This window comes from Spea bombifrons, chromosome 11 (genome assembly GCF_027358695.1).
Source record: "Spea bombifrons isolate aSpeBom1 chromosome 11, aSpeBom1.2.pri, whole genome shotgun sequence".
NCBI classification, from domain to species: Eukaryota; Metazoa; Chordata; class Amphibia; order Anura; family Pelobatidae; genus Spea; species Spea bombifrons.
Window position 1 is genome coordinate 12,325,557 of NC_071097.1, and position 72,089 is coordinate 12,397,645.

Consider the following 72,089-nt stretch of genomic DNA (forward strand, 5'->3'; position numbering starts at 1 on the left):
GATAACCCCTTTTTTCTCCCCATCAGATACTTCTTTCCTCTCTATTCCCTACCCCACTTTCTCCCCATCTCTTTTTTGCAAACAAGTACAACTTGAAACACTGGTAAAAATAATGTACCTATAATACATTAAATATAGGAAAAACAGCTAATCTTTGAAACAAAAACATTTTTTTAAATATTGAAAAATTGTACCCTAGGCAAGTATTTCCTTGGGCCCCCATCCACGCTCCATAGCATGCAATCACTCCCTCTGCTCCCACACTAAAAAAAAAATATTTGCCACACTGACTGCAGATTAGGGGTTGACTGTGAAAGTGCATTTGGAAGATATTGGAAAGAAAAGCCAATACAAATGTAATGAAGAATATGTTCCTATGGGCTATGCTGACAGGAGAATTAATAAGTCTAGAATTAAGTTTCATAGTATAGGGGTCCCGCTTACAAGCAAGCATTATAGGATAACTGGTGTTTTCACACTAACTTTCTCTACATAACTACATTTTATTTGTTGTGTGTTTGGTCTCAGTAATGCTGACATCTGTAGCTTGTAATCCTCTCAAAATGTTTAGGACGTCATACAATGCAATTACCGTATTTGCTCGATTATAAGACAAGGTTTTTGCAGAGCAAATGCTCTGAAAAATACCCCTCGTCTTATAATCGTGGTTGTCTTCTAATCAGACCTCAAATGGACTGACTATGTGACTAAGATCCAGATCCCCCGCAGCGCTGCAGGGGACCTGCATCCTCCTGTCTGGTAACCGCAGCTGCTGCTGGCACTTCCACCAGGGCTTTTATCACCGAGTGCCGGCGAAAGTGCGGGCAGCAGCGGGGGTTGTCTACGCGCATCACGCATACCTTCCCCAGCTGCCAGAGAGGAGAATTCCCTGCAGCGCTGCAGGGAATTCTCTTCTCTGGCAGCCGGCGAACGTCCGCTCGATGGACGCAGACAACCCTCCCTACTGCTGGCACTTCAACTTCTATGAAGGTTCACTGGCGTCACATGACCTTCAGGGGCTCAGTCATAGAAGCCTCGGCGGAAGTAACGCTGGCCTCCACCCGCTGCCCCCACCAGACACCAGGGTAGACACTGGTAAGTCAGGGGGAGGTTATATGGGGGGGCATAAGGCTTTTCTGGAGGCAGAGTGCCCCATGATATGCCTTTTAACCCCCTTTATGCCACTCTGCCTCCAGAAATGCCTTTTAACCCCCTATATGCCACTCTGCTTCCAGAACAGGGCCGGACTGGCCCACCGCTGAGTGGCCGCGAGCAGGATTGATTGCGGCACCCGGGCCTCCTCCCGCCGCTGGCGCCTAATGCACACTGCATTTCTAGGGGCAGAGTGGCAAGCCTGGGGGCAAATGTGGATAACTGGGGGGGCAGGTTGGCAAATAAAAGGAAATAAAAACAAAAATGTTTTTATTAAATATGAAAAAATAGTTTACATGAATTAATATTTACTAGTAAAATATTGTCCTATAGGGTCATCTTATATTCAGGCTTTTTCTTTTTTTTTCTAAATGAATATTCAGATTTTGGGGGGTCGTCTTATAATCGAGCAAATACGGTAATTTGTAAGAGAAGGAATCCAATAACACAAGTACAGAAGCCCTAGAGCACAATTATATTGTCTGGAAGCGATAAATGAATAAATAACACCGGGAAAATAAAGCCAAAATTATGTGCTCATATGGTGAAAGTGAAATTTATAAATAATACTTCCCTGATCCAGACCGCAGCACCCAAATAACACTTTTCTCCAAGTGTTGAACCTGCGGTCCATTTAAATTTTGTTTATTGTCTGGAAGCACCTAGGAATTTCCAACAATTACTAACTGCTCATTGACCCTCTTGCATGGGTACCATTGCAACATACAGTATCAATGTAGTATGTAATCAGCAGTCAGAGAAATATAACATTAACTTTAAAAGCGTGGAGTGTTCTCTGAAATTCTTGAAGCTACTTAAAAGCAACCTTTGCTTCTATAAAAATTAGCACTTTAAACTAGAAGGTATGGGTTGGGTTTTATAGAACTTTGGAACTTTTCAGATTCCTATATGCAGACAAGGAAGACTACTTACAAAAGAATGAAAAAGACAAATTACCTCCATTTGCTGTTTTAGGTAAACCAAAATGTGGGCCAAGTCAAGGTTTGCACCAAACTCTAACTTTGTTGAGACCCTTGAGATCTTGAAGTTATATTAAGGCCCTTGTGGGAACAAAATAGATCTTCATATGTTTAAAAATGCATCCATTGTAAACCAATACCAGATGTTCTTTGGCATACAAGTAATGCCACTAGTATGCTATTTAGACAACAAAGAGTTGGCACCGTTTGGCTACTTTAACCAGTTATGGTATACCGAGTATTTAGCATGTTAGTTTGTGGGATTGTATTTTGAGATGTTTTTGCTACATGTGTGGAACACCAACAATTCCATAAAATAATGACAGGGTCTTGAAGGACAGTACATGGAAAAAAAACTGAAATAGTAACAACATCATAAGGACTGCTTTTGTGAGACTTACAGTTAAGGTAGAGTATTTCTGAGAAAGTTAGCTGCAGCTACTTAGTCTGCAAAGCAAATGTAGTAAAGTTAAAACAATTTTAAAACCATGTTTACAAAAGAACTCTTAAACCCAAACTAAATCCCACTCATAATCACCAACCCCATGCATAAGGTAAATAGTCCCCTTATATTTCCTCAGGTAGAATATTTAGGCTACTCTATGATTTGTGAAGGATTTCTGCTTAGTAGTGGCTGTGAGCTATACTGGAAAGCCTGGTTAATTTGTTGGCGAAATTCACCAATTAACGTTGGAACATATAGGCCCTAGAGTTTTTCCATATTGAGTTCTGTGGCTTTCATACATTTCAAGTCAGTCCACGCGGAAGGCAATTTGTAGCAGCTGTTAAAATAATCCAATTAATTTTCCTGCCATTGGCCAAAATGTTAACTGTAGGGCATGTCCATAACGCATATAGTAGGTCTATTTCTGGGGCGGAAGCAGTATGGAGTAAGAAGCAAGGCAGCGATACATCCGACAAGCCAAGGCTTCTAAACAGAGTATTAGAGAACTTGCATGGCCTTGTGATCCAATCAATTGCGGGTTGCAATTATGCAACTATATTATAGGCCTTCATGTCTGGAAGGTTAACTCCTAAATTATCATACCTGGGGCTACCCGGAGCCTACCTTTGCAGGACGCTGCCAAGGCTGCCCAATGACATTGTGGCAAACACTGCCATTTAAAGGGGAAGTGGGGCCTGTCAGGACCCTGCTCCCACAACATGGAGAATTCGGGTGTTGACCAGGAGAATCGGTGCTTCTCCCAGAGTTCTTCAGGCCAAACTCGGAGAGTTCCCAGGTATGTAAATTATGTTTGACCTGTTTTTTTATGAATGCCTATTCTCAACTTTTGCCCTTCCAAATAAAGGAACTAAATCCGGACTTAATCCTCTTGGCAGCTAAATCTGTAAACAATAGGAGAGAGATTGGACTTTAAATAATAATTTGATAAAACTGACCATTTGAATAAATATTGCCAGTGAACGGGTGACATTTTGAACATACAACTCGTACGAGCTTTTAGTTAACCTAATCCCCAAGTAATCCATGTAATGGTGTGCCTATTTGTGTAGAATGCTGGGTTGTTTTATTGAACTTCCCATTTGTAGGCCCTCTGACTTTCCCAAGATTTATTTAAACTTTGTAATTTTATCCTATGTAGTTAAAATCTCCAAGAAGCAGATTTATTAGACAAGAATAGAACCAGTAGCGTACCTAGCGTGGGGCGGGGGGGGGCGGTCCGCACCGGGTGCCCCTCATCAGGGGGGTGCCAGTTTGCTGGCACCCGGCACCCCTCCAGAGACGGACAGTAATGTCCGCCGCTGGAGAAGCAGGCTCGCAAGGGAGCGGTATCGGAAGTCTTTAACAGACCTCCGGCTCCCTTGAGTGATTGAGTGTGGATTAGTGTATATGTGTGGATTGGTATATATTTGTGGATTGGTATATATGTGTGGATTGGTATATATGTGTGGATTGGTATATGTGTGGATGGGTATGTGTGTGGATGGGTATGTGTGTGGATGGGTATGTGTGTGGATGGGTATGTCTGTGGATTGGTATATGTGTGGATTGATATGCGTGTGGATTGGTGTGCTTGTGGATTGGTGTGCGTGTGGATTGGTGTGCGTGTGGATTGGTGTACGTGTGGATTGGTATATGTGTGGTTTGGTAAGTGTGTGGATTGGTAAGTGTGTGAGAGTGATGGGTGTTATGCTGTACCATTTCCAATGAATTTTTCATTATATAATTATGCTCTAAAGTACATCATAACTCCCATCACTCTATACTGTTCCATACAGTGGCAGAGCTGGGAGACAGAGGCCTTGCACCCCCACCACAGGACTCCTGAAAGGTAAGTGAACTTCAAAGAGGGAGAAGGTAGATAGTTAGGAGGGGGTAGATAGGGAGAATGGGTGAGATGGGGGATAGGGGTAGATAGGGCAGAAGGGAGTGAGAAGGGGTAGATAGGGCAATCATACTCCTATCATGCCAAGTCTGCGAGTATATCCTGGAATCTGGGTATGCCTGGGCATGATAAGAGTGTGATTTCTGTTGACAATTATATATATATATATATATATATATATAATATACAAACCAAAGGGAGCGGCTGCACACTCAGAAATATTGTTAATATACACAGGTTTTTATTTGCCCGGGTGCTCCAAAAATAGCCAGATATATGTTACCAAAGAAAAAATGGGCACTCACGGGTCTTTGCCTTGAGAAAGGACCGGAGGTGGTCCGAAACATTGGCCGTGCTGATTGAAATAAACTACTGCAAAGACCCGTGAGTGCCCATTTTTCTTTGGTTACATAAATATATTTAATTGTTTTGTCCTATTTTGGTGTGTTACTTACTTTAAATAAAAGTGTTAGATTTTTTTTATGGTGTGGGGGGGTCATATTCGGTTTCGGCCAGGTAAATGCTGCATTTTCGGTTTCAGTCCAGAATTCGTTTTGGGGCATCCCTAAGCCAGACAATGAAGTGGTAGGCCTACACCACATCAATGTTTGGCTTAGTATATAGTGATAGGAGTTATGCTGCACTATTACCAATGTCTGGCTCAATGTATAGTGATAGGGATTACGCTGTACCACCGTCAATGTCTGCCTCAGTAAATAGTGATAGGTGTTATGCTCTACCACCTTCAATGTCTGCCTCAGTATATAATAATAACAGTAATGCTGTACCACCTTCAGTGTCTGCGCCAGTATATAACGAAGCTATATAACAAAGCTATGCAGTTTTAAAGTGTGTGTGTGGGGGGGTGCCACATACAGGATCCGCCCCAGGTGCCAAATACTCTAGGTACGCCCCTGAATAGAATATCATCCACAAATGCTCACTGAGTTTACCTAAGAGGGTTTGTGAGGACATTATTAACCTTAGCAGTGGTTCCACTGCCAAATTTAACAGTATGGGTGACAGCCCAGTCTTACCCACCTCTCCAAATGAAATGGCCCTACATCCAAACCATTTATTGCACGATACGTGTTATATTCTATATATAGATTACAGATTAATTTAAAAAAGGGTTTGCCAAAATAACAAGATTTCAAGATCCTAAAACGATAGGGCCAGACTGAATCCATTTGACATAATCCTGTCTTAAGCAATAGTATTATTCTAGCCCTCGTTAATATATTAACAAGAATTCATTCAAATAAAATCATTATATAATGAGTAGGAGTTATGGATAAAGTATCCAATCTATTCTTATGATAGAAATTGTGTACCTACAGTGGTGTGAAAAAGATAGTACACCCTCTTTGAATTCTATGGTTTTACATATCAAGACATAATAACAATCATCTGTCCCTTATCAAGTCTAAAAATTAGGTAATTACAACCGGGGACATTTTGTTTTTAAATTGGCAAATGGTAAATTTACCATTTTTCTTCAAACTAAATATGCAGTGTATTTGGTATGTAGTTATGAAGTGATTGTATGATATACCGTATTGGCTCGGATATAGGCCGCCCCCGTATATAGGCCGCACCCTAAAAGTTTGGTGCTTTTTTAAAGAAAAAGTTTTTTTCTTTAAAAAAGCACCAAAAAAAAAACATGCTGCCACTCTGCCCCCCCTCCCGAGATATGCTGCCACTGTCGTCCCTCCCCGAAATATATGCTACCACTGTCCCCCCCCCGAGATATGCTGCCACTGTCCTCCCTCCCCGAGATATGCTACCACTGTCCTCCTCCCCCCCCGATATGCTACCACTGTCCTCCTCCTCCCCCCCCGATATGCTACCACTGTCCTCCTCCTCCCCCCCGAGATATGCTGCCACTGTCCTCCTCTACTATTCAAGAAATTGCATCTTGCTTTTGAGATAAGCTAACTGGGAAGTAATTAGTTAGGTCACTAAAATTAGCTATGCACATACAAAACATTTCCTAAATCTGATTAAAAAACGATTTGCTACAAGCAGTTTATGATGGATAAATGGTACTCAAAATTCCAATCTCCCTTATCAACACAGAGCTAAAGATCCTTGCAAAAATCCTGGCAACTAGACTACAACCGCTAATCCCGGGTCTGATTCACTTGGATCAGGTTGGGTTTGTCCCGGGCAGGGAGGCCAGGGACAACACCATTGGGGTCCTGGACCTCTTGGCCCATGTCTGCGATCGGGGGGTCCGTCTCTGCTGGTCTCCATGGACGCGGAGAAAGCATTTAATAGGGTGGCATGGCCCTTCTTGTTTGGTGTTCTACAAAAATTAGGAATTGGCAGCCTTTTTTTTAAACCTTATTACGTCTCTATACACCCACCCACGACAAAGATTAAGGTTAATGGGACCTTTTCTAAACCGTTGCCGATTTCCAATGGTACTAGGCAGGGCTGCCCCCTTTCCCCCCTGCTTTTTAATCTCTCGTTGGAGCCTTTGGCCAAGCCCTACATGCTGACAACGTTATTAAAGGTATTGAGGTGGGAGATGCCTCTCACAAATTATCTATATACGCAAATGATCTTTTATTTTCTCTATCAGACCATCTGAAATCCCTAGAGCAGGTTGTCTCAGCGCTAAACCTTTTCCATTCGGTTTCCAACTTTAAAGTAAATATGCAGAAATCAGAGTTACTCGGCCTTAATATTTCTTCTTCCTCGCAGAGATTAGAAAGATTAGACGTAAATTCCCCTTTCGTTGGCAACTTACCGTCATACCATATATGGTGGGAGTGTACACTGATCCGTCCTTTTTGGGGGAAGGTAGAGGAGGTCATCAGAGAGGTGGCTTACCCTGAGATCAGGCTCAACCCTGAATTAGTTATGTTACAGCACACTTCACTGTCCTTCAGAACATACAAGCGATCACTTACCGTTCACCTAATTAATGCGGCCAGAACCACTATACCCAGATTTTGGAGATCAGACAAGGCGCCTCCTGTGGAGGCTTGGATACGACAGGTTATATACACATGCAATATGGAAGATTTAGTTATGACAGCTAAAGGACAGAGCTATAAAAACGATCTTAAATGGCTTCTTTGGAATCAATCTCTCTCGTCTCCCAGATTTACATCCATTTTACAGCGCCAGCCACCACCAATATTATAGTTTAGATATCCACCATGTTTTGCTGAACTCGTGCATAAATCGGTCCACTCTGCCCGGACTCCTCGACCTCAGTTCGAGATTGGAAATGCACCCTCTGCTAGTTGTCTTATTATATACTGCTTTACCGACATTTGATCTGCCGTGCTGCCTGCTGGGTGGGGGAGATTTCATACCAAGCTGCCTTTTTGCTCCTTTTAATCTCCCCCTTTGTTTTTTCTTTTTTATGTTTCTCCCCTTGTTTGTTTTCTTTTTGATATACAAGTGCCCGTACTTAATTACTGTGATATATAATGGATCTTAGTGTCTGTTGGGTTTGTATTGAACTGTACAGTCACTTGGGAGATATCTCTCCTCCTCCTCTGTTCACTGGATACGGGGTACTGCTCTGTTATATTGTACTGTTGTTACTTTCGGCTGTTCATTTCACTGTGCTACTTACATCTAAGCCACAATGAATGTCCTCATGTAATCCTTACGTGGTAATGTACTGCACATACCTTCCATGACATATAATCCACATTTCAATATGTTTTATCTGGATATGTTTGTGCTGCATCTCTGAATGTGCTTTGTTGTACAACTGTGACTATACTTCATTGTACTATTATAAATAAAAGAGACTTGAACAAAAAGCTTTTAAAAAAAAATTGTTACTCAAAGTTGGAAGCGAGACAGGCCTACTTCTATTGTATGTATTTAATGGAAGCGTAGTCACCACTAACACCAGAGAGCTTCTGTTGCGGAAAGTCCTTGGTTGGTCCAGTAATGAATAGGTCAGGGGCATCCAACCTGCGGCCCTCCAGCTGCTGCAGAACTACATCTCCCATACTCCTCAGTCAGCCCCTTAGCTGAAAGAGCATTATGGGAGATGTAGTCCTGCAGCAGCTGGAGGGCCGCTGGTTGGACGCCCCTGGAATAGGTCAATGGACAGTTTAGCCCCACTAAATAAGAATGTATATCAAAGAATGCTTTAAAATGCATTCTTCCAAAATGGAAAAGAGAGCACTTAATTGATGTAGGAGTTGCAGCCCCCTGCGGTCTAATGACACTGGTGGGCTGCTTTGAAGTGAAGCATGAAGCCATAACATATCCTGTTGGTTTATTCATTACTCCACTCATTATTCTATTGTGATTAAATTAAAATAACACCAGAGCTACCCCTGTCACATCACTTTAGAGAAAGCAGTGTATCTTTGGGCAGGACCTAGACAGGAACGATGTTCCCTTGACCATAGATGAATCTAGGGGTTGTTCCAAGGTATGTTGAACACCTGTGTATGCTAGCAGGGGGTGATATGTAACCAAATATTGGTGTCCAACACATGGTCCACTCACATCCCTCCTATGTCTAGGGTTACCACCTGTCCAGGTTTTACCTGGACAGTCCAGGAATAATAAAGAAGTATGTCCAGGGTCCCAGATTTACCTCTTCATGTCCCAGGAATTCTGCAAGTGGGAGCAATCAAAGTAAACTAGGTCACAGAGTGACCTCTGATGAGGTTGAGCACAGGTACTGCAATCAAAAATGCAGAGCAGTGGAGTTCTGCCTGCTGATGTTCTGTGGTCAGCTGCAGTGGGGATCAAAGTGAAAAGAGGCAGAAGTAGTTTCTCTCATGCTTCCAGAATAAGAGAAGTAATAAGAATAGTTAAAAAATACAATTGATCTATAACAAAATGAACCCCAGTGGTGTCACCAAGACATATAAGAGGTACTGCCTGGTTACAAGTGATCCCTGAGGTCTTTAAAACCCCCAAAGAAATATAAAAAATCACAACGTAAAGGAGCATTTTTCTTTTTTTAAAAACTACTCAGAGGATGTTCCTGAACATAAATCATGGTTTGGGGCTTTTTTTTCATTTGTGGGGCCCAACCTGTGGAACAGAGGTGAGATTGCAAAAATGTTTGCTGTTTTTAGTACTAAAGGACAAACAAGCTGTATCAAAAGAAATAGGATGGGTAGAGTTAACATGGAAAAAGGGAATCACAATTGAACAATGGCAAATAAAAAAGCACCAGTCACTCGGGGGTGCTGGCAATGAAAGTTTAAAAGGAAGCTAGTGATGTGCCACCACACTATCCAATGTCACATACTCTTCACAAAAAGATTTCTTTCATTTTAGCAGTGGAGTCACTAAATTCTATTGTTTGGGATATTTTAATTACGGACATTAAATGTATATAATCGTTCCAGTCCAACCAAGGGATTTGACAGCTACGTCATGCTTGATACCGTATTAAACTAACGCAGAGACCATTCGTTAAAATTCAGAGTACTTTATTCAGTTGCGAAGGACATAAAAGAATACTTGTCTTTTGCAGCCACTAAAGAAGCCACCTCCACGTGGCACGCAAATTGTGTCATAATGAAACCAGACAGACCAGCGGGTTAAAGAGCTGGTTTGTTCGGATTACTGGCCTTACGTCACCGCACGCTCATTCACTCTACCGGCTATCTGACACCGCACTCTGCTATTGGATGAGAACTCAAAGAGGGCTGGGCTTATCTACAATTTTCTTTTGACAGGAGTGAGCCACCGGGACACACCCCGAGCCTTTCGGCGAATCGGTAGACATTGGAGGCGGGGCATTGTGGGGGTATGGTAAAGCTTCTTAGACAGGCCTGTCCTCGTTGCCTCTACTATCCGACCCATTCGGCACCAAGTGTCTGACTCCTGACTCCAGCAGCATGGCTTACATCATCGAGCAGAGGGCCCAGGCCAATAGCCTGGAATACCGGCTCTTCTTCAGTAAGTTATTGCCACCTGGGACACGCAGTGTGTGCCGGGAGCCTTATTATTGTGGTTTCTGTTCACAGGGCATTGTGTGGGAAAGGCCCATGGCAGGTGAACAGTGTAGGGGGTTACTTATACTGGCATGATCCAAAGACATGCTCTACAAGACACATGTCCCCGATGATATCGATTAAGGGGGCACATGGTCCATGTGGCTGTAGGGGTTAATGAAATTCAGTGAGCAAAGAACTACATGTGTTGATGGGTATATTTTTATGTATACAAAAATGCCAACAGATGCGGTTGGTGCTTTGCAATTTGAATACAACACAGAACCAGTAAAATGAGTGCATCTGGTATGAATCCTTTAGCACTGCCCTGAAGAGCTTACCAAGTGCCAGGAGTAACAAGGTAAACTGTTTTTTCCAAGTACAGCAAGATGTTCAAGTTCTTCCTGATTTTCATTGACAGAGAGGAGTGACAGAAGAGTGATATTTGGGTGAGGTGGTACAGGTAACTTTTTGACTAGCATCCTGATAAGATAATGGATGAACATTTGTTGACATGAGCAAAGTTCGAGGTCTGTAGATCACTTTATTAACTTATTCATGGGTGACATCTGACATATTTAAAGGGACATTCCACACTTTTTTTATTATTATTTTATATATATATAATTAGTGCCATCATATTCTGGAGCACTGTGCAAGGGCGTATTCTAGCTGAGAGACCCCTTTACCTTTACACAGTAGTCTCCTTGCAAATGCAAATATTCTGCAGAATACACCCATATGCCATGCCTTGTGTGTGGTATATTCATGGCCAGTCACTGGCTTGGCTGACATTTGTGGGGGGTCTAACAAGCAGCCAATACGTAGCAAGAATTGTTGGACCATGAATGAGGCCGGTAGCTGCTGCTTCTACCTAGAAAGCATGTTAAAGAAAGTTGAGTTGGAGAGGTTGTCAGGGACATTAAACTTTAATGGTGCTCTATTGGATAAAACAATGTCTGGTAGTTGGCTTCTTATCCTTAAAGTGTATTTGCCACATATTACATTTTACATTACAATATACGCATTTATTTGTAGTTGCTGTCTTTGCTGGCTCTGTAAGTGTGGTGTGTGAGTAATGAGAGCTAGCAATAGCTAGTCTTGGTCACAGCTCTAAGTGTCCACCAGGTAAAACAGTCCACAAATAAGTAATCTCTGAAACAATTACACTGATTGAAGAAAAAAAAGCATATGCTCTAGATAATCCTCATTCATCTGCTGTAATAGCAATTGTATACCCCCTAGGTTTGGGTACTCTAAATTGTGGAAATTATTTGTGGAATTAAACCTTACACAACAACCTTCATTAAGAAAACCATTAAGCCTAGAATATTCAGTATATGACTTGCAATATATAACTATATATATATATATTAAACCCATTGTACAACGCTATTGAATTTGATGGAGCTATATAAAACAATAAATAATATATATATATATATATATATATATATATATATATATATATATATGACACCTTTTCGTTCCTGGTTCCGATGGAGTTCCAATATATTTCTAGTCTGTAAGCTCTATCTGCAAACTGATTTATTACGATTGTAATTTAGCTATTCCTTTTGTACAAGTTCTACAAACAGGGCGACATTTGGCACTCCACATATTATGACGCACCTAAGCAATAGTTGGTATTGTACCTTGGACTGGTTAGAACAATATTTTTTTATATACTATGTTGCTATAGATAACAATATGTGTGAGTAGGGATTTCAACTCTAGAGAGGTAATTTCCCCCATAAGCAAATGGTACGCGCTTAAAGACAGAATGATTCGCGTGTCTGATTATTGTATGTTGGGCGGTGTCGCTGCATGGTTTCATTTACACCTTTTGTCAATGCTCTCAGTGCTTGGTATATATGTGTTATCTTATAAAGTTCACTAGGCAATGTTCCAGATGAAGATAAATAGCTGAGTGAACAGGGTTATAACATAGTGCTGTCACAGATATCTGTGAATCACCAAAAACACCTTGATCAATTAATTAAACAGAAACAAATTGCACCCTTCAACCGGAATAGCTACAATGCGAAAGTAAGTTACCGTAGGAGTCTGGAACAGTCCTAAAATAGAGCACAAGTATAGAAATAGATAAAGAAAAAAAAAGAAAAATTGAAGAGACTTATTTTGTATTGTGTGTTAATCCCTCTTATTCTTATTTTCAATATGTCAGTCCTCAGTATTCTGAAAAATCTAAATTAGAATAAAAGGAAAAAAGCCATAGGGCATAATGAAGGTACAGCTTCCCGCTTTTAATTTTCCACACTAGTTATTGTTAACTGGCACAACGGAGCAGATCTGCCGGCCTACCACTTGGCGCTTGTAAATCCTCAAACTAAAGTTCGTTTGTAGATCCCTGCCGGCAACTCTTACGCAGAGAATGTTCCGTCCGAATTGGCGCCGTGGCAGAAATCCCAGAGTTAGTGATTGCTCACAAGAATAGGCCTTTGCGTTGAACACATTAACTCTACTTCCTGAGGTCCCCCCAATACGATGTAAGTCTCTTTCATTTTTCTATTTTCTTTTATTTTTTCATCTATTTCTATATTTTTAAGACCTTTTTATGACTGTTCCTGATTGCTACAAAGTAAACTGCCCCCATTACTTTCTTTTGCATTGTAGCCATTGCAGTCCTCTAGTGCCATGTTCTTTCTGCTCTCCGTAGGACAGGAATTTGTGAGTTTGAAAATATGTGATTTATTATCAATATTGTACAATAGCGTGATTTAATTCTCTTTTAATGCAGTTATCGCACAGTTTACAGTTTTTTTTATCTACAACCTTTTCCTCCTACCTTTTTATAATTTCATGTCCCAAGTATGAAAATTACCTTTTTTGAACATTTTCTTTTTACCTTTTGATTACGTTGAAGAAGATTACAGTGAATTTTATTGAGTTGAAACTTTTCTCCTTTCTTACTTCATTCTGGATTATGAAATGCTTTTAAATTCTCCTTGACTGTGGATACCGCAATATCTGTGAGCTATCATTCGATAAGCCTATGCTTTCACCCGATGGGAAGCAGGATCTGCATCTGGTGGCTTTATCCACATAGAATAGCGTGCAGAAGTTGGGTGCTTCTACCAATGGTTGCCTTTTATCAAAGCTTAACATGAAGAGGGCAGACGCTCTCCTCATAGCCAACCTTTCTCAGCTCTGGGACCAGTGTGTGAACACACTTCCTTCCTCTCATTGGTTGTTTTGTGTAATATTAGTTTTGTATTTGCTATTTTGTCTCGACATTTCATCATATACACTTTAATGGGCTGCAGCATGATAGATTTGATGCAGTCAAGATACAAACAGGTTTGTGGTCACCTTAAGTTATAGAGCATAATTTAAACTGAACCATCTAGAATGATGAAGCTTATAGGAGAGGTAGGATGAGAACAAGCAGAAGCCACTGTCTGAGAGCTAAGTGTGACAAAGTGAATAGTCAACTGCATCAACAGATCCAGAAGAATTAATAATATACAGTAGTGTTGGTGAAATAAAAGTACAGTGCCAATGAAACATTGTGAATCAAAAAGTTATATACCATATGGCGCGCTGGGCATAAGAAGATGCTCTTTATAACAAGGCTATATTGTGAAATGAATATGCCCATAGAATGAGTTTGGAAGATCTCAAGCAAAGTTGAAAATTTAGCGAATACACTTTTTTTTATTCATTAGAGGTACCAAATAATCTGCTAAGGATTTTGGACCAAAGAATGTTGGCATGGGAGGACAGCAGAGGTCAACCCACTATAATAGACCCTCCTATTATAATAGATCAGTACGTATTGGTTTGAACATTTCTCAAAGGGTTCATATGAGATCATTTTTTTCCGTCAATTACTGGTGTAATTTCTTAATCCATTTTAAAGAAAGAGATATGAATCACTTGGGTTTCCTTAGATGCCGTTGATACCTGCTTTTTTAGTACAGTGGAAATAGAGAAAGAACAAATGTGCAGTTCAAAAACTTATGAAACAAGAATCCAATGAATTTCCTGGTCTTTCCATCTGTTGAATTGGAAAAAGGTTAATTAAAAAAAAAAGCCCAAAACACTTTGGATGAAAGTTAAATACATGGATTTACAAAAATTTTTTATGAATGTGTGTTCCATTTGATCATCAGGTAATCGGTGTATTTTAGGATTGGACAAGAAACTCTTGGCTCTAGCTGTTTAATCCTCATGGGTGTGATTTGGCTATATATATATATATATATATATATATATATATATATATTGCATATTTTTATCAAATCTTATGTTAGAACTACACCATTTGTTCTGAGCTAACTGTATTCCCTTGGCCGTAACTTCAGTCTCTGCTGTGAGGCTGACTCAGCTAGTTGGTGCAACCTCCTAATGAAGGAGCATCTAAATTACCTGCTTTAAGTTTCATAGTTTAGCAATTCTAATGAGCGGGAGCAGATGTGATATCGCATTAGAAGGAGTGTTGGTATGGGGTTGATAGATGTGACTACAGAATCACAGGACTAATTAACACCACAAGATGATAGGTGCACTCTGGCTTGTAATTTCTTGTCTAACGTCATAATTGGTGTCCTAGTTTTAAGCAGGTTGAGCAGGCTGACAGGACCGATTTTGTTAGCTATTTGTGTGTGCAGTATGCATATTGTATAGCATTGAAAGGCAGTGTAACTAATTTTGACCCCAGTAGTGACCCTAAGAACGTGGGAGAGATGGGTTACTGCTATGTACTGTGGCGGACTCTCTCCCTTAAGGAAGCAATAACGTTAGTTATAACCATGGGCTAATGAGAAAATTTGTTTATGTTGGCAGCTCTCTGCCTTAATTTGTTGCATGCCAACTTTTTCTTAAGACTTAAAATGTCATAGTGGATCAAGATGCTTAAAATGAACAGTCGTGCCCTTCTTTGATCAATTTACAGAATTACAGCAAAGCAGAATATCTACCCCTTTAGCGTGGCAGCACGTTCTTCTAAGTATGCTAATGTTTTAGTGACATGGATAAGTCACTCTAGGGCAGAGCCCTGCGCGGGACGGCTTTTTTTAATCCCGCTCCCGCTGATTTTTTTGCGCACTCCCGCAATGTGGGTGTTCTGCTCCCGCCACATTTGTGGCCAATCACGCCCACCTCCTTACCTGAACTGCAGAGTTCCTGCGCAGTCCCGCAAGGCTGCCTTCTCGCTGCTCCCTGACAGCGTCTCTTCTCTTGCTCCGCCCAGGAACAAGGCGGAGTCATGGGAAGTGACGTCACATCACGTAACTCCATTTTGTTCCTGGGCAGAGCAAGAGAGGAGACACTGTAAGGGAACAGCGAGAAGGCAGCCTTGCGGGACTGCGCGGGATTACCGGGACCCGCAGGTACAGTGCCTGACCGTCCGCTCCCGTCTGCAGCACCAGCAAGACCGCCCGCAAGTTTTTTCCCGCGAGTCCCGCCTCCCAATGCAGTTCTCTACTCTAGGGTTCAGTGTTGCCACTAGGGAAGACTGAACGTGGATGCTTGCACAGCCATAGGCTACAACCAATTTAAAAGGCATCCGGGGTTAGAGCAGGAAAAGAGATAATGCTTTAACAGATACCACATTGTACTGGAGGCAATAATTGCATCTTTAAAATCTGTGGCTCAGTTTAGTTACATTTCTTTGTATAGCAATATATCTTCCCATCTGCGGTGAATGGTGGTTTATACATGTACTTCACATAGCTTCTAAAATGTAGGTTTTTTTGTATTTCTAAATAAAATAAATCATACTCTTCCTATATGACATGGAAGAATAATTGTGTTGTAACTACTACTTACCTTTTTATGTCCATATGCTTGCTTAATTTAAACCTATTTTTATTTACCCTTCAAAGGTAAAAAAACAAAAAAAATAAACCACAAGAGGCAAACCAGAGTACAACTCAAACCTATGTTTCTGATATAAAAAAGTATCACATCTCTGTTAATATGGATGTTGAATACATCTGCAGGTTTGTTTATGTGACTGTTCCCCAGAGCCGTAGCTAGCTCGTTTTGCGCCTAAGGCAAGAACAGAAAATTGTGTCCTCCCCCCACTCTATTGTAGATAAATAAATGGCAAGGCGAATAATTATATTAGAACTATTTCTTTCAGTTAAATAAGAGTCATAAAGATGTCTAACATTTATATAGTAGGTATAAAAATTGCTCTCAGTATTAATCTTTATTTATCTACCTTGTATTCAGACTCTGTATTGAAAAATGAAAGTGGTTTTTCATGGCATTTCATCCCTCAGAGATGTAACCATAATCGAATAATTCGGGGGGGGGGAATATAGTGCAATGACGTTTGGTAAATAAAAATGTATAACTTTCACTCACGTTATAAGTGTGAGTGTTCATAGAGGGTTATCTCTTTTAGTTGTATACTTCTATGTTCATCAAGATAATATAAAAGTGCCTTCAATATCTGAGAATACATGAAAACAACAGTTATTCAAATTATATATTAGATTGGGTATCCATAAATCCACAAACATATGTAACCATAAGGCACGCAAAAATCCTCAGATGATGTCAAGAGTCCAGAGATCTAAAACGTCAATCAGCATAAATAATACATTCCCATGAGATTGTTAATCATTAAAAACATATAGTGTAAAAAATGGCAACATTGCTTAACGGTAACAAAATAATGAGCAAGAGCTGCTAACAAAAGCAAAACATGCAAATATGGGAGAAATATTTAATATGAATAATACATAGCACCTAAAACACAGAAGCCATCAAATGAATTAGGAAAAAGGCAAGAATCAGATATGTTATCTAAATAATGGAAAATGCAGTAAATCAATGAACAAATAATGGAAATGCAGTTAAAAACATACAAAATGATCAATATTATTAGTTGTGCTCTACAGATTCTATCCCGCCTTTCACCTTTCCAATCCTTCCTCAACACTGGGGTAGACTAGCCTTCCTCTGTCACTGTTCCTCAGTGATTTAATCCAAACTACTTGCGGTTGGATAATGTAATATTCATTTATTTCTGATCCGTATCTGAAATGTTCCATTATTGATTTTATTTTTTTGGAGGGTTGTGCTTTTAGGTGCAAACAAGGAATGACTGGAGTTGTCTTTCTAGCTGAATCAACCCTGACATTTCTAATAATGCATTTCTTTTTTTAAAGATAAGTCCACTGTTCATTCATATACTTTTTTTCACTACGTGACTAAAATTTTTATGGCAAATCCTATACTTTCTCACTGTTTTCTAGTTCATGCATTCCGCGTGGAGAAACATGGCTTGGGGAAATTCAATTGGAGCTTTCGCCCCCTCTGCCGACAAAGATTCCAACTTTGACAATTTGACCTCTGTAACATAGAATATGCTCTTGATGATTTTTTTTTTTTTTTTTTTTTTTAATGTAAACGGATGCCAGCTTTGGTCCAATCTGTCCCTTAGAAGCCACCCAGTTCAATAGCACAGTGCCTTTTGTTGTGCAATGTGTTGCCTCGTGACCTTCTACCCGCAGAAGAAAAAAGCAATCTGCTCTTTTAATCACTTGATAGGATTTTCTCCTAAAAATAACTTTTTCATCTTGACCATTAAGGAGATAGTTTTGTGCTGTGCAAAATCATTTACCCTGTTCTAAAAATATGAATCTATATGCATATATATATATATATATATATATATATATATATATATATATATATATATATATATATATATATATATATATACGGTATATATATATATATTATTTTTTGCATATATAATATGTAATGTGCAGTTCTTATATAGAGTGATAAGGAAGGGTAAAAGTAAGTAAGGGATATCTCTGTAGTCCACATAAAGGCTTGTTTATAACAATCTGATAAAATGTTATAATAATACAGTAAGGAATGCAGGCAAGTGTAAAAGTGCCATGAACAATTTGCTAGATACAGGTAAAGTTGGAGAATTAGCTGGCCTGGAATTAACAAGGTACAGGTCCCTAGAAAGTTATTGTGGACCGATGAGTATATTGTAAATATGAATATTTAGTGTTTAATACAAGGTGAAAAGGGTCATGTAATTACTGGTATTGAGTAGAGGATTAGTTTTCTATGACAACCTTCTCTTGTAGAGCGTTGTTGTCTAAAGAAGTTAGTTTTTTTTTTATATTGTGCTAATGAGATTCAAGGTTGGAAATTTGAAACTAGAGTCTGCTGTGGCTGTATGCAAGACAAAAGTATTTTTTCTATAAAGTATATCTGATAAAGGGAATTGTAAAAAAGGGCTGTGGCTCTTTATGTCATGTCTTTCCCAAGATTTGCTCAGAAACCTTTAAGCAGAGATGTCCATTTTGTGTATACGTGGATGTATAATTTGGAAAGGGGTAAAGTATCAATGGAGAAAAATCTAAGAAACATACGATTTGAAGACAATCACTCCTCAAGATTGTAAGCTTGCGAGCAGGGCTCTCTCCACCTAATGTATCGGTTTGTCTTAGTCTGTCAATTCTCGTCTCGTCATACCCCTTGAATTTATGTATTGTATAGTGCGCTGCGTAAATTGTTGGCGCTATGTAAATAAAAGATGATAATAATAATAATAATTTCGCCCATCTAGTCTGTCAATTTTCCCTGTTTTAAAGACCCCAATCTTTATTTGGTCCTTGGCCTTCTCCTATATGTAGAATAAGTGCTTTGATGATTTTCTTCTTGTGAGTTATAAGTATTTTGATGTGGCTTCCCATGTGGTCTTCGCTTTGTAGACTTCTCTCTCTTTGCCATTTTATCATATCATATGGCTTTGGTGGGAAGGTTGGCCTTAAATTATGGAACTCAGCCTTCGTGTGGCATCTGAAATGCATGCCTTTTTAAAGCTTTATAGTGTTTTTTTGTTGTTGTTGTTTTAGCATCAGCACCTTTGTGCCCCAGAGGCATCATGGTCCTGAAGACAGAGTCCAATGGTGTGTGACTGACCTTGTATACATTTATTGATTTAATTTTCCAATAAAGTTTGTTAGTTGACTCATATATTGGACAACTGCTTATTGCTAATTTATTGAATATACTTTAGTACATTATACATACTCACCAACATTAGGTGATTATTGTGTTAATGTTCAATTCTCATTAAAAAAAAAAAACTCTTCATAATTAAAGTGGATGGCATATGAACTGGGAATATTTGTAGAACAATAAACTTTTTTTTTTTTTGGTCCCAAAGCTCCATCATATCCTGCTTTGTTGCCGCTGGGGGTGTCTTTTCAGTGCACAGATAGACCTCTGGAGATGCCACACATCACTGTACTTTAAGCAGCATTTATAAAACCCAAGATAAAAAGAAGCTGTCGCCTATTCAACCTTTTAGCGTTATAAAATGCATTCATTAAAATGCTTATAGCTTGTTGTTCAGTTAATGAAACTGTCTTACGTTGTCCTGAAGGGGTAAAATGAAATATACAATGTGTTAGTATTTTTTCAGGGAGCGCTTCATCGTCATGTGACACAAGTAGCTGAATAAACCTTCAGAAAATGCATTAAAATAGCAAATGCGCAAAAGTTTATTAGCGTAAAATGGCACAGTGAATTTTTTCACTTATGCACCAAGGTCTAATTGTATGACATTTTGTCCGATATACAATGTATTTAGTTATTTCTAACTTGGCTATTGGCTATAATGAATGTGCTCTGTGTTGTCAAGGTAGCTTATTTTTACTTATAATTAGAGAATTTTCATTAAGAGACATTCTTTTAGTGGCTAGCCGTACATCTTTACCCGGGAGACCGGGTCATTTCCAAAACACTTAATTAACAAGCTTCAGGTCAGATTTTTCATGTAGATCATCATATGACTATTCTAGTAGAAAAAGTAATTTGTTTAATCTCATTTTTTAAATGGCGTATGATTGTTGTGATTCATATGCTCACCATCTATCTTTCATAGACCTACATTAAAAAGCTAAATGACGTATGATACTGCTATGTCACGTACAGTATGGCTAACTGCATTTCAGTACTTGCCCCTTATAGATGTATTTCTAATCGCACTGCCACAACTTTTATCTTCTCAAAAATGTATTGATGGGTATTCTTCAGGAATTATCATTTTGTCTTGCAGAGGACTGCAAGGGACAATACATCTCTCCATTCCACGACATCCCTCTTTATGCAGATGAAGCCGAGGTGAGTGGTCTATGTAGATCTGAAGCAAATATATTAGAAAAAAGACTTGGTTTTATGTTACTCATCTATATGGCATATTATATAGCGTCTTTTTTTTTTAAATCAGTCTATCATTAGTTTAGTTTTAAATGAAATTTAATAGAAGGTTCCTAAACTTTTGATGTTACGTAAATCATAAATCATCATGAAGTTGATGAATCTGCTCAAAGCCAAACTATATAAGTGGATGTAGCTCCACCCACATATGAAGTATGTAATAAGAGGGAGGGGTCAGATTACAATATAGTGTGCATCCTTTAGTTCTCCCTTACACCAATGTTCATTATTTTCTGTTTCTTTTTTTGTTCGTTATACGGGTAATTGCTTTGATCAGTCAGATACAAGACCATATGAACCGCAGATTGTAAATATTAATGAAATTGTTGTAGATGCTGTTTTAGGGGGAAGTATTATTGGATGGGGTTGACATGATACCAAAGGGAATTCCTAAATTTTATCTTCAGTTTGTTTTGATGGTTTTCCTTGTTAATATAATTAGCATAATTCTGTTAAATCTGGGATAGGTTTGGCAGTTATTACAGCCTGATAATGTCAATTACAGTGATAAGACTGGGCCCTCTTTTCAGCGCATATACTGTATTTTTTTCCCATTTTTTAGAGAAGATCCTAGAGCTAAAAAGATGCAGGAATACACAACAATGTATTCCCTGTGTATTAAGAAAAATATGGGGAATGGTAACATCATTACTGGCTGAAGTATCCTCAGGGTTATTCTCAATTTCAGAGGGATACAAGTTCCATTACTGCCTCCTCTGGCATTTAGAGGGTAAACAATATCAATGTGGGTATTGATCCAGCAAAAAAAAAAACATCAATCAAGATGGTTTTCAGATAAGAAAGCTTTGATATGTCCAATGTCAGACCTCATCACAAGACTGAAATGCGATGGATACATCAGAAAAAAGTGTGACCCTTGCACAGAATTTAATCTTCATTTCTCTACCGTGTGACACATTTTATCCTCTCTGCTTCAGTATCTGTGCATGCTTATTTGCAGCTTCTTTGATTTTTGATAAGTACTAAATGGATAAAACATTATGAGGAATTCATTGTAATATGCGGGTTTATTTGCTTAACATGGTAGAAAGCACACTTCAAAGCCAAACCTCTTCCAGTGTGGCATGCAACCCCCCCCAAACTTACCGGTACTACTGACTCCCCCGGTGTGTTGTCCAGGCAGCTTGTAGACGTCTACGCGATTCACGTAGGCAACTTCCACTGCAGCCGGAAGGAGGTTGCGGTTAGCGGCGGGGGTTGTCTGCGTCCATCGCGCATACACCCTCCGACTGTCAGAGAGTGCCCCGGTGCGGGGAGCTCTCCTCTCTGACAGTCGGGGAAGGTCTGCGCGATGGACGCAGACAACCCCCGCTGCTAACCGCAACCTCCTTCCGGCTGCAGCGGAAGTTGTCTACGTGAATCGAGTAGACGTCTACAAGCTGCCCGGACAGCACACCGGGGGAGTCAGAAGTACCGGTAAGTTTGGGGGGGGTTACCAGACAGGAGGATCCAGGTCCGCTGCAGCGCTCTATTTGAGGTCTGATTATAAGACGACACAGATTACGATACGAGGGGTATTTTTCAGATCATTTGATCATTGTCTTATAATCGAGCAAATACGGTATTTCTAACTGAAATGCTTCTTTTACTAAAATACAGGTATGAAAATAGCCCTGTGCAAACTTGAAACCATGTATTTAGTCCACCACTGTTTATCCTTAGATCATATCATACATATCACTACCATCCTTAGTGTTGATATGGAATTGTGGGTTATAGAAGCTAATGGTGACGTTCTTATATTTGGCCACCAAAACAAAAATAAGTATAAGGGGCGTTTCTTATGGTGTATTACTTACTCTTGATGTGAATGCAGAAAGTACAGAATGCAAATAAGTGTGCAGCTGCTGTAGTGATGCTTGGGTAAAAGAGCTGGGGGTGCTTTGTCTTTAAAACCACTATAGTTTTTAAGCGTAGCTAGAACTGACTAGTTTGAAAACTGATTTGGAAGCGTACTTGTCACATTAAAGCAGTTTGACAATGGTCAGGCTGATCTGTACCTTTTATTTTCAATGTTGCTGTCTGTTTTCCTTAGCAATACTTTACACTAGAGTGAAATCAATGTTTCAGTTAAAATACTTAATTAGTGGTTCTTGTGTTTAAACTGGGAATGTGAGTAAATGTGTAGGAGGTAGACAAGGAGTGTTTCGCAATCAAGATACTTAGATAACGAGTAGAAAATCGTATTAGGAACCTTTATTGTGAACTTAATAGATTTTAACTTTTTATTCGGTGTACATAGGTTGTTTTTTTTTTTTTTTCTCATCGCACAGGAGAATATTTCATAAAACCCATGAATGTCAGTGCAGGGCTAAAGCAAATACATATTGTAACTAAACTTTATATTGGAAACTAAACTTCAAAGATGCCAGGTGGTAGCCTAGTTGGTCAAGAGAGGTAGGACTAGATAGTCAAATGTAATCTCAGTGCCTCTCCTTTGGCTGGAGATGCAAAACGGAACAAGGCACCTTCAAACACATTTGGTGGAGCTGTAATATGATTGAATATTCCTGGGAAACTGTATTTGCTATGATTGCAGAACTCATAGATATTGACATTATACCTACTCCGCATAAGGCACTTCTTCATTTGGATTTAATAAGAAAGCGTTAGCAGTTCACTACTTAATAGCCATGAAGATTGTTATTGCTAGGAAATGGCTTCAATGTGAGACTATAAAAATCGAGCATGTTAGAAATCCGATAGAACAGCAATGCTTGATGGAACGAGGTTACTTCCAAGCCCAGTTGAGATCTCATAAATTTCATGAAATTTGGAAGCCATGGCTGGGGAAATCCAATATAGTACATTAAACAGGTCCAATTTAATAACTACAGCAATGTAGATTTAAGCTGTATGAAAGGGTGGGATGAATGCCACTTGCTAGTATCTGTTGAATTTAATCAGGATCTAACCTGGTGGATTTTCATGTTTGGATTTAATTTAATTTGTGATTTATTCTTTTTGATCAAATGTCCCATGTATGCACTTTTGTATTTTTATATGTTAATAATTTTTTTTATTTTTATTTTTAAAGAGAGGTAGGACTAGCACACAGGCATAACTAGCTGCATGCTGCATTGTCCCTACTCCCTTGCACATAAAGAGATACAATTGTTTCTCTAAAGACCTAGAAATCTGTAATACTCAGACTTTCAGGGTCCCTGGAAGACCTTCCAGGTTTGATTTAAGCTACCATTCCCCCAAAACAGTATCTTCATATCAGTAATATACACATGTTTTTTTTGGAACATATCATCACGACACAAATATATCTTTCCATACATGTAGCATTCCATGGTTAGAAGTGCAGGGGCTGTTTTTCCTTTTGATTGTAACTTAGGTTCTTACACCTTTTGAATACCTCACCTGACTCCTTCTCTTCTGGTGACTCAGGTTTTTCATGTCAGTGGCATGGGCAAGACATCTGTTTGTTAAAGACAGAACCCAGCTGTGAAAAGCTCCCGCTATTTGTTCTTTTTCACGTAACATCATGACATAGTTCTTTGGAAGGCTAAAACTTTTAAACATCAGGCAAACATTGACTACATGGTAGTGTAATGGATATACAAAATCTGAAATTAATGTTATTCAGTGTTTTAGACCCTCTGTTTAAGTACCATACTAGCCTATGGTTACTGACTACTAGTCATGTTCTTTACATATTTAAAGGGATGTTGTGACAGCCCATCTGTTTGTCTCATATGTAATTGTGGCCCCATTTATGTTTTCATGTATTGCACCTCTATCCCTTTGTCTTACCCCCTCCACCAAAGGAGTATATTCACCAACTATCACAAGGATTAACGGCTCATGAACCCTGTGTTCCCCTTGTGCTAGTCGGGTTCCCTTTCCCACCTTCTCGGTACATGACCGGGACCTATAGCCGCAAATTCATGGAATTGTACAGCGGCTAGGAACCGCAGCGATGTCTGCCGACAATTGGCACTGCGTCGCTAAGCACAACCATTTTCCCACCACATCACTATTTTAGAGTTACGCTATGCTTGTGGTGGGCAACACTCGGAGGTGGTTATGTAGAGGGAGCTCATTTGAGAACCCTGATTTTATTACCCATCTGGGGTTTTCCTGGCCTGAACTCTGGCCCTGCTACTACGCAGGCTATTCCCTGGAACGTTCCCAACAATGTCCCTCAGGGCCCCGATGTCTGATCAAGTCGCTTTTTGAAACATAACATCCTTGGACCATCAGGATCACCCACGAAATAGTGACTCTATAGGGTGGGCATTGGTGGCCATAAAACTGTATGGAGGCGCTGGGCCGTCTGGGATTATACCCCTGATCCAATTAGGTTGTGTGTATAAATGTCTGTGCTGTTCCCAATAAACTTAGTTCTGTTTGTATCTACACTAAGTATCGACTAGTGCTTGTCGGGACTTACCCGCAGGACAGTCCTATGCCATTCCATGCCCTCTGAGGTCTACTGCAGTGGGGCCCACTCCAGTGACCTCGTTGACCCGCAAAAAATCTTCTAAGGTAGCTGGTACCACCTTCCAACCCCTCTACCTCGCGGACTGCGTGCCTCTCTGGCTGACCGCGCAGTCACGTGATTGCAACTCACGCGTGCACGATGACGTGCATATACGATCTCTAGTGACCTCAATTACCTCGTTTTCATTACAGGTTACCTATATTAGCTCTGTACCTTCACTTTCTCAGTACCCTTGGTTGGTATCTGATTTGACTCCATTCCTGTTGACCTGGCTTGTTTTGACTTGGCTTCTGGATTCTGATTCAGCTCTGATATATTGTCAGCTGGTTCTGGCACGTTTGTCCACGTCTCCTGCCTTCAGTTCACACTGTATTGTCAACTGAGGCCTGGCCTAACCTGCTTTACAGGATCCACTCCTACAAGCATTACAGTGCTTGGGTGAACAAAAAAGGTTAATCCCTTGAGAAATTGAGCTTTTAGCGGCAAGGAAGATTTCTGTGGCGGAGTTACTTAGTCAGACTACGCGTCTCTGTCACAAAACTTTATTAAAGAAATAATATACCATCTAAAGTGCATTGCTGAAGGGCCTAAAAGAACATCCTCCACATTTTTCAATATCCCATTCAACAACAATATTTGCAAATTCATGAAGATCTTTATCTGGTGTTGCTTGTAAAAGCAGGGATAAGGTTGTCAATTTAGTTTTGGCTGTTGCAAGCCTCCTAATTTTGCTGATTTGGTTCCCCCTGGATGCACGTAAATTGCATTTCATGTTAGCTGTAACTTGAAGATGGATGCGGAAATGTTTTCATTTCACCCAGAAAATATTCATTCCCCATAAAACGTTCGTTTTTTTGTTAACATTATTGTAACTCTTTTTTATTCAGTGGAAGTTTTGTCGGAATGATAGATATTTGACTAACACTATGTACTTCGCTTGTAGCTGCTGAAATGTAAATCCTTTTTCAAGGTCTTTCAATGTCAAATAGTCACATTTTTGCACTTAGTTGAAGCTCACATACAATGATACATTTTGTTTATTAACAAATCACTGGCATAGTCCATGACATGATGCAGATCATTTATGAGAGTTTAATAAGAATATTAAGGAAAAACTTTCATTATGAAAGATGCTTGTGTCATCGTTCATATTTTATAATATAAAACAACATGTATATTGTTCTTTTATTGATTAGTTAATACCAGCTTACAAATAATCAGAAATGATCATACACCTACATTCAGCACCTTTTCTGAGAGATTTTTTTGCTGCTTTCACTGCGTTCCTCCATTGTTTACTTAATACCTGGCATTTCTTATCTCTGTCTAATGATTTACTGGGCTTTATTGTGAAAGACCTTTTAAAAAGATAGTTCTTTGACCCATATTTCTAACTCTATAATGTGATTATATGTGGTAATATAAGTATATAGGGGTTAAAAGGAATATCAGGGGGGCAGAGTGGCATATAGGGGTTAAAAGGAATATCAGGAAGGCAGAGTGGCATATAGGGGTTAAAAGGAATATCAGGGAGGCAGAGTGGCATATAGGGTTTAAAAGGAATATCAGGGAGGCGGAGTGGCATATAGGGTTTAAAAGGAATATCAGGGAGGCAGAGTGGCATATAGGGTTTAAAAGGAATATCAGGGAGGCGGAGTGGCATATAGGGGGGTTAAAAGGCATATCTGGGAGGGGCAGAGTGGCATATAGGGGGTATAGGGCATTTCTGAGGGACAGATGTACATAACTGGGGGCAGATTTGCAAATAAAAGGAAATAAAAAATAAAAAGCATTTTTCTCAATCATAGTTTTTTTATTAAATATGAAAAAATTGTTTACATGTGAATTAATATTTACTAGTAAAACGTATGTCTTATAGGGTAGTCTTATATTCAGGCTTTTTTAATATATATATGCAACATTTAGCTTAGCATGCAGCTAATTATCGGATATCAGCTTGGCCTTACCTTTTTTGTATTTGTATTTTTTTCTTCTTTCTGTCATCACCTACCCCCTTTTTTTTTTTTTTTTTTTTTTTTTTTACATAGCACAATACTATATTATTGTACCAGAATATTTAATATATTATATAATGTTCTATAAATGCGAGGATGTCAAACTTGATCACAGAGCTCTGCTGATGTATTTACTATTTATTTTTTCTCCCCCCCCCCACCATACAGAACATTTTCAACATGATTGTGGAAGTGCCAAGATGGACCAATGCAAAAATGGAGGTTTGTTGAAGCTGCAATAAAACTTATTTGGTTGTTCATCTGTATCTATTATATTTTATTTACTTGTCTAGTTATTGTTTAAAAGAAACTACTCGCGAGCATAAGTGAAACGCACAATGGGGTGCATGCACATCAGCATGTTTCTTTTTTATAAGAATATTTTTCATTCTCATCTGCCTTGATCTGCAGAAGAAGACAATGTACTTAGAAGCACATAATATCCAGTAGACTTACAATACCATTCAAAAGTTTGGCGTCGCTTAGAAATATGTCCTTGTTTTCAAAAGAAAAGTACATTATGTACCGTAAAACAACATCAGGTGGATCAGCAATACAGTGCAGATGGTGCTAATGATGTAAATAACTATTGTAGATGGATTTTTAATGAAATATCTTTAGGTGTACAAAGGCCCTTTTGTCACTCCCGTGTTCCAGTAGCATGTTGTGATCCAAGTTTAGCCTCTTTATGACATTTGACGTGCCCGGTAATCACGGAAAAACATATATTGTTGTGTTGTTTGGCAGTGACACTTACCAGGTGCTGTAAATTTATACCTAAAATAGATTGTGTGTGAAAAAAAAAACACACAAAAAATACTACTGCAAACTTTTACAAAGGCTGGTGGTAAGATGTGCTCATGGAAAGAGTTAAAATACCAGCATTTGAAATGCTCTGGGGTGTCTAGTTTTGAAAAATATATGATTTGATGGGGTAAACTGAGCTGACTGGCCTCAAAGATGTCCCAAATAACACATGGGCACAGACTGGCCAGATGTCAAAGTTCCAATTTGAAAAAGTGCTCCTCTCAGATGTGGCCCCATAGCCCCGAAACAACCTAAAAAAAACCTATGCATGGGTAGAATCATTGTACTGAGGAGATGCTGGTGAACATATATAAGGGTGTTGTTTGGCAGTGGCATATACCAGGTGCTGTAAAATAATATAATATAATATAGATCATGTGGCACGCCAAAATGCAAGGAATATGTTTGAATAATAAAGCCAAAAAGGTGCAATAAACTCCCACCTATGCCCAACAAGTTAAATTACAGACAAATCTAACGGAAGGGAGTTGCACTCAAAAAAAAAAAAAAAAAAAAAAAAAAAGAAAAAAGTATAACACAAATGCTAAATAGGAAAAAATAAAAAAAATTATTACCAAAAGCGTGTGACGTACTTATATGGATAAATACGCAAACGCTAGAGTGACAGGAAAGCGGAGACTGTAAAAAAGATCCCCAACGTTGTGACCAGTGACAGCAGGTTCTTGGGAAAAGGGTCACAAGGATGCAGAGCAACCACGCTCTCTAATTTCCCCCCGGTATTTTTGTATGTGAAGTTGCATTATTTTTTATTATACCTGTGTTTCAATTGCTTCAATGATGTATTTTCTGCAGCATAAGTGGCAGTAGTGTGGTTATTTTAAATTTCCATTATTTTATTCCTTTATTCATAGATTGCCACAAAAGACCCTTTGAATCCAATCAAGCAAGATGTGAAGAAAGGCAAGCTACGTTATGTGGCCAATGTCTTCCCCCACAAAGGGTACATTTGGAACTACGGGGCATTTCCTCAGGTACTAAAATAGTTCTAAATTGGGCACTTACATTGCTTGTGGAATCTTTTTCTTCCATCATGTATTTTGTGTGATTTTTAGCACAGTGCAAACTTTACTTATCTGCTGTAACGTTGTAATCTTCTTGTAAATTATAGGTCTCTAGAACGGCCACACCAAGCTAGTAAAATTGGCTTTAGTTGGGAATGTAAAATTAGTGGCAGAGAATTCCCAGAATTTACTGCAGTGAGGTTTCTTCTACATTTATTTTCAGGTTCTATTTTAGGTTTTCTCATGGTTTTTTATTTGCTTTCTTGCAAAAACTGTTCAGATAAATGCATTGAGTCTGATTCAGTGATCTATCTAAACCTTAAATTTTCTTTTTTTATTATTATTATTATTTTTTAATCAAGGTGAGATGAATAATGCATACTTTATGATTCAATGACTTTTCAAAAATCTAATTTTAAGGGTTAGAAACTAACACAACAAACACAACGCAATAGACCCAAAAGATCCTACAATAAAACATGAGGTAAGGGAAATGTCTGCACTTTAATGAGAACTGCAGAAAATAGCACATGTTAACATGATACATTTTAGATTTTCTAGATTATCAAAATACAGGTCAAGAAACATGTACACTGGTCTAAACTAAAAAGGCAATACACACAGCACATGCACAGTGGAGTCAAAATATACTTTTGGCAGATGCTACAAGTACATGTAGTATATAACTCTTTTGTTGCCAGGTGATATTTAATGTACCAGTATTGCAATGCAGTACAGAACTATGCAATTTATGTAGTGCATGTGCATATAGTGATAATAATGAATACTTCCGTACTTCAATTTCTTTCAACATTTTAAAAAGGTGCCATCATTGCAAATGTTATTTCTAAATAGCCTTTCATCCTCAAATACCCCTTTTAAATAACCTTTGAAACCTTTCCTTTTATTGCACACAGCTAAAGTAGCTATGTAAAGTAAATAAGGAAAATAAAAAACACAAAGTCAGTGCTTCCAGTCCCACAGTGCTGTTTTTTCCCAATACACTAATCTAAGGTCTATAATTATAGCTTGGTGTTAACGCCCTTTTACTAACATGCAAAGAAGCTCCATTGGTGGTCTTTGTCCCCAAGCCGCACTCTTGGACTAGGTTTCCCCTCCCACCTGATACCAAAGCTTCCCAAAAATTTAACAATACGTAGACTGGGACTAACTTTTGTCAAATAAACCCAATATATTGCACACATGCTAGGACGTTTCTTCATACATCTTTGTTATAAGAACTCTAAACAACCATTTTTTAACCAGATGGTGGTTAGAGTTTTGCCAACATCTAGCTATACATTATACAATAGGTTGCCAAAAAGTAACCAACCTTTTGTCTACTGAGGAGATTCTAGTAAGGAACATTTCTATGAACACACATGTAGAGCATAGTGCCTCTCCCGTTGCAATCCTTCCAGCATCTGTCATTATATTTCATCTGGGACATCTTGGCAAGTCTGGCCAGAACCAGGTACAGATGCGTACGCAGATATTTCAGGTTATTAGAGCAGTTTGAAACTCCTGCATAGGTGCTAAAAGGAGGATTCCGGTCCTCATCTTTGAAAGTTGCTTAAATCTCATAATAAAGTTATATTCCACATAATAAAGTGAGTGGGTCATTATGGGACATAATGCCAGTCTCTGCTTTCAACAAGATTTGGATATAGTATGTCAACTGGCGATCTGTATAATGTCTTATGCAGTATGTTGTACAATTCCTGGAAAAAGCTAATAATTGACCCCCCATAAATAATCGCAACTGATATATTGCTCTCCCCAGGGTGTTAATCTAATGTTAGAAATAGAAAAAAAAAAGTGTTAATAATGTTGTAGCAGCTGATAGCTTGAGCCCAGAGAGAATCAACACCTCCAGCAGTGTCTGAGAAGTAGGCAAATTAGAGGGTATTCGGGGTGTTTTGACAATTGTGGAATTGAATACGGATCAAGAACAGCATTTTCCTGATCTACCCACGCTGCTTGATTAGGGGTTGTATGAGACCACAGCATGAGAGCGCACGCCAATTTCTATGCTGCCAAATACATTTTTTTAATTGTGATTGAGTGTCTTGGAGAATCCATGGAGTTGCTAAAAGTGAGATTGTCAGAAGACCTTATAAGACTCTAAGTAAGGCATTCATCTTCAAGAATGCTATGGGCCTCAACCAAGTCATACTCTACGGAACAGTTTAGATCTCTCCTAACTTAGGTACTTCCTAAGTTCATAGCATGTATCAACTGATTGCACCTTGTTATTTTCCAATGAAATTGTCAAGCAACCATATATTGAAATGAATTGTTTAATTTGGAGAATAAATGGGCTGTGTGGTGTTACAGCAAGAGCTTTTAACAAAAGGCTAAACAATTCTGACTGATGTCATCATCTCTTTCCATTTAATTACAATGAAAGCAGGTAAAACGGAATAAAATCCCAGCCTGTGTGTTGGAGATAACCAATCTAATATTAAATTGAACTAGCCATAGGCAAATGTCTTAAACTCTTAAAGTACTTCTGAGAAATCCTTACACCAGAAATATCTCCTAAGTAGCTTGCTACTGATTACGTTTGCATGCTGTAAGGGAGATTATTGAGGGTTTATTCACAACTAAGAGCCACAGCTTCTATTTAATGTCAATGTGAATATATTCAGAGGATATTTAGAAGGTAAAATACATATTTTATGAATATTTAGCCTCTAGATATTTTGGTCCTTCTGGTAGCAGAATTTACATATGTTTGTTGAAAAGTTAAATGTCACACAAGAGGTTCTAAGCTGTCAGTTTTAGGTAGTTAACATTTCTGTTTTCAATACTTGTTTGTTTGTAACTTTAAAACAGACGCGTCGCTTTGGCAAAACCTGAATTTTGCAGTTCACTTGATAATATCACTTTCTTTTTCCATAATCACACATTTCTGTTTATAAACAACCCTAAAACTGGTTATTGTTGATTAAGGGAAAAAGAACAAGTTACTATTCGTAAATGTATTGCTACTAAAAGCTGTATAGAGTGACAAGTTCCTTTCAACAGCTGAATTTGCTCTAACGACCCTGATTATAAGACGACCCCCCAAAATTTGAATATTAATTTAGAAAAAAAGCCTGAATATAAGACTACCCTATAGGAAAAAAGTTGTATTCGTTTAATATTAATTCAGATGTAAACAAATGTAATAAAAACTATGATTGAGAAAAATATTTTTGTTTTTATTTGCCATTAACTAGTTAATAATTATGTATTTTCCTTTCTCCTGGGGCACTTTTCATTGCAGGCCAGAATAACAGAATCTACCTAGTAAACTGTTAGCCTATACATTTGATACCACCTTTGTTTCAGAATCGGAAAGGAGTCTCCCTGTGCACTTGTACATTAAATAAATGACTCAATACCAGGAAGCTCTAGTCTCTCCTTTTCTGTGTGTCAGGAGAAGGTTGAAACACCAATAATATAATATTTAATAATTATAGGATTAATCTCTGTGCAAACACAAGGCAAAAATTACAAAAAACAAATAGTTTTGAGAAAGCTAACCTCCTGCCAACTAGGTACCATGCGAGTACCTAGTGTGACTAATTCATGTAGTGTTATTGAACCACCCTAGAGGTTTTTTCGCTTTGTTTTGTATGTCCTCACCTTCCGGGTCACCCCACCATGGCTTCATGTGAAGCAAGCCAGAGGCATAGATCGCCTCCCTTTTATGAGCAGCAGGAGGTTGGGGTTTTTGAGAGCCAGACATCATACTTCTTTTGAACAGTATAACAATGCAAATGTACTGATAACACAAAGTATCAATAATTTGATTGTCATTCCTTTTCCTGGTGGTGGTAGGTCTTGTAAGAAGCTTATACTACGGCCTTTATTGCTAGCATAGAGATAATAGGCATTTAAGATTAAACGTAATTTTTTTTCCTTGTATTTCCTAGTTAATTGGCTAGAACACTGTACAAGTGTTTTATTATTTATGATCTTCTGCTGTTGCTATAGCGAATACAATATTTTCTTCCCCAGTCTGATATGTATTGTTCTGCACAGAGGATGTATGGCAGTGTGTAATCTGAAGAAAAAAATACGGGTGAAATGATTCATCTTTAAGATTACTCAATTCATACAGTACCAAAATATTATTCATGTAATTAAAGGGATATTTAATATTTAAAAATAAAAAAATATTCTGAAGACTTTTTTTTTGGAGAGGCATGAATTAAAATGCACGCATGAGTGTGCTTTTGTTTTTTCATTCTAGTTAGTGGTTTCAACTCTTTCTTTCAACTTCACTATTCATTATGAAGGCCTAACATTGACTGGTTTCTCCAACAAGAAGGGCTAAGCTGGCTCAGCGATATGCATAATTCAATGGGGTAATGAGACTTTGGGGTCTATTAAGGAGAGGTTGGCAAGTTTGCTTCTAGCCCTCTAACTTCATTATTCATTATGAAGGGTCAACACTGGTTCATTTCCCCAGTATATAGGGTTGAGCTGGCTCTGTATAATGCATAATTCATTCCACAAGGAGACTTTGAAAGTCCTCACTATGCTTTATACTATGCTCAATGTAGCTTAGTGGAGGGGGGGAATAAAAGCCAAAAATCTGCAAATTTGTCCCTTTAGTCAATAGACCGATTTTGAAGAAAACTCACTGATTTAAAGGGACAGTTTAATGTTCCTGACAGAGCCACTACTATGTGAGTACTTTAATGTGCATTCTTCATAAAGTGACTCTTGCTTGAAGTACCCAATCAGCAACAGTAATCTACTCCAATTTAAATCAATGGGAGCATTTTACATTCATGTCCGTGTGGGTCTGAAAGTACCCCAAGCTTCAGCATCTGGCGAAGACATTGGCAAATGCATATAGGGAAACTATCAAAACCCCCACATACGTTTTCAAGGGTAACACAAAAATAAATGAAAGTGCATATGATGGCTGGAGTGTCCATTAACTGTACATTATACAGGGTCAGCCAAGCTCTTCCTTAAGCAGAATCTCAGTGGGGTTCGACCTTCATAATGAATAGTGAAGTCAATGAGCTGAGACGCCATTCTATCAACTTCCCCTTTAATAAATCACATTGAACTCAAATTCTAGTTGGGTTAGGGATGAGGAAGACTTGTAACCTTCAGTCTAGGAAAGGCCCAAACACATTTACAGAAAAAGGAATTAATAGAAAACCATAAAGGATTTAGTCTTTTGCAAGTGCCCTCAAAAGTCCTTGTTAAGCGGGACACCCAGGTGGCCTTATGTGTCATTGCAAACAAAAAAAACTAATAAGGATTTGGGTAGTGACCTGAAGTTAGATCAGCCTAGACAGTAAATGCCTCTATGCCCCTTGCTAGCCCTCCTCTTTGTGCTTTTGTTGTGCTCACATTTACTGAATTCTAAATGTTACATATGAGATGATTTTTTACAGTATTCCTTTTAAAAGTGGGAAGTGTGTTGATGATAGCTTACAATTTAAAACTTCCAGCTTTTCTTGCAAACTTGAGCTTTACTTTGCACGTTAATAATAATGTAAACACAGCTTAGTTATTGTGGATGACGGGTCATCGACTATAATTGCAGCACTAGGCTGTCTAACTCGGATTTACTTTCTTTCAGACATGGGAGAATCCAGCCCATATTGACAAGAATACTGGATTTGGTGGTGATAATGACCCTATTGACGTATGTGACATTGGAAGCAAGGTATTTAAGTGTATTGTATGTGCCATGCTGCATTGAAATAATAATTGTGGTTATTGTAGAAATGTCTCCCTATTCATTATAAATGTTGTCTGCCAATCTTTAATAGCATTTTTTTTTCTAAATAAATCTTGTTTCAGCCGCTGACCTACTGGAGAGAAGGGTTTTAATGCTCTTTTATTAACCTGTGTCTTTGCTGGTCACTGTTTTGGCAATGTAAGGGCTATAAAGAGACATACAAAATTGACAAACTCTTGCAAGATTACAATCTATTACATGTGAGTGGTATATGTATATAATAGATTAATTGGATGATATTTTTTTTGATTAATCGGATAAAAAAAAAACATATACAAATTTTTATTTAAAATTTATTTAATGAACAAACTGGTTGTTTAAAAACAAACACTAGAATAAAAAACGTACATTAACGTGTTATTACACTTTGTCACAATGGGGTTTCTCTAATCGTCTTTTTATTCTACTATGCCATAATAATAAAATCTATTTTTTTACAAGGTACAAAAACCCAAACACAATATTTCTCAAACTAAGTTAGGTTTTAATACCTAAAATAGTTTTACTAGTAAATATTAACTCACATGTAAAAAAAAAAAAATATATATATATATATATATATACCGTATTGGCTCGAATATAGGCCGCACTTTTTTCCCCCACTTTAAGTTTTTAAAGTGGGGGTGCGGCCTATATTCGGGGTCTAGCGCCCGACGCCCGGGACATGCAGTCCCGGGCGCTGGGCAGGCAGCGGGGTTAAGATACAGATCCCCCGCTGCGGTGCAGGGGACCTGCATCCTTCTCCCCGATACGCTCAGACAGCCTCCCCTGCCAGCACTTCCCACGAGGGGGGGGGGGATGCCGGCACGGGAGGTTATCTAAGCGTTTTACCTCTGCCCACCCCCGACTTACCGGAGCAGACTCCCGGGTGTCTTGCGGGGCCGGCGGGAGACATCTACGCAATACGCGCATGCAACTTCCGGTACCGGAAGTTGCATACGCGTATTGCGTAGATGTCCCTCGCCGGCCCCGCAAGACACCCGAGAGTCTGCTCCGGTAAGTCGAGGAGGGGGGGGGCAGAGGAGGACAGCGGCAGCGTATCGCGGGGAGGGAGGACAGCGGCAGCGTATCGCGGGGAGGGAGGACAGCGGCAGCGTATCGCGGGGAGGGAGGACAGCGGCAGCGTATCGCGGGGAGGGAGGACAGCGGCAGCATATCTCGGGGAGGGAGGACGGTGGCAGCATATCTCGGGGGGGGGACAGAGTGGCAGCATGTTTTTTTTGGTGCTTTTTTAAAGAAAAAAAACTTTTTCTTTAAAAAAGCACCAAACTTTTAGGGTGCGGCCTATATACGGGGGCGGCCTATATCCGAGCCAATACGGTATATGATTTAGTATTTTCAAACTATGATTGAGAAAAATGTATTGTTTTTATTTTATTACCAACCTGACCCCCAGTTATGCAAATCTGACCCCAGACTTGCCACTCTGCCCCCCAATATGCCTTTTTTTCCTCCTGATGTGCCACTCAACTCCCAGGTGTCTAGTGGCACTAGATGCGCGTAGATAACCTCTGCTGCTGCTTGCCACTTTCGCTGGAGCTTCTATGATGGAGCGCCATAAGGTCATGTCAAACTGGCACTCTGTCATAGAAGCCACGACGGAAGTGGAGGGCAGTAGCGGAGGTAGTCCACCAGCTGCCAGAGAGGAGGATCCAAGTCCCCAGTGCTGCAGGGGATGTGGATCTTAGTGTTATAGTCCTACCCCTATTTGAGGTCAGATTATAAGCATTTGCTCTGAAACAACCCTCCTCTTATATTCGATAAAACGAATAGATAAATAAAATCATAGACAACGATTTTCATTGATTATTTTGTTACAGCCCTAGTATATATACTTCTAGTACTATATTTCTAAAAGGAATTCAGCCTTGTGTGGTATTTTAAACACAAAGACTGTGTGGCTATATGATCCCAGCTTACAATATATTATATATACACAGACACGCATACATACATAGTCACACACTCGTATACATATATACATATATATGTATATGAGTGTGTGTCTATGTATGTATGTGTGTCTGTGTATATATAATATATTGTAAGTTGGGATCATATAGCCACACAGTCTTTGTGTTTAAAATACCACACAAGGCTGAATTCCTTTTAGAAATATAGTCCTTTTTATTAAAAGGTCTGGCAAACAAAACATAAATATAAAACAAACAAAAAGAAAAGCCTTGCTCTCTGAGCGCTAACAGTTGTAACGTTGGACGGCTTACCCGCTCCCAACAGAACATCGTTCATGGACCAGCTGGCCCACCACCTTGAAGTCCGGCGGGCCCTGCGCTAACACACCAACACAACCAGACGCTCAACACTAACATACTCAGACCCACATACACTAACATATTCACATAAGCAGACACCCATTCTCGTGTACTTAGGCACACACTAACATACTCAGACACACATTCTCACGCTAACAAATACCACTGACAACACAGACACATTAACACATGCACTCTGACACTAATATACACAGACACACTAACATACTCAAACACATACACTAAGATACCCAGGCACACACAGTCACCACACTAATACCAGCTAGCAGTCTCTTTTATCATGCATGAGAATAAGAAAAAAGGACAGCGCAACTTGAAAAACACAGAAGAAAAGATTGCTGCGGTGTGGCAATTTAATTTTCCAGTGGTCCAAGTGGCAGACACCGGAATTCTTTGTGGCAGACACAAGTGTCCCGTGTATGGGCAACTTGCCGACCACTGCATGTAGTTAGGTGTATGATTAAACAATTATACCAAATAGGTGCTAATGATAATCAATTTAATATGTAGGCTGAAACACAATCAATAAATTAACCAGAAACGCCTGTGTAGGAGGAATAAAACTGGATGAAGAACAGCCAAACTCATTGAAGAGTGTTTAATTTTAAGTCATACACCATTGCAAGACTGAGCACAATAAGACAAAAGGTAGTTCTACTACCAGCACGGTCTCTCCCAGGCAGACATTTCCAAGCAGACAGGGGTTGACAGATGTTCTACTCCAGATCTCTTGAAGATGCACAAAGAAACCGGCAAAGTTGAGGACCGTAGATGCTATGATCGGCCAAGGAAACTTAGTGCAGCAGATGTAAGACACATCATGCTTACTTCCTTTTGCAACCGGAAGATTGGCTAAAACCATGGGACTCTGGCATGGAAACGAGTCCAAACGACTCAGCTGTTCATGAAAACACAGGGACTGGGGTCCAGAAAAATTACAGCAGGAGCTCTGGATTGATGAGTCCAAATCTGAAATATATGGTGTAGCAGAAGGCAGTTTGTTTTACTGGCTGAAAAATGAGTGTTTGCAGGCAACGGTGAACCATGGTGGAGGTTCTGCAAATTAAGTTGGGGTTTGATCAGAATTAATGGTCTCCTTAATGCTGAGAACAGCAGGCAGATACTTATCCATAATGCAATATCATCAGCGTGGCATATGATTGGCACCAAATGTATTAGGCAGCATGACCATGAACTATTAGTCATTAAGAACTATCATCAGCTTAAAGACGAAGGAGTCCCACAGAGCCCTGATCTCTACATCATCGATTACATGAAGAAAGAGGCTGCCTAAATCCACATAAGAACGGTGGTTAGTTCTCCAAAGCAACCTAACTCCCGAGCTCTTTAAAAAAAAAAAGTGTGCAAGTGTACCTAAAAGCATTGATGCTGTTTTGAAGGCAAAGGGTGGTCACAGCAAATATTGGTTTGATTTAGATTTTTCTTATGTTCACTCATTTTGTATTGTGTTAAATTATTTTTTTAAGCATTCTTGGCTTGCGCTGTACCAATTTGTGTGTGTTTTGATGGGGGGTGGCTTGGCTTTGTTGGGGCAATAATGTCTGATCCCTGTATGTCCACATTAGTGAGTACTTATTTTCTTTAGGTGTGTGAAAGAGGAGAGGTCATTAAGGTTAAAGTTCTTGGGACTCTGGCATTGATTGATGAAGGAGAAACAGATTGGAAAATTATTGCAATTAATGTTGAAGATCCAGATGCTTCCCACTATAATGGTAAGTGAATAATCTAATGAAGTCTGATTCAGCCAAGTCTGATCTACCATTGTTGAAACTATTTTTATATGGCGTCTAGTCCTATGGACGTATCCTGTACCACCTAGCCTTATGGGTACCTTTCTCTGTGTTCCTTACCCTCTACAGTGCAGTCCTAAGACCACTGACCCTCTCCTGTGCTACCTTGCTTCTGTGTTGTTCTGTTGTGTGTTTTAAAAATAAAATAGATAACATCAGGGATAACATCCTCCCCATAATGCTAATTATACTGTACCTCAACGCAAATGATCTCTTGAATCTGACCTTACTTCACATAAGAAATAACCGACATACCAATACATTCTCTGATGATATCCAATTTGAATTATTGTAATTTCCAACTAACTGGTCTCCTCTCTCCTGCTATTCACCACTCACACTTATTACCTTTTCCCACTTGTATATTCAGAATTTCACCCATGCTCTACCACTTCCCTACTTTGTTCTGTCAGACATTCTTCTCCTTGCTCTAATTTAAATGCTCTCCAAAAACCCACCTACTCCGAGAAGTTTTCAACCTTCCTAATAGCCTCACCCTGCATTCTTAAGAAGCCATCCACCATGCACACCACCATATTGCCCTCGCTACAATCATCCTCACTCAAGCAGTCCCCTCTTACCATTTATGTCTACCTCTTCCACCCAATATATTGTAAACTTGCAATAGCAGGGCCCTCTTCTCCCTCTGTACTGGTGTGTTATTTTAGTTATTGTCATTTTCAATTGTCTTTGTTAAACATTTTCACTAATGTGACAGTGCTACAAAATTTGCTGTAATGGAATCTCCTGAAGCCTAGGAATACTTATGTATGCTTCCAAAATAAATGGGACAGGATAGCAAAATGGGAAGATAGTATATGAAAGATTGGTTACATGTAAAATTGCAGAGCTGCTATTGGATAATTGATGACCACGAGTTGGCATTGAACAATTTCTCTTTTGAATTTGTTGTGGTCACTGTGTCTGGGCCATTTCGCTGAGCTTGGTGTCCGAAAAGATCAGTTGACTAACTGCTCTTACAGACCATTTAACATTAATCAATTTCTCTGTATTTTAGCAGATTATTGTTCAACTCTTGCAGTAATTATTTATTGTTTTAGTGCACATTAACTAATAAGCCATAAGGAAAACATATTACATACTTTGGGTTTGGAAAATGATTCTGTGTAGATGTATATATGTTGGCCTACTGTCTGTACTGAAAGTTTTATAGCTGGTTGAAGCTGGCTATAAAAAAAAAAGAAAAAGTACGAAGCACATCCAAACTCTACTAAGACAAATGTTCTGTTTGCGGCTAATTGGATTCTGTTTCAAGAAATGCATCTTTTTGTTCTCCTATCAGACATCGAAGATGTCAGAAGACTGAAACCTAATTATCTAGAATCTACCGTTGACTGGTTTAGAAGGTACAAAGTTCCTGATGGAAAGCCAGAGAACCAGTTTGCTTTTGATGCCGAGTTTAAAAATAAGGTAATTGCCATTTATTAACTTAAGGAGTCATTATTATGACTGATCAGACAAATGCAAAAAAAAGAGAAGATAAGGAACATGCGGACAAAGTAGCAACTCATCAAAACGGTTCTTGTCAAGTACAGAACGCAACTAGCAGTCTTTGTGACAAAGAGGTAAAATTCTTGTAATTTTTTTTCATTCCATTTTACAACATACATTTTACAAGTAACACATCGCTCTATTTTGTGAATCACTGACCTTTAATATAAATATATACTTGTGTATATGTGTTGTCAATTCCAACAGACAAGCTACTGTAGCCCAAATTGCTGAAAAAATGAATGCTAGTAGAAAGGTGTCAGAACACACACACGCAGTTTGTTGTGTTTGGGGCTCTGTAGCCACAGATCAGTCAGGGTGGCCTTGTTGACCCCTGTCCACTGCCGAAAGCACCTACAATGGGCACATGAGCATAAGAACTGGACCATGGAGCAATGGAAAAAGGTGACCTAGTATGATGAATCATCACATGGATGGTTGTGTGTGTGTGCCGCTTACCAAAGAACACATGGCACCAGGATGCATCTATGGAGGCCCGACCTCGCAACTTAAAGGACCTGATGATAACGTCTTGGTGCCAGATACCCAAGCACACCATCAGAGGTCTGTTGGAGTCCATGCCCTGATGGTTCAGGGCTGTTTTGGCGGCAAAAGGGGGCCTACACAATATTAAGCAGGTGGTCATAATGTTATGGCTGATATATATATTGTGTGTATGTATACATACACTACCATTCAAAAGTTTGGAGTCACTTTCCAGCTATGCTAAAATAATTGCAAAATGTTTTTCTAATGATCAATTAGCCTTTTAAACTTAAGCTTGGCTTAGCTAACACAATGTGCCATTGGAGCTCAGGAGTTACGGTTTCATAGTTTGTGTTGAAAATATTCCATTAAAAATCAGCCATTTTCAGCTACAACTTTAAACATTTCAACACTGTCGTTCTGATCCATTTGATATTGTTGTTGTTGTTTTATAAAGCACGATCATATTCTGCAGCACTGTACAATGGGTAAACAGGACATAACGAGTAGTATATAACATAACAATTTTATGGTAATGTCAAATCAGGCAATGGTCAAATACAAGTAACCCCAAACTTTTGAATGCTGTGTGTGCATTATTATTATTATTATTATTATTATATTGCCAGTTACTCATTTTGTTTTATAATAATAATCCTATTTGTGCAGGACTTTGCCATAGAAATAATCAAAAGCACTAACGTGCAGTGGAAGGCCCTCCTGACCAAAAAGACAGACGGTGGAGAAATCAACTGGTGGGTTTTATTTTATTTTAAGTATATATATATATATATAATTTATTAGAATCAATCACATATATGCCAGTTGCTGCCATCCTTTATTATGCTCAGAGTGTTCTGCAATTTATTTCCCCTAATTATAAATACATTTTGATAAGTGTAAATGTAGAATTGTAGATGTCTTCTTTATATATTATAGTAGGGCGGAAACAACTAATCGATAAAATCGATAATAATCGATAATGAAAATCGTTGTCAACGACTTTCATTATCGATTAGTCGAATCGATTTTTATCGATTTTATCCTTATATAATCCGACCTAAAACAGAGATCGGATTATAACACTAGAATCCAGATCCCCCGCAACGCTGCAGGGGACCTGGATTCCCCTCACTGTCGGCCGGTCTCTCACTTCCGTCTCTCTCCCCCCTCCCATACACCCCTCTGACTCCTCCCCCCCCTCCCATACACTGCTCTGCCTCTCTCCCGCCTCCGTTGCTGACAGGCACTTTCACTGCAGCTTCATAGAAGCCTCAGCGTAAGTGCATGTCAGCAACGGAGGTTCACAAAATACCAGGGAGTCGGGAGAAAGGCAGAGTGGTGTATGGGAGGGGGGAGGAGTCAGAGGGCTCTGGCTCCTCCCCCTCCCATACGCCACTCTGCCTCTCTACCCGGCTCCCTTGTGTCTTGTGAACCTCCGTTGCTGACAGGAGGCAGAGTGGAGTATGGGAGGGGGGAAGAGGCAGAGTGGAGTATGGGAGGGGGGAAGCGGCAGAGTGGAGTATGGGAGGGGGGAAGCGGCAGAGTGGCGTATGGGAGGGGGAAGAGGCAGAGTGGAGTATGGGAGGGGGAGGAGGCAGAGTGGAGTATGGGAGGGGGAGGAGCCAAAGTGGTGTATGGGAGGGGGAGGAGGCAAAGTGGAGTATGGGAGGGGGGAGAAGGCAGAGTGGAGTATGGGGGGGGGAGAAGGCAGAGTGGAGTATGGGAGGGGGGGAGGAGGCAGAGTGGAGTATGGGAGGGGGGAAGAGGCAGAGTGGAGTATGGGAGGGGGGAGGAGGCAGAGTGGTGTATGGGTGAGTTATAGTGGTGTATGGGGGGTGTAATGAATTTCAGGGAGGCAGAATGGCATATCTGGGGGAGTTAGAGTGGTGTATAGGGGAGGTAGAGTGGTGTATGGGGGGTATAATGAATTTCAGAATGGCATATCTGGGGGAGGCAGAGTGTGAATCAGGGAGAATTTCAGGGTGGTGCAGGGTAATTATGGGGAGGTATAAGGCATAAATGGGGGTGAATTGGAAGTTATAAGACATATCTAGGGGTAAAAGGTATATCAGGGGGCTCAGTTGGATATCACTGGCATAAAAGGAGTGTAAGGCATATCGGGGGCACAGTGGAATCTCTGGCATATAACAGGTATAAGGCATATATGGGGGCAGAGTGGCAAGCTGGGGGTCAGATGTGCATAACTGGGGGCAGTTTGGTAAATAAAAGAAAATATAAACAAGGCTTTTTTCTCAGTTTTTATTAAATATGAAAAATAGTTAACATATGAATTAATATTTACTAATAACTTTGTACACTGTGTTTGGGTTCTTGTAGCTTTTATTATGTCAGTAAAATAAGAAGGTGAATAGCGAGAGGCCATTGCAATAAAGAGATGAAAGTGTAAATTGTACGTTTTTTATTACATTATTTTAAATTTAAAAAAATTGCATTCGATTTATCGAAAAAATAATCGGCCAACTAATCGATTATTAAAATAATCGTTAGTTGCAGCCCTATATTATAGCCCCAGAAATAATAATAGTAATGTTTTACTCTAAAGCAATTCTCCAATAAAAAAATACCTTTGTTTATACCAAATTAGTGTTGTGTGAAAAGGAACGTTCTCCATTTACCCAATGTGTCTGGTAATAAATATTTTTGAGCCTAATTGAAATAAATAAATGAGGAGAGTTTGGAACTTGGGTGTAAAATATAGGGTTGTACACAGTAACGTAGGCCAGCATTGGAAAAAAAATGTTTTTATTTTGTTCCAATCAATTTCCTTTATCTGCAGACCTGATGGCTGCCATTGTCAGCCATGTGGTATTTTGGATGTCTTTCATTGCTCAACCACCACGCTTAACTGATTCATGGTAATGCAAATGAAATCTGTTCCTTCATAGACTTTCATGAGTCAGAGCATCCAGTTTGGTTCAGTTTTAATCACCGTTCTATTATTTACAACAAGGCACTATGATAAGGAGTCAAAGGCTTTGTCTAGTAGATGAGGGCAAGATAACAGAGTGAACACATAATGGTTCATGCAGATGCCTAAAAACATATTCTGTAATTAAAAAAAAAAAAAAAAAAAAAGGCTTCAGACATGGTAAGGCTGTGTATATGTGATAGCGAGTGTAGTGTGAGTGTGAGTATAGTGTGTGTATGTGTACATGTCTGGGGGAGTCCACTCAGTTTTACCTACCCCCCAGGGCCAAAGGTTCCAGCCCTCCCCTGGTGATTTGCTTCACAATTTGAACAGGCCTTTTTGGAGAATCTAAGTTCCAATAGATAATGTTTACTCAAAGATATACAACCATTCTATATTCTAATACCTTCCTAATTCCCAATAGAATCATTCTGTAACAATGCCCGTGAGTGTCACATTGTTTGTTTTACAGGTTCCACAGTGAATACATTATCCTCTTGATAAAACTGTATCTGTGCAGCTCTGATTTACCTTCTGTAGGTGTGAGATTAACATTAGAACGTTAGATAATAAAAACATCCCTAGCACCTGTATTTTGTAAATTTATCTGTAGAAAAACTTTTATATTTTCCTAATAGTTCATAATTATGTCTTTTTTTCTCTCCAGCACCAACACCACGGTACAGGAAAGCCCCTTTCTTTGCAAGCAAGATGATGCTAAATCCTTTGTGAATGCTGTGAGTTGGGAAATTAAATAATGTTATGCCTGATTACAGTTTACTCTACGTGATCAGTCTTTTTTTATTATTATTATTTTTATTTATTTAAAACCAGGCATTGTGTAAACATTTTGATTCTATATGCTCTATTGGTCAGGGCTGGACTGGTGATGACCAGGCAGCCCTGGCATTTGAAAGCTTGCAGCTGCCTGATAATCGGTATGGTCGACAGCTGCATATGTGTGGCCACACGCTACTTTCCATTGGTCACATAGCCTGCAGCCATGCATATCCAACCACTGGCTGTACGTTCCAGCACCCAGTCTGCCCCTGAAGTGGCAGAATCCGTGGGTGTGCGGTGACATTGGCCATGCCCTGCTGTTTTTAAAGACCCAGATTGACACGCTAGTAGGACATAAACATGTTCTTTGAAAACAAATTTGTATTAGTGCATGAATTTGTGGTCTGTAAACAATGTTCCCTTTTAATGTATTGATTGTGGAATTCTTATAATATTTTTCAGACACCACCTGCTGGGCCGGACAGTCCTATACCTTCAGATGGTAAGTATTACTAGGCCCATGTGATTAGTTTATACCGTATGTTGAACATAACACATCACTGTGGAGAAGACAACATCATAGTAATGTACACAGGTATATCTCTATTAGACTTGCACATGGACCAAAAACAATTTGAATTCATTTGTAACTAATTTAGTTTCCTGCCTTTTCGGTTTAGATTAAATTCTAAGGGGTTTTTGAGTCGGAAATAAAATTTGTCACTCTCTCTTACCCTCTTTTGCACTTTCTATCTCACACACACGCTCTCTCTCTGTGTATCCCTACATTATCCTTGTCTCCACAGCGCCACTTCTTTTTCCCTCTTTCTTCCTTTTCTTCTTTCTTCTCCAGTGAGCCTCATCTCCTGATGATCTGCATGTCCACATCAGGGTGTAGTCTTGGTGCACACCAGGACTGGCGCTGAGGACTTTGGTGGGAATATGGAAATAAATAAAATATAGACAGAATCTTAACTCCTCGACGACCATGTGCTCTGGATAAAGATGACATCAGTGCTTGGCAGATAATATAGGATAGAATCAAAAAGAGTAAATAACACAATACCTTTACTTTTCCTGTTAATTATTTCTGGGCCTAGAATGTCCTCTGAAGTGACTACAAATTCAGGAGGGCGTAAACATGAAATAGTTAAATTTATTCCTACAGTAAGTAAAGTGCCAGGAAACAAACAACCAAACACACACCAGGACAGGCTTTGCCACACAGACACCCAAGCACACACATCAGGACAGGCTCTGCAACGCCAACAGCCAAACACACACCAGGACAGGCTCTGCCACACCAACATCCAAACACACACAAACCAGGACAACAGCCCTTGTGTATCACCCCCAGCCAGCACTATATGTATGTGTGCCCCCAGCCTGCCCCTCGCTTTTGTATTGATTTATGTAATGGCCCTAGCTGCCCCCCTTGTGTATTGATGCCGCCAGTCTAGATAAAATGCTGCCCTGCGGTATGGGGGATGTATAGCTGACTATTTGGTTCCCTTCCATGAGTCTATACATCCCCCATACTGTAGGGTAGGCTTTAATCTGGGTTGGTCAGCAATATGTGAAAGTTGTGTGTCCTGGAAAATATGGCTGATGTGGTCACCCTCATGCCCCCACGCCCTTGTTTATTGCCCCAAACTAGCTAGCTCCACATTGTATATTTATCCCACCAGCCAGCCCCCCCCTGTAGTATTGATTTATACTATATATCTTATATACTCATTTAGAGATACTTATTAATTCACAGATACTCACTCATACCCATACAACCATACCTCATACAACCACCACCACCCACTAACCTGAACTGCAGATCTCTCGATGCCTTCTGCAGGGGCTGCAGCTTCTCTCCGTGTTGCTGTGTGAGCAATTTCTCTTGCACCGCCCGGGGAAGCAGGAACGAAGCAGAGTCATGTGACCTGACATAAATTCACATGACTCTGCTGGGTTACTGCTTGGGAGAGGTTGTCTTCATGGTGTGTTCCTTGGAAGGACCTCTACCCCGTTACTCCAATTGCGCAATAGGTTCTCACCGTGGTGTGCGCCAAGGCTCCGCCCTGATGCGGAAGTGCTCCAGGAGGTCAGGGTAACACAGGGGAGCACTGTAGAAGAAAAGAGAATAAAGACGTGGACAAGAAGCAGTGAAGCAGGGAGACATTCTCTTGTTCGCTCAAAGGGGGAGTGCAGAAAACAGCTTCTTTCTATTTGTTTCATTGTGCCCCTCTTTGTTTTAAGACGTTGGTACAAATTAATGAGATTGGCCAATTTCATTAAAATTGGTACAAATCTGAATGCACAAGCCTAATATACATTATAATATTAGGGGGATTATATATAAAATGTGGATGTGCAAAATTGTGGATGAACTACACCCCTTATTATTCTTACCCAATTCTATTATGCAGCTACACTAGAACCTCTTTTTACTTTTGGTAAAAAACCTTTTCAGGCTTCTAAAAAACCTGATATTCATCTATGAAAGACAATTCTATATTATTGTGTGTAATTAACAAATATTTTTTTCTTTCTCTCTGCTTTTCACTGTTCCCCCTATACTCTTACACTTTAAATCCCTTTCATCTTGCTACATATGCAGTGGACAAGTGGTTTTATTATCAGAAGAACTAATTATAAGGTGAAGACCTTCATTATTGCATGCCATCCACTGCACACCTGGATCAGCAGACTAAAGAAGATATTAACATAGGATAAAGGCAAAGCATAAGCCAATTTAACTCTTTAAGAAAAATGCGCACTGCCACATCATCAGCGTCTTCTGCAATAGAAAATTATCCAGCTCTACAAAGATGAATAGCACAGTAATTGGTCCATGAACACATATCAGCCTTGTAGCAGCAGCAGCAGCAGCAAACCGCTTCTCTTTAGCCTTTCCGGTATAATTGGACAGCAAAAACATATTTTCGCATGTGTTTTATTCTATTTTTTTTATATTTTTGAGAAAGCAGACTTGGCATGCAAATAAAACTGCTAATTGTTCCAACCACTGTGTAAGTTCCATTTGTAAGACCAGAAAAGACAATAAATCTAGTTTTGTTGTTGGAAATGAATTGTGTCTATTGTGAGTTGTACCTTTTTTAAATTATGAAAATTTTGAAGGAAGGAAATGAGTGGCTGTGTTTTTAAGAAAATGCATATATTGAACAGAATGTCCTAAGACTAAAATAAAATGTTTTCAACCAAAGAGCAACAGTTTTTGTAGTAAGACAGCCATAGTAAAATAGTGCTAGAAAGTGCCGATAATACTAACTCACATTGTCTCTGCAGCTCCACTGTATCCTTCATGTTTACGTATACCATCTATCCAAAGTAAAGGTTGGCGGTATGCTTCTCTATCACATATCTCCCTCCTTTTCAACTACAATGGCTGGCGCTATGCTGAGATATAAAGTCATATTTTACTGTTGATAGCTTGAAAAGCTTGCAAGAGCACAGGGAAGACAGATTTCAGCTATTACCCACCTGTGTCCCCCTGTAGTTACTCAAATCCTTAATTCAGAACGCTAACCTGGACAGACAGTTGTCATGGTCCATATCAGTAGCAGTCCCTAAGATGAAAAATTACAGATGACTGTTAATATGAGAAAATGTAGATTGTCAGGATTTGCACATGATTTTCTTTATGTGGCTACTTGATTTAAACAGATGTGGAGCCAGTGCCACCATTATTTTATCAGAGGTTTCTTAGCATCGGTTCTCAAGTGTCTGCAGATTGTCGTTCTCAGAATTTCATAAGGTGAAGACAGGTGTGGAGCAACTGGTTGTCTATCTTTCCAACCAGTGCTAATTACCAAAACACCTTAGAACTGATGAGGTATTCAGGTGCAAAATTTTACAACAAAACAAGAATGCAGTGCATACCTATAAAATGTGCACACAAATCCTGTAGGAACTACTTCAAAACATCTGCAATGTGGTTATACACTGATTAGCCTTAACATTATGGCCGCTGAAGTGAATAACATTGAGGTGGGTGGTAGAGCCCTGCGCGGGACGGCTTTTTTAATCCCGCTCCCACTGATTTTTTTTTTTTTGGTCCAATCCCGCCCACTCCCGCAATATGTGTGTTCCACTCCCACCACATTTGTGGTAAATCTCGCCCGCTCCCGCCACATTTGTGGTCAATCCTGCCCACTCCCACCACAAATGTGGCCAATCACGCCCACCTCACCTGAACTGCAGATTTCCCGCCCAGTCCCGCAAGGCTGCCTTCGAGTTGCTCCCTCACAACGTGTCTTCTCTAGTTCTTTAGGTTTTAATGAGTGGTTATTTGAGTTACTGTTGCCTTTCTGTCATCTCAAACCAGTTCTCCTTTGACCTCTGACATCAACAAAGGCATTTTCGTTCTCTTTTCAGACCATTTTCTGTAAACCCTAGAGATGGTTGTGCGTGAAAATCCCAGTAGATCAGCAGTTTCTGAAATACTCAGACCAACCCACCTGGCACCAATAACCATGCCACCTTTAAAGTCACTTAAATCCCCTTTCTTCCCCATTCTGATGCTCGGTTTGAAGTTCAGCAAGTTGTCTTGACCACGGTTACATGCCTAAATGCATTGAGTTGCTGCTATGTGATTGGCTGATTAGCTATTTGTGTTAACAAGCAACTGAACAGGTGTACCTAATAACGTGGCCAGTGAGTGTATATATGTATACACATATATATGTATGTAGCACCATCATATACTGCTGTAAAATGGGTAAACAAAACATGACAAGCAATTAAGCAATGCATAACAAAGCAATTTGACATCCAGAAGCAAGAGGTAAGAAGGGCCCTGTTTTAGGAAGTTTACATCACACAAGATGAAAAAGAGCCACTCCAGAGGACAATACCATCCAGTAAACATTGCAATGACTACATGACAAATATTAGCCCTCCTACAATGTACTACTCAAAAAAAAAAATCCAATATTAAATATTGCCCAGCTTTGTTAAATATTGACACTTAACTCTGGGTATACGGACAGAATGTTTATTCTGCAATCATCACATGTATTTCAAAATCTGGCATTTACACAGCATTATTTTGAAGTGGTTGGCCCATGAGCTGGGTGGCTCTGAACCCAGCAACTCATGCCTTTAATTCACAGGGGGAAAGAATGCTGGATGTGTGAGATTCCAGCACAATATAAGAGAGACCACAAAAATACTGCATTGCATTGAGCCCCGCCGTTTCTAAGAATTGCCTGTACATATAGTGAAAGAGAAAAAAAGGTTGGTAGAGGAGGAAGAAGAAGAAAATGTTAATAACTGCAGAATAGTTTTGACTGCTTAACCTTTTAGTCTAAACTGAGAAGTTCATCTAATATCACGTTGATTTGGGAATGATGAGCTCCCTACAGATTAAGACTCATGATAATACATTATAATATAAATATAGATTAATTTGTACGCTGTGCTACTAGATTTCCAAGAAAACGTTTAGCCCTTGGAGTCTCTCAACTGTTTTGCAAAACAGCACTATAAGCAAATGAAAAGCATCGTTTTAACCACTCAAGGGTTATTTTACCTTTCAGCAATGTAACAATGTACTAAAGGTTGAAAAAACTACTTATGTTGCTGATGGCTCTACAAATAGGAAAGTAAAAAAAACAACAACAATTTAATACGATATTTTTTGTTAAACTTTCGAATGCTGAGTTTGTGCCAAGTTTTCTGATGCTCTCTTTCTCACAGATGGAGAAAGAGTACACTGACAAGGGCAAAGTTTACTAATTTTGCTAAAATTGGCCTTGCTGATTTACTCTACAAGAGATCACATTCACAGAACTTACGGGAATGGGCCATGTTCCCAGGCAGTAATATGATTTATGAATATGGGATTTTAGGTCCTGAAATAATTGGCAAACTACTTAATTACCTCTGGTAATTATTGTGGATGGTCTGTTCAAAGATCAAATTGTGAAGGAAAACAGGATGAACTTTATCCCACTTTTGGTTCTCTCAAATATGCAGGACCACAGTGATCCGGCTGAAACCAGGTGCATGGTCATTTTGGAAGCATCAGTATCTGTTGCCCACCTTCTCCTCCCTTGCATTTGATAAATATGGGCATACTACTATTTTATGTAAACTGATTGTATTAGAATATAGCATTATTTCCTGTCTTTGTGATAAGCAAATACATCCATAATGAGCCATAATAAACAGACATCTTATTATACATACACGCCTGTCTGTGTCTGATTTCTCTTGAGCCGCTCGATAAAGATATCTATATAATTTGGAATAATGGAAATTTTGCGTACCCTATTACAATGTATATTTGGATGAAAACACATTCCTTTTTCAATAATCACTCCCCAGAACTTTTCTTCTAATCAGATTTTTTTTAACGTACAGTACAAGACTTAAACAAGTTAGGCAGCTATGTGTTCAGAAGCAGGCAGGTAAAGTAGATAACATAATATAGTATGTTTTATAAAGATTTCTCAACTCCGTGTAATATTAACCGAATTTAATGAAGGTTTTATCATGTTTCATGTTTTCTATACATGGTGTCAGAGTTTCCAATAATGTGAGCATTATAAAGAGTTAAAGGTTGTGAGGAGGGGTTGAGATTGAGTTAGATACAGGTTTGCAAAGGATAGTTACATTTTTTATACAACATAAACACTTGCAACATGCATTCTTCTCAATGAAGCTTGTTTCTCAGATACATGATCACCATGTCAACTTTAATTAGGTTTTTCAGAATGTTATGTAGGAATTAATTCCTATTGTTGTCATCTGTTTCTATGAAAACAGAAATTATATAAAGCTCTCAGGGAAATTAAAGTACCCAATAGACTAACAACCTATTGCACTATACAATATAGACCTGAAAAAGATATGTTCTTTTCTAATATGCACAAAGAATATTAAAGAAAATCCAGCTTTCTGCTTTGTGTGTGAGTAAGAAGAAATAACATTAAATATCATTAAAGTTAGAGCTGAGTAAGATTTAAAAAATGAAAGCCAATATGAGAGAGATAGAGAGAACCAAATACAAGCATATTGCCATGGGAGGAACTGGAATAGGAGATGGGGAATTGGCTAAACTAATAACCATAAGCAGGGAAAAGACTAGAGGAAAAAAACAAAGCAAATAAGAGTGGCTAGTCTGCATTGTAAAATAGCACATGAAAAATATATCAGAGCAAAAGTGATATTTGCAGAACACAGGTATATGGAAGAACTGCTGTATAATGATAAAATGGTTAAGCATCTGAGGAAAGATCACAGGGTGAATCACATTGCTTCGTGGTGAATCACATTGCTGGCGGCAATCACCTCGCAGGTGCACCTGAGGCGAGTGCCTCTCTGGCTTCACCCTTCCTACGGCCCTGAAGAACAATATGTGTTTAGCAGCATCTGGCTGGTGGGTGCTAAAGGGCAACATTTGGGAGATGCACATTTTTTTATATTTTGACATCTGGTTAGTTTGCACCTATGGCATATTTGTGACATCTTTGAAACCCGCTAATTTAATTTACCCCATCAAACCATATATTTTTGAAAAATAGGCACCCAAAGATATTTCAAATCATTTTATATTTATTTTTAACTATTTTTACAGTTTCAATGTTGTAATCATATTTTTAATTTTATTTCACTGATCATGTAGTGAGCTGGGCTCTATTGACTTGCATGGTTGGCTGCAGTACCTGTAGTACTAGAGAGAACCTCTGGGCACTCTTTTATTTTGAATACCATCGGCATCTTGCCAGCTCGGGGGGAGCATTTTAGGCACTAATTGGTTACTTCAAGCAACCAATCAGTGGCAAGAACAGACAGAGCATGGAGCAAGAGTGCAGCGGCAGCTTCTATATCAGGTAAGTGCATTATTTTTGCTTTTTTTATTTTGGAAGAATGCCTTTTAAAACAGTTATGGAGTACTTTAATATGCATTCTTCCTTAGTGAGGCTGTCAAGGGCAGTACACTGTCCCTTTAATAGTGGCAGTTATGCTTTTTCCAGTAAAGCCAAAATTGCTACAAAAAACTTAATATTCAGATTTGATATAACAAATTGTAAAACCAACGTATATTGCTTACAAGGAAATGCACTGATTTTACTAAACTATTGTAACTATCCAAAGTTAAGAGCATAAGTGAATATATTTTTGCCCATGAAAGGAGATCCATTAAACTGGCAGTGTTGGGGGTTCTTTATGGCCCTAAATGCGCTTGAAATGTTAAGGTAGAACTGTCACACTTTTCACCTAAATTTTTTAATTTAAACTTACATATGGCATTCTCTCTCTTTTCCTTACCCCATCCCTACAAAGTCCTGAACCAATCATCAGGATTCATCATCATAACAATATGGACAGATATGTTCATTGCGAGAATAATTATGCAGATCCTTTCCAAATGATATTAGAGTTGTCATAGTGGGCATTTTTTCATGGACGCGTCTATTTTTACACATTGCTGATTGCCAGTTATGAAATGCTTCCTTGTATTATAGGGGATAATTATGTGTAACTGATTGCCTTCTGTGAGTTTATACATCCCACATACAGCAGAGTATCACTTTAGGTGGAAGTCAGCATCATATGAAAAAAGATGTGTTCAGATTAAAAAAAAATGGTCAGTATGGCATCTCTATATTTTTATAAGGTGGGATTCTACATACATATCCATACCTAGGAACTCTCTGGGTGTGACCCATAGACCACAGGCAAAAGTGTCCTCTTTCTCCAGACTTTCTGCCCACTTAAGACTTCTTGGGTCTAACCCCACTCCTGTGTGGAAATTCCTTCCTCCCTTCCAGGTATGTAGGTATTTACATATATATTGCTTATTTTAGCAACATTTTTGGAGGTTTATATTTTATTCACATGATTTAATCTCTGCTTTATATTGTTTATCAATTTACTCAATTCGAATTTTACAACAAAGCCCTGCTTATATTCATCTTTTAGTTATCATAAACAACAGCAATTTGAAGACTGAAAACTAGAACTATTGTGAAACCACTGCATAGGTTCTAAGGTTTCTTCAATTACCACACAAGCTCATCTCACATTTTCGCACCAAAGTCAGTATTTACCAGGAAAAGAGACTATCTATTTAACACTGTATTTCCATTTACCTCAAATCCCTTTGACTTTAATACCGTAGAATAAGAGCACCATCTAATGGCTGTGCTGGAAAATATTGAAAACATTTGTATCCCGATACTATTTTAAAGATCAGTAAAACTATTTAAGCATTTTAATAGAAAATAACATAAATTTCATTTACAGAGTGTCAGCGAAATTAAAATTAAGTATAAATACTAAATGGACACTAACATTAACACACTCTAAGCCATGCAGGTACAGATGGAGAAGAGAGCATAAAATATATTACCATACTGTATTTGATATATAATTTAAAAACAATTCTCAAATTACTTCCATGCATGGCACTTACAAAGAGAAAAAAGCATAAATTAGAAGCATGTGGGTGCAAGCTCATGCAAACCTCCTCAAATTCCAAAACACAATAAGAGAAATTAAAGATGAAAGCTACACTCATCACATTAAAACATATCACTATTCTTGGAATGTCCTTAATGTGATACATTTATTTCAAGCTGTTCAAAAAACACATTATTCATTCCACAAAATAAGTACAAGATTCAAGAAAACTGCACAGCTTATTTATCACACAGGGATATAAGAACAATGACATTGTAAGATATTCCCATCAAATTTATATGTATAAAAAAATCCAAACAAAAAATACATATGCAATGAAAAAATTTGATCAGCCCCAGCATACAGAAACAGTTCCTCGTATCCATGAGCAAATTAGTACTAGTCTAGTCAGCTGTAGTCTAGATCATTTTTCTGAATAATTAAGATCCTATTTGTTTCGGGTGAAATGGAATTTCTGCATCTCTGCATCTCCTAGCGATTTCTTCACTTCATCTGGATGGAAGGGGAAGCTACAGATCACCTCACACCATCAGCAGTGTTCTATTTGATGGAGTCTAATGTCCTTTCTGGTGCATCTAAGAAACTCCTGAGGCTGCAGCCTATGTGCCTCACAGTTAGGCCTCAACCTTACCGATGTTCCCCTCAACTAAATCAGTATATGCACTTATGAATAAGTCCAGCCTAGCAGGACATCTGCTGGCCTAAGTAATTCCTATAGTTGTATACATCAAAAAATTTGGATTGGTATATATACACGGATCAGCCATAACAATATGACCACCTGCCTAGGTGTGTAGGTCCCCCTTTTGCCACCAATACAGCCCTGAGCCATCAGGCATAGACTCCACTAGACTTCTGAAGGTGTGCTGTGGTATCTGGCACCAAGATGCAGCAGATCCTTTAAGTCCTGTTAGTTGAAAGGTGGGGCCTCCATGGATGCATCCTGGTGCCATATGTTCTCCAGGTTAGCAATGCACCCAAAGTACCCTTTCATCCACGTGACATAAAAGAAAATGTGATTTAGCAGAGCTGGCCATCTTCTTCCATTTGGGGTGATCCTGATGGATCGGCAGAAATCCTAGGGCAGGGGTGGGCAATTAATTTTCCCATGGGGCCACATGAGAAATTGGAATGGTTTTAGAGGGCCAGACCTCTACAAACTACAAACTCCGAAGCCTTGTCCTTTTTGTTAACTTATGTGCTGTTTAATAAAGTTATTCAAGCCTACGCCATTGGTAGAGGTGCTTGAATAAGTAAGGCCTGAATAACTATTAGCACAGCACAGAAGTGAACAAAATGAACAAGGCTTCGGAGTGCATACCGTATTTTTCGCTCTATAAGACGCACCTGCTGATAAGACGCACCTAGATTTTAGAGGAGAAAAAAAAGGAAAAAATATTTTGAGCTAAAAAATGGGCTAAAATATTTATTACAATAACTGAATAAGCTATGAACACAGTAAGACACACGCAGTAAGACACACACAGACACAGTAAGACACACACAGACACAGTAAGACACACACAGACACAGTAAGACACACACAGACACAGTGAGACACACACAGACACAGTAAGACACACACAGACACAGTAAGACACACACAGACACAGTAAGACACACACAGACACAGTGAGACACACACAGACACAGTAAGACACACACAGACACAGTGAGACACACACAGACACAGTAAGATACACACACACACAGTAAGACACACACACACAAACACAGTAAGACACACACACACAGTAAGACCTCCCTCCCTAACCCCCCTTCTCAGTATCTCCCCTCTAACTCCCTAACCCCCCCTTCTCAGTATCTCCCCTCTAACTCCCTAACCCCCCCTTCTCAGGATCCCCCCCCCCCCGCCCCGGTCACTTACCTTAAACTCCTGTGTTGGAAGCGTGAGGCGTTTGTCTCGGGTGCCGGCGCTTCACTGCTGATCGCCGGCGTCTGACGTCATATGCCGGCGCCCAGCGTAAAGCGCCGGCACCCGAGACAAACGCTTCCAACACAGGAGTTTAAGGTAAGTGACCGGGGCGGGGGGGGCACCGGACTCATTGGTGAGTCACCAGGACACTCTTTGCGGGCCGGTCCGAGCTATTCAGCGGGCCGGATGTGGCCCGCGGGCCGTGCTTTGCCCAGGTCTGTCCTAGGGTATAGATAGATAGCTTGGGGTCCCAGGATGTCCCAGTCCAAAAAGCGTCCTGATCCGGGGCAGGACCCCAAGCAACAGCAATGGAAATTTCCCTGGGTGTGGTCTGAGATATAGCTGGACAAGAGTTTCCAAATCCCAGTCTCCAGTCTTTGGGATGGTTGCCAAGTGGGCCCTCTATTCGGAACCAGCCCAGCCTGTGCTTCATCGTGAGTCCACCAGAATGCACTATAGTGGCCGGTATTGGATCTTTGGGAGGGGGCCTCTCTCGTTTTTTTGATCACCATGTCCAACCACGTGTTAAAACCTTGAAAGGCAAAGGTTATATTCAGGACACCAAACTCCTGCTGGGAGAGTTGGAGAGTGTAACTTGGCAGTCCCATTACATCTTGGTCCGTATGGATGTGGCCTCATTATACTCCTGGATTCTCCATGTATGGGGTTTAAAGGCTTTTCATTTCTTTCTGACTTAACTTTAGTGGCTATTCAGATGATTTGGTTGATTTTTTTTAAATTGATTGGGTTTCTTTTGACACATAATCTCTTCCTGTTTGATGGGTTGTTTTTTCTCCAAAGATGTGGGACCGCTATGGGCACTTGGTTTGCCCCTTCCTATGCCAACCTATTTTTAGGTTGGTGGGAGCGGTACCATGTCTTTGGAGATGACAACCCATACAAAACTTACATAACTTGGTACAGCTGCTATATAGGTCTCAATTGGCTTAAGGTTAATAAACCGTGACCAAGTTTAAAAAATGTTTAGTCCTGATTTCTTTATTTAGGCTGGTTTCCAGCCAGTCCGTGTGCATTATGTAAAAAAAATATTTGAGGAGTTCAAAATTAGGAGGTATGTCACAAACCCATTGTTGCAATATTGCCTTACTTGCCACTGCCATCAGAAGTATCAAATGTTGCTTGCTACCTGTATAGTGCCTCCCCCCACTGCTATTAAACCTAATATTTTCAAATCAGGCGTTATATCCACCATTGGTATCCCCATCGGTACACTTAAGTCTCTAACCATTTTGGGCAATTGTCATTTTCAAACAACCTAACTAGGGAGAAATAGGTATAGTGCACAAAGTCCTGTTTAGGACACCAGGAATAAGTCTTTGGGATTCTGTGGTTGCTTTGTAAATGTCATGCAGTTGCAAGTGAGGTAAATGTGTTAACCAATGTCTAGAACCTTCCCCCAAATATTTCTGGCATTCCCAAGAGTGTAATATCCCATAAATTGTACTTGTAGAATAAGATATGTTTGGGACTTGGATAATTAAATTATCTAGGGGGTTACACCATTTTTTACCTGGGATTCCGCATACCTTTTGCTTGAAAGAAGGTGAAAATAAGCAAATGTATGGTGGGGTATTTATTTTTAATTTCTTCATATCCTAGTATTAAAGTTTAGGAAGGCTCTATTAAGTTTATGTCCAATCCTCTCCAAAAAGTAAAGAGAGGACCTGTCAAGCCATCATGGAAACTAGGGTTGTTCACTTAAGACTGAAAAGGGGAAGTATGCCAAGACAAGGACAAACGTGGTAAACCTTCCATGCCTTAATCACGCAAAAAACAGTAATGAATTGGACACCACAGCCTCTGTTAAATCACACCTAGATATATGCAGTAATGATTGTAATGAAGTTTCTGATCTTAGTGTCAGTGTATGTGTTAGTGGAACAAATCCAATCTATGGAATATCTGGCCAGTGTGGCCAGGTTGTAGTCCAATGGTATCTTAATATTCAGTCACAAATTTACTTCGGGTCTACATTGCAGAGTTAGACTAATTCTAGCTTTAGAATTATTCCATATCAATTTAGAAAAGCAGAAGTTCAATCGTTTGCAGTCTTGTGTAAGTTAGATGGGGAGCGATTGAAGTATATAGAGGAGCCTGGAAAAGCTAATTATCTTAATGAGCGCAGCATGACCTGAAAAGATCAGGTACTGTTAGGGATATTAATGAGATAAAATAAGCAAGGCCAATATTCTATCACACACAAAATTCTAGCGCTTTTACTTATTGTAGGATCTTACCCACAATATGAATTTAAAGAGATACCCTATTTTTTATCACTAATCCTAAATTCTTTTAGATCACACCAAAATGTATAATTCAGAATTAGATATTATATGACCATGATAGTAAAAGAAGATATTATGTATTGTGAAAACATAATCTACAAAATATCTATATGATCTGTGCATAAACATGACATAAAATACAGTGTTTTATTGATTGGTTATCAGGTGTGAGCCACTGGCTTATGGATCCAGCAAATACAAGAATGCAACAGGTGAAACAGCACATTACATAAACATCTCAGATTTATCAGAATGATATCACCTTATATAAACAGCATGTGTTAATATCAAACCAGTTAATTTCCAGTCCACTTAGCATCCTCAAATAAAAGAAAAAGGCAATAATTAGAATGGTAACAACATTAGTAATTTTATGGCAGACAGGAGGCTCCTATTATGCTTATATATTATGCTATATGCTTTCTTTACTTTCAACAGCAGCAAAGGTAATATACAAGTTAGTTGGAGAAAAAAATGAACAGGTAGGTGTAACCAAACTTGCTATATGCATAGGCAGTCCATTAGCCAATCAGGTCTGGTAGACAGGTATAGTGGCAGTTGAACCTTATAGCTCCTCCTCTTTCTTTGCTGCTGTTCAGACAATTAAGTACAATTACTTTACTCTCCTTCATTGTTGTATATTATACTGATTATTCCTACATTTATTCACTACGTTTAAATATCATTTATTATTGTATCATCTTCTCCTATTTTAATATATTAAGTTTTATTTTCTTATAATTAATTTCTCTTACGCCCTCGGGCGCCTCCGCGCCTCGGGCACCGAAGGGACGCACCTCTCATTTCTATATTAGCTTCTAGGAGTTCATTTCACTTTGTCTCCCTTACTTGTTTGCAGCCCCAGTGCGGTAGAAGTGTCCATTTGGATATTTCTGTTGCTCGCAAACGCCATATTGCTTGCCCCATCCCCCCTTTTCGTTTACCCACCCATAACTTACACTCAGCTGATCAGCTGCTTTGCGTCCCCGCCCATCTTCTTCACAGTACCTCAGCAAGACAAACAGGTTCACTTGTAGCAATTTGCTTCAAATACTAGCAGTTTATTTCTATTTACCTAGCTTTCTCTACAGCCTACCTATACTTTACAATAAGTATATGTTCCAATTCATCCTTCACATCAACATTTTCTTCAATTCATATGGGAAGGTCAAAAATGGCAATTAAATTGCCTTCCCTTCGGCCTTTCTTCAGCACCATGGTGCTTTACAAAAATCTGGAAACCTGTCATAACCCTCCTAAGAAGTCGAGGAGTGAGACTTATCATCTATCTAGATGATATCCTTCTCATGTCTCAAGACCTTCATACCATTCACCTCCATATGAATTGGGCAATCTCATTATTGACAAACCTTTATTGACTCATTATTGACAAACAATTATTTTTATATACTGTTTCTTTTTGGCTCCTTGTCAGCATTATGGCCAATAAGGAAATCAGCAAAAAGACCTCTAGTGACACTGTTCATTCTGCACATACTATTGACAGTGACAAACTTTCTGAGTCACTTAATAAATCTGTTTCCTCTGCTGTTATTATGGCCATGTCCTCCATGCAGGAAACACTATCAAAATCTATGGCAGATGCCAAATCTGTGTCCCTTCATAGGGAAAGGTCATTTCACACTCCTGCTAACCCAGAATGTTTCTGGTCTGCAGAGGAGTCATGCAAAGGCCTGGCTAAAGGTTTTAAGAAACCTGACAAAGCCTCAAAAAAGAGGAAACACTGCCCTGATGATCCTATCTATCACACAAAGCGCTCTAAATGCCAAAACATGGATAGAGATCAAGATACAAATTATGAATCGCTGTCACACCACAGCAATACAAAAAGTGTATCTAAATCTCACAAAAAACCCTCCATCTGAATTTGGTATGGTCCTCTAAAGGCATGGAATTCCAACATAGCAGGAGATGGTTTTGGTGGAATAATTTTATTGCCTCCTCCGAGTTTTTGACGGCATGGCATTTTCTTTTTCATTAGGTTATTCTTTTTTTTCTTTCCGGGCATTGTTTCTTGAAAATAACCTCCTAACATGTTCACTCCGTATACTGTTGAGTGCCGAATGATCGGATTTCTTTGTGATTACCATATGAGATTCTCCTTCTGACTGATGTGATTTGTACTATGTAGGGACTCATATACTACTACTTTGTGACACTCTGCTTGTACACATCCCGATTGTTATCACATGTTGTATATGTACCCGGTGTTCTAACATGCTGAATAAACAGAGACTTGTTAAAAAAAACAAAAAATACCTCCATCCGTGAGGAAGAAAAACGCACCAAACCAGACTCATACAGAACCTCTTCTGCTGAAAGTTCGGATTCCAACTCAGAGTCGGATGCCTCTATAGAGGAAATATCCTCAAACTCCTTTTCTGACGAAGCTGACCTTACACCAATTGGTGAGTCTAACGATGACATAGCCTTAGACGCTAAAGGCAAACCCTATTTTAATCCTATTAATATTAAACACCCTCGATCATCAGAATGGTTGCCATCATCGCATCTGGCTAAATACCTAGAGATATGGCTTAGAAAGCCTCTCGATAAGGCTGCTCACAACAAATTACGGACGGAATGCCCAAGACCTAACTTACCTAAAAAAAGTCGCTTTGACCCCTGACATAGATCCCACTATAGTCCAATATCTATGCAAAACAAGGCGAGACATCTGAGAGAGGGCTTGGGATACTCAGACGAGATCTCATTAGATATGGAGGCCAAAGAGGAACTTCTTTGGTGGCTAAATCATGTTCAATCATGGAATGGGAAAACTATTTTCAGTTCCTTCCCGGATGTAACAATAGAGTCAGACGCCAGCCTTATAGGCTGGGGAGCTTGCTGTGGTGCAAATTCCACAGGAGGGAAATGGTCACATTCAGAATCCCACATGCACATCAATTATCTAGAACTTCTAGCGGGATCCTTTGCCCTCAAGAGTTTCATCAAAAACAAAACAAATTGTTGTGTCCTACTCTAGATGGACAACATTACCGCAGTCCAATACATCAACAAACTAGGGGGCTACGAGATCAAAACCTCTAGGCGATCTAGTAAAACAATTCTGGCACTAGAGAGGAATATCTCCCTCAAAGATCTCCCTCTCCAACACGATAGCAGACTGGAACTCCCACTTCCTAGTAGACTACAGCGATTGGCGACTCGATCCCCAAATCTTTTACCATCTCAATTGCCTTTGGGGACCATGTCAAACAGACCTGTTTGCATCTCGCCTCAACCGACATCTCCCACATTTCTTCTGTTGGCGTCTAGAAGCTCTGGGGATGGATGCCTTCCTTCAGGAGTGGCCATCGGGAACCAACTATGCATTTTCCCCATTTATTCTAATATCCAGAGTTCTTGTTCAAGTATCTATGCAAAAATCTCACCTAATCCTGATCACCCCATGGTGGCCAGCTCAACCATGGTTTCCCCAGATACTGAACATGGCCATAGACTTCCCACGGATCCTCCCGACCTTCCGATCAATATTATTAGACCCATCAGATCTCAGGCCATTCGAACCGAATCCAGAATTTTCAGCTTCTACTCAAAGACTACTGTCAGAAGCATGGGCCCCAGGTACCAGATCTAATTACAGATCAGCCTGGAAACTTTGGGTTTGTTGGTGCATGCAACAGGATCTGGATCCCATTGAAACATCTATCTCTCAAATCCTAAATTTCCTTTCTTTAGAATTTGACTCAGGTAAAGCTTACCGGACCCTGAATCACTACCGTTCTGCCATTTCTGCCTACCATTTCCATATTAACTCTATTCCTATAGGCAAACACCCTTTGGTTTGTAAACTTTTAAAAGGTATCACGTCCAAAATACACAGACACTTGGAATGTTAGTCTTATTCTAGATTTATTTAATTCATGTAATGATAATGATTCGCTCTCTCTTAAATTGTTATCTTGTAAATTAACTGTTTTACTATGTTTAATTTCTTTTAAAAGAGTGTCAGATGTTAAAGCTCTAGATATATCTAACAGAACTTTGTCCCCTGACGGTGTTTACTTCATTATAACCAGACGTACCAAAACTAACCTTAAAAAGGTATTTTATCCCTGTTTTCCTGACCATCCAAAGTTATGTGTCGTTCGATGTTTACAAACATACAAACTTCGCTTTCATACTTTTAGAAATTCGTCTTCCCAAAAGTTACTAATCTCCTAATGTAAACCCTACGCACCAGTTACTTCTGCCACCTTAGCTAGGTGGGTCAGACTTATTATGTCCATGGCTGGTATTGACATCTCTAAATTCGGAGCACACTCCACTAGAGGTGCTATGTCTACCAAAACCTTACAAGCAGGAGGCTCCTTAAATGACATCCTTAAAGCAGTCGACTGGTCATCTGCTTCTACATTTAAATCTTTTATTACCGACCTCAACCTCATGTTTCTAGTGTTGTTTTATAGTTATACTTATGCTTTAAACCATCATAATAGGAGCCTCCTGTCTGCCATAAAATTCCAGATTTTCCGACGCCAGAAAATATAATATACTGGCACAGACATTGACATTGGGGGTACAGCATAACTGTTATTATAAACTGAGGCACACATTGACGGGGGTACAGCATAACTGTTATCTCCAAGCTGTACAGCCTTCTCCTGTCCGCCCTGACCCCTACGGGAGACGGCGCTGCAGGTCGTCCTTACTGAGGAACAATGGAGCAAGATATGTATCTTAACGCATCGCTGCTCCCTCAACGCTAAAGACTGTTGTGTTTTCTATGGATCTTGCAGAATAATTAATGCTGACACTCACTTCAGATGAACAGCTTATTCTTTAATCAGTAACAACATCACTGGTAGAGTCCTTGCTCAACTAACATCAACATGTGCTCACATAAAACCCCTCCTACTCAGGGAATCCCCTGCCCATTAAAGCAACACAATCCTTTAATATGCACATATCACTACACCTTCCTCTCTTAAGAAAATGACATGCTAAAGAAAAACATGCTATAACCAAACATTTATCTATCTAACAAGTACTTATGCATACTGTCTCACTTGTTGGCAGTGGCGTCTCCAGCTTTCATATTTAGGGGGGGCACATGGGGGGCCAGGGACCAAAGTAGGGGGGCCAATTATATAACGGTACATATACACTATATATATATATATACACACACGTTAGACGTGCATTTTTAACTACATAATATGTACTTATCTCTTTGAAGTAAAGACCGTGATTGAAATATGATTTCAAAATAACTGCTAAACTGGCAGTTATTTTTCATTCTTTAATATTAGCCCCTGCTGACGATATATATAAATATAAGACCCTGCTGCCGATATATAGAAATATTACACCCTGCTTCTGATATATATTGATATTTGAGCCTGCTGCCAATATATCTATGAATATTAGCCCCTACTGCCAATATATATTATTAGTCCCTGCAGCCAATATATATTAATATTAGCCCCTACTGCCGATATATATATAAATACTAGACCCTGCTGCCGATATATATTAATATTAGACCCTGCTGCCGATATATATATATAGTATTTGTCCCTGCTGCCAATATATATATATAAATATTTGCCCCTGCAGCCAATATATATAAATATTAGACCCTGCTGCCAATATATTTTATAGTGAAAAAATTGGACCCTACCCAAGCATTTCCTTGGGCCCCGCTCAACGCTCCCTTGCATGCAATCACTCCCTCCGCTACCACACCAAATAAAAAAAATATTTGCCACACTGACTGCAGATCAGGGGAAGACCATGAGAGTCAGTCCTGCACCGTGACATTGAGACGTCCTCTCCGCTGTAATCATCCCCAGAGTCCCTTTGTCCCCTCATTCACTTAACCATACCACTCTTACTTACACCCTGTAGTTCAAGTATAGATCAAATAAACAACACATGGAAACAGCACATGCAACTGAATGAGATAAAAAAACTTGTATTTGCAGGTATACATAAATAATGTATGGAAACATAGCATTGCAGGTATAAACCAACAGAACACACAAACCCAGCATTGCAGGTATATATCAACCGTAAATCGCATGTAAACTCAGCACTGAAGGTATAGATCAAATAAACAATACATGGAAACAGCACTCCAGGTATAGATCAACTGAATAAGACATACAAATCCTATATTTGCAGGTAAACATAAATAAGGTATGGAAATATAGCCAATACAGACGGACAGAATGACCCAAAACCCAGCTTTGCAGGTATAAATCAATTGGAAATTACATATAAACTCTGCATTAAAGGTATGGATAAAACCCGCTAAATTACAGGCATAGATCACATGCCAAAGCCAGCCCTGGTGTCCACACTGCCCACATAGAACCTGACCAGCACCCAAATTACACATTGTGTCAACTTTGTCCCCAAACAGCTGAACGTACGCCATGTTTGTCATATAAACACACTATCTGTGCCATCTTTGTCCCCATTGCCTAAACACCCTGCTTATACCATCTGCTTTTTTGACAAATCAATAATACACCTATGATTCAAACACTTTTAGGCTAGGTTTCCACTTGGTTTTTTTTTTCTAAAAACGCCCATAAAAACGCCAATTCAGCCACATGGCGTTTTTTAAGTGAAAAAACGCTGCAGCCAGATGTTAGCTGTTCTTCAATAGGAAATCGCACAATGCCATATCCACTTGGCGTTTTTCTATTTTGCGTTTTTTCAGTCCTCTTTGGCGTTTTTCTGCTTTTTTGGGCTCTGTGGCAGTTTTTCAAAATCGCAGCATGTTGACACATGTTTTTCTCCAATAGAAGTCTATGGGAGAGAAAAAACGCCATGAAAACGCCATGTGGGTTTTTTGCCTTGGCATTTTTGTGGCGTTTTTTTCCACAGTTACAATGCAGAGGATGGACCCAGTATCTGTGTGTCCTACGAGAAATAGGCTGGAAACAAACAGTTTCACACAAAACAAAGTTCATATTGAATTTTACACCATTCGGAACAAACATGCCATTACAAACAAACAAACCAACTGAATCCTGCGTGCCAAAAGCAACAGCAAACAATTTGCACCATCATTTGGGGCCAATCTTCCTAGAGGAGCAGACATTCGGAATAAAGCATGCCTTACAAACCACAGAAAAGAGACAAAAGGGTCAGCCGGGCCGTGTTTAAGTAGAACTCTACCAAGTAAATGACATCAGGAGAGGGTAGATACTTGCCATTTAACCTAAACCCTTTTAGCTGGGTGAAACTTCTAACTTGCAAAGGCTGGAAAAACTGCTTAAGGTAAAAAAAAAAGCAATTTCCACAGAAAGGCTAAAACGCCAGAAAAAACTCCAGAAAAAAACGCCAAAACACAGGTAAATGCAGTGGCAGTTTTCTTGGCGTTTTTCCTGGCGTTTTTCATCAAGAAAAAAACGCAGGACAAAAACCCAAGTGGAAACCTAGCCTTACAGTCACTCACTAATTCACACAATCATTTATTCTTTCACACAAATTATTTACACATATTCGTTAATGCATCCACACAATAATCCATTTATCTCTCTCATTCTGACTCTTTATTTCAATATTCATCCTACCCTTCTTTCTCCCCATCTAACCCCTCTCCGTCCCTACCACCTCGCCCTCCTTATCTACCCTATCTACCCCCTCTCCCTCCCTATCTACCCCCTCTCCCTCCCAATCTATCCCATCTACCCCCTCTCCCTCCCAATCAATAGTATCTATCCCCTCTCCCTCCCAATCTATCCTATCTACCCCCTCTCCCTCCCAATCAATCCTATCTACCCCCTTTCCCTCCCAATCAATCCTATCTACCCCCCTCTCCCTCCCAATCTATCCCCTCTCCCTCCCAATCTATCCCATCTACCCCCTCTCACTCCCAATCAATAGTATCTATCCCCTCTCCCTCCCAATCTATCCTATCTACCCCCTCTCCCTCCCAATCAATCCTATCTACCCCCTCCCAATCAATCCTATCTACCCCCTCTCCCTCCCAATCAATCCTATCTACCCCCTCTCCCTCCCAATCTATCCTATCTACCCCCTCTCCCTCCCAATCTATCCCATCTACCCCCTCTCCCTCCCAATCAATAGTATCTACCCCCCTCTCCCTCCCAATCAATCCTATCTACCCCCTCTCCCTCCCAATCAATCCAATCTATCCCCCTCTCCCTCCCAATCAATCCTATCTACCCCCTCTCCCTCCCAATCAATCCTATCTACCCCCCTCTCCCTCCCAATCAATCCTATCTAACCTCCTCTCCCTCCCAATCTATCCTATCTACCCCCCTCTCCCTCCCAATCAATCCTATCTAACCCCCTCTCCCTCCCAATCTATCCTATCTAACCCCCTCTCCCTCCCAATCTATCCTATCTATCCCCTCTCCCTCCTATCTACCTCTTCTCACCCCCCTTTGAAGTTCACTTACCTTGGGCTTGTAGAAGTCCAGCGGTGGGTGGTCTCTGTCTCCCTGGTTCTGCTGCAGTGTGCACGGCTTCACTGCCGAGCGCCGGATATGACATCATATACCGGCGCTCGGCTTGAAATGCCGGCACTGCGACAAGGCAGAGGCCTCGCGGAGAAGACTGAGAGACGCCGAACGGTTGCTGAGAACTTATTCCTCAGCGACCATTCGCTGCCTCTCTCTCTACTCCGGGTCTATTCAAAAAAAAAAAAAAAGACGGCGTTTCAATCGGGGGGGCACACGAGGGGGCACAGCATGATGTAGGGGGGGCCATGGCCCCCTCTGGCCCCCTCCTGCCTACGCCACTGCTTGTTGGATATAGATATATTAACATGACTTAATCAGTCTTTCAGGACTTTTCCTTCAACGTGTAGACCGTCTAACAACCTGATCAGTCTCTGTGTTGCAATATAAGTACTCCATCTGATTCAGTGTTGGAACATTTCTGCTCTGGTTCTTTTAGAATGTCTCTTCTATTTCTTTGAATAATCCTTCCCTCCTTTGTCTGAATTGTGTAAGATCTAGGTCGCACTTGTTCATCTATGGAACCTTTCAGTGTCCACGTATTGTCCTTGTCCTTAATCCTCACCTTTTCTCCCTTATGCAGCTCAGGTAAAGATTTAACTCTTGAGTCGAAATAGACTTTCTGTTTCTCCTTCTGATTCTCTTTAAACTGCTTTACCTGTGCATCAGTCCTTTCGGTGTTGTTGCGCTACCGGCCTGGGTCGATGGATGAGTGCTGGAGGTGTGGGGAGTCCCTGGGCTCTCTACTCCATCTCTGGTGGCACTGCCCCCGTATTGCTTCCTTCTGGTCCGCCGTTCATGCCTGCGCACAGTCCCTCACTGATGAGGTCCTTCCCTTCACCCCGGAGTTCACACCCCCAGTCCTCTCCCTCCGCCCCCCCAACGCCCTCCCTTTTTTCTTATTGTCTTCTTTCCTTGTGTCGCTCACTCTTTTTCCTTTTCACGTGCCATTCCCTTCCCCCTGTGGCCTGCATTCGATCACCCGCCATTCTGGACTTTGTCCGTTCGATCCCCCCCTTTCTCTGCTGCTAAATGGGCCGAGTGCCCGTGAGGGGACTCCCTTTGCCAGTCTGCTCCGATACTGGCGCCTCTACGGCAGTAGTTGCGCTCATTTAGTCGCCTGTTACGCTCGGTGCTGCTCTTCTGCTGCTTTCCCGTGCCCTTCGCTGCGAAGCTGAAGTCGGCAGCCTTTGAGGCACCCCTCTCCCTCTCTTTGGCGTGTTGTTCATATCATGTGTCTGTCGAGGGTCTCCTGTTGCTATTCTGTCGCCATGCAGACAATTGTTAGGAGGAAGATTGTTGGGATGAAATCGCTTTGATATGTACTAACTTGGATGTCACGGTTTTTGTTCCCCTCCCTTTTCTTTTCTGTATCCCACATATTTGATAAACATTGATTTACCGTAAAACAGCACTTGCATGTATAAATCAACTGAATAAGACATACAAACCTACATAACTACATACATAAATAATGTATGGAAACATTGCATAGCAGGGATAGATTAACACATTAACACACAAACCCAGCTTTGCATGTATAGATCAATTGAAATTCACATGTGAACTAAGCACTGAAGGCATATAATCAAACAAATCCTGTATTTGCAGGTATACAATAATAATGTATGGAAACATAGCATTGCAGTTATAGATAAACAGAACACACAAGCCCAGCATTGCAGGTATAGATCAACTAGAAATCACATGTAAACTCAGCACTGATGGTATTTTTTCAAAAAGCACATGGAAACAGCACTGCAGAACTCAGCAATAAAGGTATAGATAAAACCCCCTAAATTACAGGCATAGATCACAGGTTGTACACCCAAAGCCAGCCCTGGCGTCCACACTGCCCACATAGAACCTGACCAGCACCCAGATAACACACATAAGACTTGCCATCTTTGTCCCCAAACAGTCTGTCCCATGCCATCTTTTTCCCCTAAACACCCTGCTTGTGCCATCTTTGCCTTTCCACAAATTAATGATACATCTACACATAAACACTTTTAGTCACTCACTAATTCAAACTTTCATTTACATAACCCTTTATTTTCTCCCTGATTCAGACAATTCATCCACACTAATTAATACTATCCTTCATTCAGACAATTCATCCACACATAAATTCTCTCCCTCATTCACACAATTTATCCACATGCTAATTCATACTCTCCCTCATTCAGACAATTCATCCACACATTAATACATACTCCCTCATTCAGACAAATCATCCACACATTAATTCATTAATTCTCTCCCTCATTCACACAATTTATCCACACACTAATTCATTTATTCTCTCACTCAATCTCACTCTTTTATTTTATTTATTTCAATATTCTTACTATCTTTTGCACTATCTTTTTCTCACTATCTACCCCCTCCCTTCTCATAATCTACCCCTCCTTCTCATTATCTACCCTCCCCCCCTTTGTAGTCCACTTACCTTCCAGAAGTCCTGCTGTGAGAGCACGAGGCCTCTGTCTCCTTGCTCTGCTGCGGTGCGCGCTGCTTGACTGCTGAGCGCCGGAATACGACGTCATATTGCGACACTCAACAAGACATGCCGGGACCGCAACCCAGATAGATACCTCGTGAAGGAGACAAAGGGGCGCCAATCGGTTGCTGAAAACGGCACTTTAATTCTGGGACAATACATTGTCCCGGGCTGAGGCTGCCCGGGACTTAAAAGTCCCAATCCGGGACTGTCCCGGGCAATCCGGGACGTGTAGTCACCCTACCACACACTCATTCACAAACATTCACTCTCACTGAACGTTTTCCTACCTTTCCTCTGTCACTGTCACTTTTCCCTGCTACAGATGTAGATAAAGATTTTTATTTTTAATTTTATCACGTTGATGGTTGCTTTCATTTCCGGTTCCTCCTGGATGTGTACCCGCTCGTTTGTTCTTTAAATTAAATTTACTCCATCAAATCATATATTTTTTTAAAATAGACACCCCACGGTATTTCAGATGTCGGTATTTTAACCCTTTCCGTGCACTAATTTTATCACCAGCCAAAATTATTTGTGGTATTCTTTGTATGTTTTTTTTTTACACACATTGTATTTCAGGTATGAATTTACCACTCCTGGTATATGTTACTGTCAAACAACACCCAGATACACCAACACCCCAGCAACATCTCTTGAGTACAGTGATACCACCCATGTGTTGGTTTGTCTGGTTGTTTGGGGATAAAAAGACACATTTGGGAAGTGCGCTTTTTTCCCATTGTGATCAGTCTGTGCCTATGCCCTAAATTTGAACCAGGCCACTCTAATTTACCCCATCAAATCATTCTTTTTTTTCTTTTAAGTAGACACCCCTTGGGTTTTTGAAATGCTAGTATTTTAACTCTTTCCATAATAATAAACGTTATTTTTTTATTAGTATTTTATTATTTCTGGACTTTTTTTACATTTTGTTGGTACCGGATGGCTTCCCCTGACGGTGACATCACTGCATAATTATTTTTAAATGTTACCATTTTATTTATTAGATTTTTTTTATCTCGCTAATGAGGTGAAAACCCCATTTCCACATATCCACAACCGGGGACACGTCCACCACATGTGGATATAAGTGCCTTGATCCCCACACCACATTTTATTTTTTTAGCTATTTTTACTTATTACATTTAAAAAAAAAAATTTCACTAATCACATATACAAATTCCAAACATACAAAAAGGGATATACAAATTCCAAACATACAAAAAGGGATATACAAATTCCAAACATACAAAAAGGGATATACAAATTCCAAACATACAAAAAGGAAGGTTTAAACGTTGAATTGGACATATTAGCATTCATTTAAATATATATATATATATTTTTTCCCTTTATTATAAACTCATTTACATATATATTCTTCACATATTATATATTTTTTAATACTCATTTTTACATACTGTATTACATATATTTTTAACCAATTTATTTATATTTTTATATTGACTCAATTATATTTATACATTTAATATTTTTTATATATTTATATATATATATTTTATATACATTTTATTATACATATTTTATTATTTAATTTTATATATTTATATAAATTTTTTAATTTCATATATTTATATATATCTATTACATATTTAATTACACATATACACATATATTTTATTATTCATTCACATACATATACTTACTATTCTATACAATTAATATGGATTATATTATTATTATTATATATATTATTGTCCTAATCACCGTTTAATGAATTCCTTTTTGATATTCCCCTTTGTCTGTTTCTATTTTTAATCTTCATTTTATTTCATTCTTTATTGGTTTACATTTATACTTCTACTTACCTTTTTCTTGGTTCTAATACATTGGTCATTAAACACACATACATTGTTTCGTTTTAAATATGTTTATTTACTGTCTTTGTCTTTACCCGGGGTGTCCGTTTAAACACCTATGCCCGAGACGTCCGGAATCCTTTACAGAAAAAGTTGAAAGATAGAGGAAGCACTCCTTAGTTTTTTTGAATCATCTTTATTAAATAAGCTGTGGAGGAACAAAGATTCAAGTCGAGCCGTGAGGGAGCGCCGAAATACGTATAACGACGCGATTACGGCAATGTGCGACCACGCCGGGATGATGGAAGTAGCGTGATCGCGTCAATGCGTGATAACGCGATGACGTAATCGCTCGATGACGTGATTGGGCTGGAACACCACCGGGAACCTTCAAAAATGGGACAAACGGACGAGGATTTATAGACTGCAGCTTTATTTTACTTTGTTTTATTTGTATAATATCTGTATTCTGCTCCTGAAGAAGCCAACGAGTTTGGTGAAACGCGTTGAGAGATCTTTTCCATACGGATACTTCTTATTTTGCTGGATGCTTGTTTCTACATTGCGCTTTTAGCATAACATTCCTGTTGTCCCAACTTACTTGTGAGTTTATCCAGTTTTTTCTTATTAAATATATTTCCTACAATACTGCACCATTGGCGGTTTTTTTTATCTACATTACAGGATTTATAAAGAACAGTCGCTATCTGATGAGCCTCTATTACCAGTTACTCTTGTGAGTGCAATATATATTCACTACACAGATATATTTTTGAACTTGCTACAGTATTGTATTGTTATTTTTCTCCACATGTCCATGCGCCCCTTTTTAGATATACTAATCACATTATGATTAAAAAACCCGGGCTCCATTGACTTGCATGGTTGAATGCAGTGCCTGTATTCAACCTGCAAGGAGAACCAGAGTTCTCAGGAGAGTCTGGAGAGGCCCTCTTGGAAACTTGTTTATTTTTTTAAAGGATGGTGCCATCTTGAGAGTGGCAAAATTCCTTGCAGTGGCAGTTCTGGGTGGGTGTTCGGTGTCCCTGAA

General features: G+C 39.5%; 1 protein-coding gene across 1 annotated transcript; it reads left to right on the forward strand.

Moving 5' to 3' along the window:
* Window positions 1-10,225: 10,225 nt before the first annotated feature.
* On the forward strand, window positions 10,226-47,619 carry PPA1 (inorganic pyrophosphatase 1). Its single transcript, XM_053450069.1, has 11 exons — window positions 10,226-10,384; window positions 20,489-20,553; window positions 27,307-27,360; window positions 28,818-28,937; window positions 34,564-34,650; window positions 38,626-38,752; window positions 40,134-40,261; window positions 41,498-41,583; window positions 44,428-44,497; window positions 45,003-45,042; window positions 47,152-47,619. The coding sequence occupies exons 1-11, from the start codon at window positions 10,324-10,326 to the stop codon at window positions 47,181-47,183; spliced, it is 870 nt and encodes a 289-aa protein (XP_053306044.1). The 5' UTR covers window positions 10,226-10,323; the 3' UTR covers window positions 47,184-47,619.
* The last annotated feature ends 24,470 nt before the right edge of the window (window positions 47,620-72,089 follow it).

Coding starts and splice junctions, on each gene's coding strand:
- PPA1 (XM_053450069.1), top strand. CDS start 10,324: ATGGCTTACATCATCGAGCAGAGGGCCCAGGCCAATAGCCTGGAATAC. Junction 44,498..45,002: donor CTAAATCCTTTGTGAATGCT/GTGAGTTGGGAA, acceptor AATATTTTTCAG/ACACCACCTGCTGGGCCGGA. Junction 45,043..47,151: donor CAGTCCTATACCTTCAGATG/GTAAGTATTACT, acceptor CTACATATGCAG/TGGACAAGTGGTTTTATTAT.